This window comes from Antechinus flavipes, chromosome 1 (assembly GCF_016432865.1).
Source record: "Antechinus flavipes isolate AdamAnt ecotype Samford, QLD, Australia chromosome 1, AdamAnt_v2, whole genome shotgun sequence".
Lineage (NCBI taxonomy): Eukaryota > Metazoa > Chordata > Mammalia > Dasyuromorphia > Dasyuridae > Antechinus > Antechinus flavipes.
In genome coordinates, this window is record NC_067398.1 from 225,350,239 (window position 1) to 225,411,186 (window position 60,948).

Genomic DNA, 60,948 nt, shown 5'->3' on the forward strand with positions numbered 1-60,948 from the left:
CTATTTTGTATTTAAATAAAAAAAATACATTTAATTAAAAAAAAATCTGCCCTAAAGATTGCCTTAGGCACTGACATTTACTGGGACTTGAACTAGTCCTCCTGACTAAAAGACTGGGTCTCTAGCCCCCACAACTCATTGCCTTTCTTCTGATTGTTTCATGACACAAAAATCTTTTTCATAGTCACTCATCATGTATAAGGAATTTGTGTGACTTTAATATTTACATTAGAATATACTTTAGAAATGATAATACATCATACTACAATGCTTATAGTGCTTTTTGAGATGGCAGATGAACGTAGCACCAAATGTTGTTATTTAGGCACTAGATGATGTGATTTAGAAGCATCTAAAATTGGGGTTTGGTCATGTGAAGAATTCACAATGGCCATCTCTTTGGCAAAAGGCAGAATTATTTAGGGGAAGAGATAAAGAGGTACAATGGACACTAGGAATGGCAAATATGAAATAGAGTGGGAGAGCATAGAAAGGGGTTTTAATAATTAACGATGGAGGCAGCTAGGTGTCACAGTGGATATCCTGAAGTCAGGAAGACCTGAGTTCAAATCTGATCTCAGACACTTAACATTTCCCAGTTGTGTGACTCTGGGCAAGTAACTTAACCCCAGTTTCCTCAGCAAAAAAAAAAAAAAAAAAAGATAGAGAAAAAAAAATAATTAACTGTGGAAAAGACAAGTCCCCTAGTGGAATTTGTTATTTACCAGAAGAAAAGAAATAACCCATAAGATTGTAATGCCCTTAGCTAACAGTTTAAATCCTGAAAGGGCTTTAGCACCCCAAAAAAGTTAGCTACAAGGAGAAGTGGCATCAGGAAAGACACCCCAAGGCATGGTGGGGTAGAAGAGATACTACATGGAATGGGGGAGGGGTAAAGGAAAAGGACACCCTGAGGTAGAGTGCCATGGTGGACTGACCCAAAGGAGGGCAATAGCAAAGCCATAAGTTATTTTATAGGGAAAATTTAGCTTCAGGGACTTGATGCCACTTGGAGTTTTGATTAGATTACTTCCAGAGGATGGGACCATGGAACTAAACTTATCTCAATTATCAGAGTCTTCCAACGCTGAGATACCACTACACACCTGTCAGATTGGCTAGAATGACAGGGAAAGACAATGTGGAGTGTTGGAGGGGATGTGGGAAAGCAGGGACACTGATACATTGTTGGTGGAATTGTGAACACATCCAGCCATTCTGGAGAGCAATTTGGAACTATGCTCACAAAGTTATCAAACTGTGCATACCCTTTGATCCAGCAATGTCTCTACTGGGCTTATACCCCAAAGAGATACTAAAGAAAGGAAAGGGACCTGTATGTGCCAAAATGTTTGTGGCAGCCCTGTTTGTAGTGGCTAGAAACTGGAGAATGAATGGATGGATGCCCATTAGTTGGAGAATGGCTGGGTAAATTGTGGTATATGAATGTTATGGAATATTATTGTTCTGTAAGGAATGACCAGTAGGATGAATACAGAGAGGACTGGAGAGACTTATGTGAACTGATGCTGAGTGAAATGAGCAGAACCAGGAGATCATTATATACCTCAACAACGATACTGTATGAGGATGTATTCTGATGGAAGTGGATCTCTTTGATAAAGAAAGCTAATTCAGTTTCAATTGATCATGGATGGACAGAAGCAGCTACACCCAAAGAAAGAATAATGGGAAATGAATATAAACTGCTTGCATTTTTGTTTTTCTTCCCGGGTTATTTCTACCTTCTGAATCCATTCTCCCTGTGCAACAAAACTGTTCGGTTCTGCACACATATACTGTATCTAGGATATACTGTGACATGTTCAACATGTAAAGGACTGCTTGCCATCTGGGGGAGGGGGTGGAGGGAGGGAGGGGAAAAATCAGAACAGAAGTGAGTGCAAGGGATAATGCTGTAAAAAATTACCCTGGCATGGGTTCTGTCAATAAAAAGTTATTTAAAAATAAAAATAAAAAATTGTCAGAATCTTCTTCCTTCTTGCCCCAAAGAATAATTTTTATAGTTCTCCTGATTCTCTCTGCCTCATCACTTTTTACTTTTAAATATACTCGTATTATGCATTATCTTATATACACCCTAGATTTATTATCTGGTCTGATCTGTCAAAGACCTATGTATAGGTCCTTAAAAATTTTTTTTAATAATAATACCTCATAAAAACTAGCATCTACACATTGCTTTGAATATTGTGAAACACTTTATGAAATGGTAGGGGAAGGAAGGCTATTATTGAGCATGAGGAGCCTGCCTTAAGCATCATACTGTGTAATGGAAAGATTCTGCTTCTCAATTTGGAGGATTCACAAACATTCTTGTAACTGATTGCAGCCTACTAAGGTACAGATTGTTAGCTGGCAATAGAGCCCAAACTGGGATATATTCAAAAGTCATTAATCAACCATAGTGAGTCTTATTGCTCTGGCTCTGTCTTTCCTGCCTAGTTATGTTTAAGTCAGACAATAAACAAACAAAAAACATTTATTAAGTACCCATTATGTGCCAGGCACTGTGCTAAACACTAGGGATACAAAAAGAGGCCACAAACAGTCACTTGCTCGCAAGGAGCTCATCTGATGCTGAAATACTATTAGCACCCTGGGGAAAGAGGCCCACCAGCATCCCTAAAGAGTATTGGAAACACCTATGACCTTAGGAGCTTAAAAAGACCAACGCTCGATACCAGAGGTCTGATAGTTGAAATACGTGGTAGTTTAATGACCAGCACAGGAGCAAAGACACCGCAGTCCTACTGGATCTCTTGCCTCACACGCAAACTAGCTCTTGGCCCCATCAAGTTATTTATAACTTCTCAATGCTTCAGGGTACAAAGGCAGAACTGTTGCTTATTTGCATTGATGGAAGGAATATTCTTTATACTTAATCCATTAGATTGAGAACAAAGGATATCTTTTGTTTTTCTTTATATCCCTAGGATTCAGCACAGTATCTGACATTTAAAAGGTGCTTAATACATGTTAGTTGACTATATCAAAGCACATGTGGACCAAAAAAAAAGAAAAGCCTTGACAATAATTGACGTTTATGAACATGTTCTGTACTATAGGACACTATTAACAGAGAGATCTTGAAATGATTCAGAAACAAAAAGAGCATTTCAGAACTGACATTCTTCCCACATTCAAGGTCACGGAGAGAATGAAAAGTTCTGAGGACTTCCTGCTGCTCTTGAGGAGTCAGAGTAAATGTTCTCCATCCTAGTATGAATCCAGAAAATTAAGAAAATACCCTTTAAGATTCTTATATTTATTCCCCTATTCCCAAGGAAATTTTTATTCAGACCTTTTAGCATTTGGTATTCACTATATTCTCAAAGAAAATGGCAAGTACTAAAGATGTGTTAGAAAAGGCCAAATTCAAACAATGGGGAAGTGGCTTTTAATTTTTGTTTTCCCCTTCTAAACATAGGATAGCTAAATAATTCAATGGATAGAGCACCAACTTGGACTCAGGAAGATCTCAGGTCAAATCTGACCTCTGATATTTATTTGTGTGACTATGCAAGTCACTTAATCCCTATGCCTCAGTTCCTCATCTGCAAAATGGGGGTACACTCGAAAAGGAAATGCCATGCTATTCCAATATTCTTGCCAAGAAAACTATATGGACAAAAATCTATAGGGTCACATAAAGTCAGATTGTGACTGAACTATTTACTTAACCACCACAAAATCTATAACACACATACCCATGGATTTTTTTCTCTGTCCCTTTTGAGACATAGATATATTCTTTTTTTTTTTTTTTTTTTTTTTTTTTTTGCTGAGGCAATTGGGGTTAATTAGTTCAAGGTCAAATTTGAACTCAGGTCCTCCTGACTTCAGGGTTGGTGCTCTGTCCATTGCACCACCTACCTGCTCTTGACATAGGTACATTCTTAATCATAGTGATTCTTATCCCTGTCAAGAAATACAATTTCCAAGGAATCTATGATACAAAAAAAAAAAAACCCTTCAGCAAGCAAACAATAACAACAAAAACCATTTGCAGTCTTCTAGAAACAAGTGCTACAAAAGGATCTTCTGGTTTCCTTCTTCCCTAAAATCTCTTAAGATTCTACTATCCCTTCTCAGGTCAAAAATCAAACATTAAACAAGCAAACTGCAGCCTCCCCTCCCCCCCATCAGTTATTAACAACAAGCTGTTTCAAAGTCCTCTCTTTGACACTACGCAGGTGATCCTTCCTATTTGCTTTATTTTTGTGAAGAAAGCAAGGGGAGTGTCAAAACTCCACCAGCCAGGAGAGGGTGATGGGTTTATCTAGATACTGTGTACCTAGATTTTGTAGGTCAGAAGCTGCCCCCAGCATTACAGCTATTTTGTTAAGCAATGGAGCTCTCCAACATCCCTGGGTGCTAATATTTAATGTTGCTTAAATTCCACAAGCCAAATAGAATTACATTATATTGTAAACAAGTCCTTTCCCCACTTCTCTATGTAAATGTCACATGGGGTGCAGAGGGCTTCTAGGACTTTGGGGACTGCGTCAATGTTTTCATTGCATCATGAAATTTCCATAGGCACAAAAGAAAACTTAATTTACTTGCATGAGAAAAGAGAGCATTGGATTGGATTGGATTAAAAGGTGGGGGGAAGGGGGAGTTGAATTTGTATGGCCTTAAGCAAGTCACTAAATTGTCTCTCAGTTTCCTTATCTGTAAAATTAGGACCAAATGACTTCTCAGGCCCCTTCCAGTTTTAAATCTGTAATCATATGCTTTTTAATAGAATTCCTCATTTTTTTTCATTTTATTTAGGTGCATTTGCAGAAAGCTAATTATTTCTAGCTACTCCTTTCTGCACTCTAGAATTTTTCTTCCAAATCAAATACGACAAATGTTTAACTTTTTGATTGATGTCTATAGGTAATTCTTTATAATTCAGATATTGCCTTCTATTTGCTTCTTAGAGCCATAAATATTTCAGATATTCTTTATCTTCTCAATATTTGATCTTTTTAATTCTGATTGCTTCATCAATGGAATTGTCTTTATTTTTTCTTTAATAAACATAAACATGCATAAAAATGCATGGTTTTCTTTTTCGTTACCACTGAGAAAAAGATTTTTTTTCTACTCTTCTTGGAATTACTGTTTTTCTAATTTCCTCCTTTACATGAACCTCATTACTTAAAGAATAGTGCATAATTAACTACTAAAATTATATTTTTTTATTTTACAGTCTTATTTTGGGTATTTCGCCTATTTTTTTTTTTTTTCCTGTTTAAATCAAGGAGAGGATTTCTCTAAAACATCTAATATTGCATTTTTTTGGGTTTTCTTTTTTAAATCTTTAAAGGTATTTGGACAAAGAAAATGTTATCTTTTTAAATAAACTCCCAATCATTTCCTCTGTTGTTTTACGATGACAGGAAAAGATAATGATGACTATTGGAGGGGATGTGGGAAAACTGGGACACTGATACATTGTTGGTGGAGTTGTGAACTGATCCAGCCATTCTGGAGAGCAATTTGGAACTATGTTCAAAAAGTTATCAAACTGTGCATACACTTTGATCCAGCAGTGTTACTACTGGGCTTATATCCCAAAGAGATACTAAAGAAGGGAAAGGGACCTGTATGTGCCAAAATGTTTGTGGCAGCCCTGTTTTTTAGTGGCTAGAACTGGAAAATGAATGGATGCCCATCAATTGGAGAATGGCTGGGTAAATTGTGGTATATGAATGTTATGGAATATTATTGTTCTGTAAGGAATGACCAGCAGGGGAAAATGAATGGATGCCCATCAATTGGAAAATAGTTGAGTAAATTGTGGTATATGAACGTTATGGAATATTATTGTTCTATAAGAAATGACCAGCAGGATGAATACAGAGAGGACTGGCGAGACTTACATGAACTGATGCTAAGTGAAATGAGCAGAACCAGGAGATCATTATATACCTCAACAACGATACTGTTTGAGGATGTATTCTGATGGAAGTGGATCTCTTCGATAAAGAGAGCTAATTCAGTTTCAATTGATCAAAGATGGGCAGAAGCAGCTACACCCAAAGAAAGAACACTGGGAGATGAATATAACCTGCTTGCATTTTTGTTTTTCTTCCCGGATTATTTATACCTTCTGAATTCAGTTCTCCCTGTGCAACAAGAAAACTGTTCGGTTCTGCACACATATATTGTATCTAGGATATACTGTAACCCATTCAACATGTAAAGAACTGCTTGCCATCTGGGGGAAGGGGTGGAGAGAGGGAGGGGAAAAATCGGAACAGAAGTGAATGCAAGGGATAATGTTGTAAAAATTACCCTGGCATGAGTTCTATCAATAAAAAGTTATTTTAAAAAAAAAAAAAAAGAAAGAAATGACCAGCAGGATGAATACAGAGAGGACTGGAGAGACTTACATGAACTGATGCTGCGTGAAATGAGCAGAACCAGGATATCATTATACACAGTAACAACAATACTATATGATGACCAATTCTGATGGATGTGGCTCTCTTCAACAATGAGATGAACCAAATCAGTTCCAATTGTTCTGTAATGAAGAGAACCAGCTACACCCAGCGAAAGAACTCTGAGAAATGAGTGTGGACCACCACTCTTTCTGTTATTGTCTGTTTGTATTTTTGTTTTCCTTCTCAGGTTATTTTTACCTTATTTCTAAATCCGATTTTTCTTGTGCAGCAAGATAACTGTATAAATATGTATACATATATTGTATTTAACATACATACTTTAACATATTTAACATGTATTGGTCTACCTGACATCTAGGGGATGGGGTCAGGGGAAGGAGAAAAGTTGGAACAGAAGATTTTGCAAGGGTCAATGCTGAAAAATTACCCATGCATATGTTTTGTAAATAAAAAGCTATAATTAAAAAAAGAAAGAAGGAAAGGAAAGAAAGTGATCTCTAAGGTACCATTAAGTCCTTTAATAGAAGTACACTTTTGAGGCTTCCCTGATTTCAGCATCCTTTCACAGAACGGATTTACATTATAGGGATTTGACAATACTTGACTAAATTACACAGCAAAATTGTAGGAGGAAAGAGAGATTTAGACATGGAAAAGAGCTTTAGAAGGATGAGACGTGGGTAGACTTTTAAAAAATAACCTTTTCCCACATATATTTGTTATGTTTTATAAAATAAGACTGGATTGTCAGAACTGGAATAGATCTTTAACGTCATCTAGTCGAATTGTCTCTTTATAGATTAAGTACTTAAGGACTGGTTTCAGGTAACATGAGAAATAAGATGGAAGATTAGACCTTTTCTCTGATCTCTATAATTTCTCAAATCTTTCTAAAACAAGAATTATGTGCCAAAGAAAAAGCAAGTTCAGCCATCTTCATGATCTCTTATCCAGAATAAAACAACAAAAAATTCTAACCCTTGAAGTTACGTTAGCTTGAGATTACCCAGCACCCTTCCCATAACTCCTAAACTACCAACAGTAAGGCTGCATTAGGAGACCTAAGGATGTGACTCAGGCTTAAAATAAAGCCCATCCCTGTACCCTGGACTGCCCTTCTTCTTTCCAGTGCTATGGAGACTTACAGAGATTCCACTTGCAGAGATTTTCTTGGATCTCAAGAGCTAGCTTTTCCACAGTCTTTCAGGAGCAAAAGCCTACAAGGTGCTGTAACCCATAACTACCAGAGCTGCAAAACTGAACTAGCAGTGTTGGGGATAACAGTGCTGCAAAGCTCTGAGTTGCCAGGGTTGGGGGAGACGAAAGTGCTGCAAAGCTCTGGCCTGAGCCAGGGAACTAAAGAACAGAAGCATGAGGAAAAATCACTAGAACAGGACACAATGTGTGTATGGGGGTCTGTAGAGCACTACTTAAGGAAAGAACACAGCATCTAGTTGGGGCAAGTTTTGATTACCCACAAAGTTAGCTGAACAGAGACCTAGGGTGAACTGAATATTGCCCAATATGGGAGGAAGCTGAGACACTTTGAGATCCAACCCCCAAAGAAGCCATAATAGAAAGAAAGGATTTAGAAAGTGAGCGACAAGGGAAAGAAGTGAGGGTGGGAGGAGGGGAGAAGTAGAAACTACCAAAGATTAAGAAACTCAAAGACTTTGAACAGGAAAATCAGTAATAATGGAAGTAAATATGGCCTCCAGATCCAGTAAAAATGAGTTCAGACATCTATGAATAAATATTGCAAAACAGAGGAAAATGATCTAATGCTTGATGAGACAGAGGACCCTGTGAAATGTAATCCTCTATGAGGAGAGACCACCACCATACCACTGCCAGATGGGGAACTTGGCTTGAGATCTCAAACACTAAAAAAGGAGATCTTTGCCTCAAACCAGTCACATACTTGAGTGTTCTGGCCACAATCTGTGGCCAGTACCTGTGTTACTGGTCCTTTCCTGTCTATGTCTGTGTCTGACCCTCATGTGTCTGCTGCCCTTGTGTTCTATCTCTCTGTTCCAGGCAGACCCCCATGTAGCTAGCCCTGCCCATACATGATCCTCCTGCTTTCACTTCTCTGTCACAAACCTCTGTGTGTCCTTGAACTGTGTGCCTGCCCCTTTCCTGCTTCCCTTCCTCTCTTCTCCACATCTGTTAGCAAATTCATATTACATAAAAATTACTTTACAAAGAGATCTGCCGAATCTATAGATATACGACCTTAATGTTAAAGATAATGCTATTAAAAAAAAAACCAGAAATAGATCATATGCTTCTCACAGCTATGAATAGGAAATGTATACTTAACCAAGCAAGAGATGGAGGTAATTGCAAAGTAGATAATTTTAATTACTTGAAATTAAAAAACTTCTTTTTTTACAACATTCCTGTCTAGAATGAGAAGGGAAGTGATTGAATAGGGGATAATCTGTATCAAATTTCTCTAACAAAGATTTGGTATTCAAGTTATATAAATATATATAAGAAGAATAGCCATTCCCCATTAGATAAATAGTCAAGGGATAGAAATAGATCTGAAAAGAACTGCAGAGGATTCATATACATCACTAATAATAAGAGAAATGCAAATCAAAACAACTTTGAGGTTTCACTTCACACATTTAAAATTAACAAAAAAGTAAAAAAAAAAAAAAAAAAACCCAGCAACAGCATTAGAAAGATTGTGGATAGATAAAAATACTAATATATTTTTGATGGAGCTATGAAATTATACAACCATTTTGGAAAACACTTTGGAATTATTCATATAGGGTGACTAAATTGTTCATACCCTTTGAACTAGAAACTCCCATGAGTAGGCTGAGTAAAAAAGTCCCCATATACTCCAAAAATTTTATAGCAACATTTTGGGATACCTAAAAATTGGAAACAAAGTAAAAGTCAATCAATTGGGAAAACTAAACAAATCGTGGGACATAATTGTAATAGACTACTATTGCACTATAAGAAATAATGAATGTGATAAATACAGAGAAGCATGGAAAACTCTATATGAGTTGGTGTAGAGTGAGATAAGCAGAGCCAAGAAAACACATTATATACAATGTAAATGGAAAAATTATATATTAAAAAAAATCAAATGTAAATGTAAAAAAATTATAAAGATCAAGCTAGGTTTGAATGAAGAAACATGAGAAGATGTCTCCAACCTTCTCCTTTGTGTGTGTGGTAGGTCCACAGTTATTACACATTGTACATGTTCTCAGATTTTTTCAATATATGTATCAATTGTGCTAACTTTTTTTTTCCTCTTAAAAAATGCCATTTGTCATGTGAGACAGCTCCCTGAGAAGGAAAGAGATATATGAAATATTGTGGTGATTTTAAAAATAGAAAATATCAACAAGAATTTGTTTTTTAAAAAAATCTAATACTCAAATCACATGGCCTTAGTTCTGTTGACCACCTTTTAGGAAGAATATGTGTGAACCAAAAGGGGCACAAATGAAAAGTTTAAGATGGCAAGGAAACTGATATGAATTATATTAAAACCCCTATCATATAAAAGTTGGTTGAAGGCACTGAGAATGTTTACCTTAGAGAGGAGACTATGGTGGTGAACACAGTACAAAATAGTTGTTCAAGTTTTGGTGAAATATTATAGAGATTTTTTTTTCTTTCTTGGAATTATGTCATGATTCATGGGCAGAAAATTAGTCTGCAAAGTTTATTTTCCTAAGTTTTAGAAAAATTCTCACATATGTATTATATTATTTTATGCATAAGTACATATATGTATAAATCTATACACATGTGTGCATAGGCTTTCCAACTGAATGTGTATGTATATACACATACACATGTATATATACACATGTATGTATATGCACACCCATATCTAGCTAGCTAGTTATCTTTTTCTTAAAGCCTACATGCTTCAACTCTTTGCTTCCTGAAAACAAGAGGTTGTGGTGAGGGGGAAAAGGGGGGGATGTCACTCATCTGTCAGATATTTATTATTGTTCAATCATTTTAGAATCATATGACCCCATTTGTGGCTTCCTTAGCAAAGATACTGGAGTGGTTTGCCATTTCCTTCTCCCACTCATTTTACAGATGAGGAAACTGAAGCAAACAGAGTTAAGTGATTTGCCCAACTAGGAATTGTCTGAGGCTGAATTTTAACACAGGAATATTAGTCTTCTTGATTCAAGCCCAGTGTTCTATCCACTGTGCAGCCTAACTAGCCTGTCTGTCATATAGAGATAGAACTAGAACCATCAGCGTTGATCTTCTTTATCAGAAATACAGTTCATATCCTAAATTTTCGAGAGTAGTTGTGAATGATAGAACAATTAGAGCTAGCTAAATGTGAAATTTTCCCAGGGGTATACTGACAACAGCTTGAACTAGAATGATTGTCAGATTTTCAGTGTGAGCTTTTATATCTCAAAAACTGGCTCAAAAATCAGGGCTTGAGTTACATGCATTGTTAATTTTCTAGACTTAAGAAAGTGATTGAGTTAATGTTAATTAACTCAATTTAATTTTAAAGGCATTTTGGAAGATTAAATTTAAAAGGCATATCGTGTATAGTACATTCCCCTCTCTGCTCCAGCTGTTTGTTAAACATTTAACAGTCCTCACCTTGAACGGGCCCCCTTAAAAGATAGGAAGTTCTCCTTTATTGGTGTTTTACAGCAAAAGCTGTAGGATTTCATATTGGATATTTTATAGGGGGAATTTTTTTTCATAGATAGTTTGAACTAGATGATCACTAAGATCCTTTCTAATTCTGAAATTCTGTGGGAAAAACAAAAGTTTTTAACTATTTACACACTGAATCCTTCTAATTTAAACTACTGGGTGGAAATGTCCCTGGGACTTAAGGTCAGGGGAAGCATTTCTTCTTTTGGTCTTTGAGTCATAGTGAAACTAATTTCATGCTCTGATTTTTCTTCCTGTTGTTCCTGCTTCCCCAGTGATGACATTTAGGGATATTGTTTTCTACTGGTATGACATAATTTCACCCAGATCCTCAGGGTGAAAGGTGAAATAGAAAAAGGTAATAAGTTTAGCATTGGAAATAACTTTACAGATAATCTATTCCAACTTCCTTATTTTACAGAAAAAATGCTTTGAGAGGTTAAATGATTGCATAGATATTGATAGAATTGGAATGTGCACCCAGATCTGCTAACTCCTAGCTCAAGCCAAATCTACTATACCAAAGGTGCTATTGATTAGGTTTGTCTATGGTACATGTCATACATCAGCACCTAATTTCAAGCATAAATCAGCTTTATATTCAGACTGTGTTTCATGTGCTAATTTAATTTTTCTTTTTTATGATTATGAATTTGACAGATACCAATAAAGCACAAAAATTTTCTTGTAAAAGAACAGGAAAAAGAAGATTATAAATGAAAACAGAAATATTATATAAACTCACCAGGGTAGTTCCAACACTGCCCTGATTATTCTCCCTCTGCTCTCTTTTGTGGATTTAAAAAATGTTTCATTAACACCTTTTCTTTTTTTCCTCCTTCTCCTCCTTTTCCTCTTATAAAGATATCTCTACACATCTATATACATATCTACAAAAAATGGTTCTTATCTATCTACATATATACATGTATGCATATATTTTTATCAATACCCTAAATAGCTTGAATATCAGAGAAATTTGTTTCAAAGTTCCCTCTTCCTTGCTAACAATTTCCCTTGTAATTCTAGCTGCTTTTATTTTATTTGTATAAGAAATAAATTGAAAACAAATTTCTTACATCAAAATTATCCATTTCACCTCTTATGATCCTTTCTATCACAAAGAAGATTGGTCAAACTCTTCCACTGTCTATAGTTAAGAACTTATGTCTTTTTTTCAGTCCTCCACATTGTTTAGAGATAACATTTTACGTGCAGGTCGTGTGTCCAATTGAAGATTATTGTAATATGGAGATAGGATGTCACTCTAAACTTAATTTCTGCCAGATTACGTTCCAGTTTTCTCAGCAGTTTTTGGTGAATAGTGAATACTTACCTCAGCAGTTGGAATTCTTGTATTTATTCAGCATTAACCTCCTCTGTTTGATTGCTTCTGTGTACCTAATCTGCTCCACTGCACTGGTCAGCATTCCTATTAGCCAGTACTAAATAGTTTTGGTTTGAAATATATATTATAAGACCTATTTCTGCATCATGTTTTAAATTTTTTCTCTTGAGATTTTTTGATCTTTTATTCTTCCAGATTAATTTTGTAAATTTGGGGGGAAAGTGGGGTGAGGCTTTAACCTATGGAAATTGAAATCTATAAATTGTTTTAGTTAGTAGGGTCATTTTTATTACATTGGCTTGGCCCGAAATGCAATTAGTATCTAATTTATTCCCTATATTTCTATAAAGACTATTTTCTACTTGAATTCATATGACAGTATATGTTTTAGTAGATGGACTCCCCAGAGATTATGCACATTAGATGGTTATTTATAACAGAATTTCTTTTCCTACTTCTTTCTGAGTTTTGTTTGTGACATACAAGAATGCTGTTTGTGCGTATGATTTAATTTCATTTCCTAAAACTTCACTAAAGTTTTCAATTAATATAAGTTGAATATTTAGGATTCTCTAAGTAAAACATCAATAAGAAGCAAAAAATTTTGTGTCCTCTTTGCTTATGCAAGTTTAACATAAAGTTAACACTATTATAACTAAACCATAAAAATGATGACTGAAGAATTCCAAGGTTTATATGAGGTGATGCCAAGTGAAGTAAGCACAACTAGGAAAACAATATACACAAATAACTATAACAATGCAAATTAAAAATACAAAACCCCAAAACTTAACACTGCAATTATAATGACCAAAGATGGATCAAAAGAGGCATAAAGATGAGAAACTACTCATGAAACACTACATATATTGTCAGATTTGAATAAAATTCTGATATTTTTGTTTTGTTTTGTTTTCCTGTCTTTTTTTAGTCATTGTTAGTAGATAGGGCTCACTGGGTATGAGAGAGAGATTGATATATTCAGAAATAAAGATGATATAAAAACAAGCTGTTAATATATTTTTTTAAACTTGACCATATGTCATTGAGCAATCATTTTACCTTTATGGATCTCAGTTTCTTCATCTTCAAAATAAGGAAATTTGAATAAATTAATTAAGGTACAATAAGATTCCATTCGATAGGGATACTGATATGTTTCACAAGGATGTTATGGAACATTATAATCAATAAAACTCATTCTAAAATTCCCTACTTTAATCTACATAATTATCCTATGTAGCTCATGAAATCTAATGTAGTATGATACATATAGATTGCATATATTTTAAATTACACATAACATTAAAAACATAAAATGATTGTGCTCCATGGTCAATTAATTTTTCTTTTTAAATTTCCATTTTAATTATTTATTAGGCTTAGTGAAAAAAGAGACATGCTACCTACATTTGAATTATCTGGGTTGGGATTTTTAAAAGCCCTGGATTTGGAGTTTGAAAATTAAGGTTCAAATCTAGACTTTGCCATTTACTAGCTGTAGGATTTGGGACCAATCTTTTAATGTCTGTGAGTTAAATTTTTACACCCATGAATACTTCAAGATTTCAATGGCCACATGCTCACATTATGTGAACAATTCCTGCTTTTTGTCCTAATTTCCTGTTTATATCCTCTCATAAGACCTCAAGTTGATATCCACCTTAAATTTTTTTTCATAGATATCATTATAGCACTTGGATTGTACTCTCATACTTCACCTTTGCTACACAATTACCCTCTCCCTTTTAAAGTATCTAGATGGTATAGTAAATGGAGCTCTGATCCAGGAGTCAGGAAGACTTAACCTCTATCTGCCTCAGCTGTAAAATGGGGATAATACAGCACCAATTTTAAAGGGTTGTTTTGAGGATCAAATGAGATAATATTTGAATATTTGTAAAGCATTTAGCACAGTGTCTGGTACATATTAGAAAGTTTGAAAATTCTTGTTCCTTTCCCCCTTTGTGGCTATATTCCGAAAATTATGGATTTTTACGCCACTTCTTGTATGTAAGTCATTGTTGCCAATGTGCTGCAACTTGCTCAGATCTATCATATATCTTATCTCTTTATTGTCTCTGAATCAATTGCATTTAGATTCTTGGATCATTATGACATTTCATAATTTATATCCATATGATATTACCCAAAGAAAACTGATGACAAATATATTAATGTTTTGGGGATTTTTGAAAGCATAGAACAATAACTGATTCTATGATATTTGTTCTATGTACTTTCCCTCACCCCCTCCAAGGTTGCTTTGAAGATCAAATAGGATAACACACCTAAAAAGCTTTGCAGACCTTGAAAACCTATTTACAGTTTACAGGCATCAGAAGATTGGCCAAAGAGTCCACATATATTCAAAGCAACAAGGATGTTCTATTAGGACCAGGGTTACTCTGCAATCCAAAACCCTTTCATTAGAAATGTAGTTAATGGCTCACCAGATAGATCCAGTCTCATTATCTGGTAATCCTATTACAGGGCCAGCATTTAACTAGGCTTTTATCTTTCTGGTAGTTTAGCTGTAGTCCTATTTTGACAGCATAAGACAAGACTAGCTAGTATCTGAAGGCCTTTTCCAAATGTGTCATTTTGTAATCTATTGTAGATAATTTTATGTTTTAATCTTGCTTTAAGGAATATTCATATAATGGAGTGACTTGAATGGGAAGTTACTTTATCTGATCTTAATGTCTGTGAGAACTCCACTCCCAAGTAGATAAAAGTACCCTTTTAATTATTAAAGCATTTTAATACCTTGGAGAGAATAATCTCCTTTAGATCTTGCTGTTGTAGGGAGTACAGAGGAAAGGACGTTGAATCTAGAGACTAAAAACCTGAATTAGCATCCTGCTTTATTATTTTCTGCCTGTGTGACTTTGCACAAGTAGCTTTACCATTCTGACCTTCATCTTCATAATAAGCTCTTTGAACTAGCATCATGGATGTAGAATTGAAGGAACTTTAGGTCTCATTTGTCCAACTCAATTTAGTAAGTGGCAGATGTAGTTCCTTTTCTTCTAAGCTCATTCCTTTTTTCCCATTGGTGATCTCAAAAATCCCTTTCAGCTCTGAGTCACATATTGAATCACATTTTGAAAAATAGAAATTGGGCATTGGCTTTCTCAGGCAGATACTGGGATATCTGAGGAGAAGGGAGAAACTAGTTGTTAGCTAGCATCTCTGATTCATGATTCTTTCGATATTAGTAACCAGAGGGTTATTGAAGAAAGTTATTTTTGTTTTAAGTTCTTTCGAGGAAGATTGTTTAACTTTTCTCAGTATGAGTGTGAGAATTCTTGTTAGAAAGTTATATCCCTTTAATTGTTATTTTCCCCTCAATGATATTTTATTTTTCCAAATATAGATAAAGATAGTTTCCAGCATTCACTTCTGTAAGATTTTCGTGTTCCAAATTTTTTTCTCCCTCTTTTTTTCCCTCTCCCCTCCCCAAGACAGCAGTCAATCCAATACAGGTTAAACATATATAATCCTTCTAAACATATTTTTATATTTGTTATATTGTGCAAGAAAAATCAGACCAAAAGGGGTGGAAAAACATGAGAAAGAAAAACAAACAGACAAAATGGTGAAAATACTATGCTTTGATCTACATTTAGTCTTCATAGTTCTCTCTCTTGACACAGATGGCGTTTTCCATCCCAAGTCTCCTGGATCACCACATTGTTGAGAAGAGCTTAGTATATCATAATTGATCATCATATAATCTTGCTGTGATTGTGCCCAGTATTCTCCTGGTTTTGCTCTCTTCACTCAATATCAGTTCATGTAAATCTTTCTAAGCTTTTCTGAAATTAGCCTCTACATCTTTTCTTATAGAACAATGATATTCCATTACATTCATAGACCATAACTTATTCAGCCATTCCCCAATTGATGGGCATCCATTCAGCTTCCAGTTCCTTGCCACTACAAAAAGAGCTGCCACAAACATTTTTGCACATATGAGTCCTTTTTCCTCTTTTATGATCTCTTTTCTCCCTTTAATTCTTGCAGCAGATGGGGGCAGGGAAGGAGGATTGATTGGGAAGCCAGCTCAGTGGTCTGGAAAGTGCAGCTATTCCAAGCGTTCTTGAGCTCAGGGTTCTGGATTAGCTATTGGGATCTGAGGAGAGGTGGTGGCAATCGTTTGACCATCTGACAATTGCCATCTCCTGTCTTTCCATTAAAGTGCTGTACTGTTTCAGCTAGGCTGACTTGAGTGCACCATTGATGGAACTTGGTTGGCAATTGGGGGCAATTGTAGGCTGCTTTTCTGAATGATGGCTGATATGATGGAGATATTTAAATCTTCTTACTTAGTTTCAGGGCTGAAAAGAAAAGAAAGCAAGAAGCAATTTAAATTATAGATATGCAGGAGAGTAGCTAAAATATATACGAGAATGAGTCTTCTTGGGAATTCCATCTCTAAACTGCCTGGTCAGTTTTAAGAAGATCACTTTAGGCTATTCTCTCAAGTGAAGATCAAAGTTACTTTACACTTTTGAGAATTCTATATACAAATGTTGATTCCCATTTAAAGGGAAAAAAGTCAACATCCTTTATATTAAGAGTTCAACAAAAGGGAAAAGCTGTTTAAAAATTTAAATATAGATAGGTATAAGGGTACTTAAGTTTAAATATTTTTCTAGGAAGCAATACCAATTCTTGGACGTTTCCCAGAGGAAGGATACCACTTGTAGTTCCAAATTTTATGAAACAAACATGTACAGAAACACATCAAAAGATAGGGCATAGAAATGACAAAAGCAGACTCTATGAAATGAGTCGGGGAAATCATAGTTTGAAAATTATTCTTATAAAAAATTTTTAAAAAAGAAAATATTCTTATAAACATTTTGAAGAGATAGGAAAGTAAGCACATGAATCAGAAGTTAGTGATATTTTCTTCATTCTCCTTTCTTAAGCAATTATTATTTATAAAGTCCATGCACCAATGTACTGTTGGTGAAGTTGTGAACGGACCCAACTAGTCTGAAGAGCAATGTGGAACTATGCCTCAAAGGCTTTTAACTGTGTATACGCTTTGATCTAGTAACACCAGTGCTAGATTTATATCCCAAACACAACCAAAAATGGAGGGAAAGACATTATATAATATTTATATGGATTATATATAAAATATAAAAGATGTATAGCAGCTCTTTTTGTAGTAGCTAAGAGCTGGGAATCAAAGGGATGCTCTTTAATTGAGCAATGGCTAAACAAGCTGTGATGCATGTGAGGAAATATTGTACTATGAGAAATGCCAAGCAGGATCATTTTAGAAAAACCTGCAAAGATTAACAAGAACTGATGCAAAGTGAAGTGAGCAGAAGCAGGAGAATGTTGTTCACAGCAATATTGTACATTAAAGAACTATGAATGATTTAACTATTCTCAGCAATACAGTCATCCAAGACAATTCCAAAGGATTAATGATGAAGCATACTATCTGCTTCCAGAGAAAGAAGCGATATTGTCTGAAGACAGACATATCATTTCTCAATTTTTTTCACTTTTTAAAAATGTAAGTCTTGTATAAAATGACTAATATTAATTTTTTTTACATAATTGCACATATATAACTTATATCTGATTGCTTGCCATATCTCAAAAAGGGGGAAGGGGAAAGAAAAAGAGAGTAATAGAATTTGAGGCTCAAAAAAAAAAGCTAAGTGCTTTACAAATATTATTTCATTTGCTCCTCAGAACAATACTGGGAAGTATTATTATATATATCATTTTATGATTTATATATATATATTATATATAAGATATCATATAACCCAGTTGAGGAAAATGGAGGCAGAGAGAAGTTAAATGAATTGCCCAATTACCCTGGATTTGAACTCGTCTTTCTGATTCCAGATCCAGAGTACTATTTACTATACCATCTAGTTAGTGTAAGAAGATTGTTGTTGATTTAAAAAAAAAAAAAAAAAAGCTTTTTATAGAAATCTATTCAGGTTCTTTCCATTAAAAAAAATTAATATTTAAATTTTTTTCTCAGTTACAGTAAAACAATTTTTTACATTTATTTTTAAATTTTTGAATTCCAGATTCTCTCCTTTTCTCCCCCTCCCATTAAGAAGGCACATGTGAAGTTATGCAAAACATATCTATAAAAATCATGTTAGGAAAGAAAACATAGATTTCCCCCTCTGCCACAAAAAACCCATAAGAAAGAAAAAGAAAGTTAAAAAAATATGCTTCAATCTATATTGAGACACAATCAGTTCTTTCTTTGGGTGTGGATAGCATTTTTCATCATAAGTCCTTCAGAGTAGTCCCACAACATTGCTATTACTTTGTACACAGTACATATTACTTTGTTTGAGATGATGAGAACTTTCTGGGTTTTTCTGAGAGTAACCTGGTCATCATTTCCCATAATTTTACATTATGTAAAAATGTAATTACATTTATTACATAAATGTAATAAAAGTACATTTATGTCTTTTTTCCTTTTTTAAAAAAATTATCTTTTTGATTTATGTCTAATAGTGGTATTGTTAGGATATGCATGATTTTATAGACTTTTGGGCATAATTCATATCTTTTTATCATTTATCACCTGGGAAATGGCTTTTATTTTTTTAAAGAGAAATTTGTCTTCAAAATTATTTTCCCCATTGCTATTAATAACTGTATTTTGCCCTGTTTATTGTATTTTCTCTTTCCTTTCACGCTGACTCCTTGCCCCAAAAATGTTTGCTATTGACCACCCCTTCCCTCTCTTTTATCACCCTCCCTTCTTCCTGATCTCTTTTCCCTCCTATTTTTCTGCAGGTTAAGATAGATTTCTATTCTCATATTGACTGTTTATGTTATTTCCTCTTTGAGCTAGTTCTGATGAGAATAAGGTTCACTCCCTGCCCTTACCTACCCTTCTTTCCCTACACTATAAAAGCTTTTTTTTCCCTTTCTTTATGGCAGATAATTTACTCCATTCCACCTCTTTCATTCCTATTTTCCCAAACATTCCTCTCATCCCTTAATTTTATTTCTTTAGATATCATCTTTTCATGTTCAATTCATCCATATGCCTTCAATCTATATATATTCCCAGCTGCCACAATAATGAGAAAATTGATATGAATTACAAGTATCATCTTCCCATATAGGAATGTAAACAGATAAACCCTAGTAAGCCCCTTATGATAAACCTTTTCTGATTACCTTCTTATGCTTCTCGTGAGTCCTGTATTTGAAAATCATATTTTCTATTTGGCTCTGATCTTTTCATCACAAATTCTTAAAAACCCTCTATTTCTTTTTTTTAAATAACTTTTTATTGATAGAACCCATGCCAGGGTAATTTTTTACAGCATTATCCCTTGCATTCACTTCTGTTCCAATTTTTCCCCTCCCTCCCTCCACCCCCTTCCCCAGATGGCAAGCAGTCCTTTACATGTTGAATAGGTTACAGTATATCCTAGATACAATATATGTGTGCAGAACTGAACAGTTTTCTTGTTGCACAGGGAGAATTGGATTCAGAAGGTATAAATAACCCGGGAGAAAAACATAAATGCAAGCAGTTTATATTCATTTCCCAGCGTTCTTTCTTTGGGTGTAGCTGCTTCTGTCCATCTTTGCTCAATTAAAGCTCTCTTTATCGAAGAGATCCACTTCCATCAGAATACATCCTCAAAGAGTATCGTTGTTGAGGTATATAATGATCTCCTGGTTCTGCTCATTTCACTTAGCATCAGTTCGTGTAAGTCTCGCCAGTCCTCTCTGTATTCATCCTGCTGGTCATTCCTTACAGAACAGTAATATTCCATAACATTCATATACCACAATTTACCCAGCCATTCTCCAATTGATGGGCATCCATTCATTTTCTAATTTCTAGCCACTACAAACAGGGCTGCTACAAACATTTTGGCACATACAGGTCCCTTTCCTTTCTTTAGTATCTCTTTGGGGTATAAGCCCAGTAGTAACACTGCTGGATCAAAGAATATGCACCGTTTGATAACTTTTTGAGCATAATTCCAAATTGCTCTCCAGAATGGCTGGATGTGTTCACAATTCCACCAACAATGTATCAGTGTCCCAGTTTTCCCGCATCCCCTCCAACATTCTGCATTGTCTTTCCCTGTCACTCTAGCCAATCTGACAGGTGTGTAGTGGTATCTCAGAGTTGTCTTAATTTGCATTTCTCTGATTAATAATGATTTGGAGCATATTTTCATGTGTCTATAAATAGTTTCAATTTCTTCATCTGAGAATTGTCTGTTCATATCCTTTGACCATTTATCAATTGGAGAATGGTTTGATTTCTTATAGATTAGAGTCAATTCTCTATATATTTTGGAAATGAGGCCTTTATCAGAACCTTTGATTATAAAAATGTTTTCCCAGTTTATTGTTTCCCTTCTAATCTTGTCTGCATTTGTTTTGTTTGTACAAAAACTTTTCAATTTGATATAATCAAAATTTTCTATTTTGTGGTCAGTAGTGATTTCTAGTTCTTCTTTGGTCATAAATTCCTCCCTCTTCCCCAGGTCTGAGAGGTAAACTAGCCTATGCTCTTCCAATTTATTTATAATCTCATTCTTTATGCCTAGGTCATGAACCCATTTTGACCTTATCTTGGTATACGGTGTTGTGTGGGTCAATGCCTAGTTTCTGCCATACTGATTTCCAATTTTCCTAGCAATTTTTGTCAAATAATGCATTCTTATCCCAGAAACTGGTGTCTTTGGGAAAAAACCTCTATTTCATTGAATATCCAACTTTTCCCTGGAAAGATTATACTCAGTTTTGCTAGATAGGTAATTTTTGATTGTAATCTAGCTCCATTGCTCTCTAGAATATCATATTTCATGTCTTCCAATCCTTTGATGTAGAAGCTTCTTTAAATCTTAAGTTCTCCCAATTGTGACTACACTATACTTGAATTGTTTCTTTCTGAATGATTGCCATATTTTCTCCTTGTTCTGGAAGTTCTGGAATTTGGCTATAATATTTCTGGGAATTTTCATCTTGGAATCTCTTTCAGGAGGTGATTGGTGGATTCTTTCAATTTCTATTTTGCTTTCTGATTCTAGAATTACAGGATAATTGTCTTTGACAATTTCTTGAAAGATGATGTCTGGCTCTTTTTTTTTTTTTTTTTTTTTGCTATGACTTTCAAGTAGTCCAATAATTTTAAAATGATCTATTTTCCAAATCATTTTTTTTAAATGAGTTGTTTCACATTGTTTTCTTTTTTCATTTTTTGTATTGTTTCTTGATTTCCCATAAAGTCATTTGCTTCCATTTGCTCAATTCTTCATTAGCTTTTTATATTTCCTTTGTACTACTCTCAATTCTCTCCATTTTTTTCTCTATCCTTCTTACTTGATTTTCAAAATCTCTTTTGAGCTTTTCCATGGCCTGGGACCAATTCTTATTTTTCTCGGAGGTTTTGGATGTGCAAACTTTGACTTGTTATCTTCTTCTGAATGTATATTTTGATCTTCCTTGTTATCATTGTAATTTTCTATGATCAGAATTTTTTTCTTTGTTTGTTCATTATCCCATCCTATTACTTGGCTTTTAACTCTTTGTTAAACTAGGGCTCCATTTTTAGTATAAAGGCTGTATTGACCCAAGCTTCAAAGATTTTGTGCCCTTGTTTTCAGAGATCCTTCTAGGGACATGACCACAAATACTCTTTTCTCTAGTTCTACTGTGCTAAAGCAACAGAGCCCTTACTACGTGTTAGTAAAAAAAGACTTCCTGTGAACTGAAATCTCCAGAAACTGCTACTGCCACTGCCATTCATGCCCACTCCTGGTTTGCTGCTTTCCCAGCAAACCTCTCACCCTAGTGACAAACCTTTTCTGCTGATTTCCCAAGGCATCTTTGGTGTCTCTGGGCTGAGAAGTCTAGAAACTGCCAAGACAGCTGCTAATTCAGAGGCCCCAAGGCTGGTTTTTGCTTTGCTGGCAGGATTGGGGTTGTAATGGGACAGCATGTTGGATTTCTGGTGACACAGACCTTTCCTCTGATCTTCTAAGTTCTCTTTGGCTGGAAAATATTCCACTCTGTCTTTTTGTGGATTCTTCCACTCTAAAATTTGTTTAGAGTCATTATTTAAAGGAATTTGGAATTTGCAGGAGAGCCGGATGAGTTCCCATCTTTACTCTTGGCTCCCTCTCCATCCTTTTCATTTTTAATCTTTTTATTATCTTCTTTCTAGCTACATCCTTAATTACTTATTTGAACTCTTCACCAAGTTTTCTCAACCTTGTTTATACTTCAACTGTTTTATGAGACATAGTTTTCCACTATTCTCCTTTGTAAAATATGAAATCTAAACTACTGCTTTTACACGCTCTATCTTTTCACTCAAAACAATGACTCAAAATTAATGTTGTTCACATACATGTTTCGAGAAAAGAAATAAATCATGTCAAGAGAAATGAAAAACAAATTAAACCACATAATCATTAATAGCTATAATAAAAACTAGGGGTTTACTTAGGCTTTAAAAAACTGCAGTATAAAAAATATTTCTTAAAAAATTGGGGTAGTAAATCCCATCCTAAAATTGAAAGGAAAACAATTTTGAAAAAAATTTAGAACTCTGGTCAAAACAGTGATCAGTGACTTTGTGCTTGATGATGAAGCATGTCTCTTGTCTCTTAGTGGAAAAGTGAAGATGAACAATTAATTTTCTGACATGAACTATGTTTTGACATATTTTGTTTGACTGTGTTTATTTGTTACAAAAGAAGGCTTCTTTGGGCTTAGGACAAAGCGAGTTAGTGGGAAATAAATTGTTTTATAAAAGAAAAGTGCTTCAATAAAACAATATATATGTATATATATGTAAAGGTTACAAAAGACAATTTTGTTACTACCTTGTTAAAATTAATGTACATATTTTAAAAATAAAATACAGGTCATAATTTCACATAAGTATATAAGAACATTTTTTTTATTGAAGATTTTAGGTTTAAGAAAAATGTAAACCAAAAAAAAAGCATACCAATATTAATAGGGCCCAGAAATCAGCAACAGCAGGAATACCATTGACTAAAATACATCTCCAATTTTACTGTGCTCAGCATTTTTTCATAGCATGGTCAAAAGGAAATAGCTACTAGACCAAGAAAGGTGGTTTAAAAGATGACACTATCTAGAGACATTCTGATCAAACTGAAGCTGCAAATAATTCCAAATAATTTGTCAACTTGTCAATCATTTGAATCTAATTTAGCCTCTTAGTGTGAGCCATGGTAAGTTTCAGAGGTAAAAATCACACACATATAGTCTCCACTTGAAAAAATTGTTGGAAATCAAAGTAACTGAAATTCAGTCATTGTAGTATATAGCTAAGTGGTCTTCAAACAAGTTGCTGCCAGTTGTTATCCCTTCACCATTTTCTGTGCCTAGAAAAATTGGGGTTTTGATTTTTAATTATGCCTGATTCAGCCAAAAAAAAGATGACCTTCATGGTTTAGAAAGAGCAAAAAAACCACAATTATTTCAGAATTTAGTTTTATTACTTTTTTGTCAACAAAGATAGTGTTTTGTTGGCAAAGGACTGAGAACTATAAAAAATAGAACAAAATGTCTGGTGCAAGGGGAGGGATTGTGATAGAGTTAAAGGTGCTACCTATATGTACACAGTGCATTTTTTACTTCTAATGCTTCAATCTACCCTTCTGGCAGCACATCTGACATCACTGATCAAATAAGAGCTGGAGTCCATAATTTATTGGTAATGCTGAGGAAGCCTTATCATTGTTAGCTAGCAAAATTGATGTGGTATCTCACTGTATCTGGCCTTCCTCAGTCTCTGACTTCTGATAGGTGGAATGTTATCAAAGAGAGAGCATGACAAATTTCCTAGGGTCATTAGATTTATATTCTTGGAATGTTCTCCCTCCATCTTCCCTCCCCAAATTGATCAACAATAGCTAATAAGTTAGAAATATTGTACGGAGTCTGATGCATGTATCAAATATCTCTCTACTAGGTGTACTATTTACTAATCCACATAGATAATACTCATTTCCGTATCTACACAGTCTAGCATAGTATTTCATACAAGGTAATTCATTGAATAAATGAATTATCAGAAATCTACAATGATATTTTTAAGTGCAGGGCTGAAAACAGTGGCTAAAATTGAATTTTCAGTCACCAAAACAGACTTAATGACTCATAATTTTTAGACTTTGTATGTAGAGATTTATTTCTCATTTCCCTGTAGTCCCCAGAGTTCCAGAGAAATAGTCCTCATCTCTTTTCCAGGAACATATATCACTGCAGAAAAATGTTTCTGTTAACTATTTATAAACAATCACACTTCTGGAGTTACCAGATCTGCTCATTTCCAATGAATTGTCTCTATCCATTAAAAACAAAAAAACAACCCATGTGGAGGAAACTCTTTCTCTGGCTTCAGATCAGCAACTCTTGTGTAATTTGTATTTTCCAAGGGTTCCCTAGATCCCTGGAAAATTGACTGCTTATCCAAGGACATGTAGTCTGTGTGTCAGAAGCAGAATTTAAATCTAGTTTTTTCTTACTCTAGGGCTTGGACTCTATACACTACAATTTCAAGTTGCCTCTTAGATCTGGTGTTATTATTCTTCAATTTGAAGAATAAGCTTTTAACCTAGCAATCATGTGAAAGGAAGTTCAAATAACACAGCTGTATTAAAATGCAGAAAACTTGAAAAAATCTTATTATTAAACTATTTTAATTTTTTGTTGAATTTAATTATTTCTTTACAGCCAAGTGGATCTTAGGGTTTTTATTTTTATTTTTTTTTAAAGACTGCATTAGGAATGGGGTTGGGTAGGGAGGAAGAGAAGAAAGAAGTGAATATACAATTGTACCAATGTGAAATTCACTCTGGGATCTACTTTCTTGATTTTAACTGATTGGGAATTCCAAGGATACACCTATTATCTTTCCAGTCTAATGGCTCAAGTCTAAAAAAAATTGGCATTTCAAATTCTTCAAATGAACGCCAAAATAATTTTTCTAAAGTTTCTTTAATAAGCTCCTTAAGGGAAGAGGCATTTTGTTGTATCTCCAAAATTGATCCTAGTGTTTTGTATACAACATGTGCTTAATATGTTTGTTTACTTGAATTTGAATTCTAATTTTTTCAAGTTACTTGAGTGTGAAGGGAACTTTATACAGGATTTAGAATTTACAGTAGAAAACCAGGAAAAGAAGAAAAAAATGAAAGAAGGAACTTTGATTTGAAAGGAGGGGAGAGAAGAATGTATCATTCAACATACTGGTCTCTTGTCTTTTCTAAGTATAAATTACTGGAACATAAATCTAAGTGTGATCAAGAAAGAAAAGTCATTAATCAAAGTGATCAAATCTCATGATAGAACATGGGAAGCTTTGAATAATTATTATAATAAATCACTTTGAAATGGAAATTGAGGGGATTTTCATCAATGGAAGGACAAGCTGTGGATATTAATATCATGGAATACTATTGTACAGTATGAAATAATGAACAGGCAGATTTCAGAAAAACTGTAAAGTGAACAGAGCCAGAAGGCTATTGAACACAGTAATGGCAACATTATGTGATAATCAATAACAATTGACTAGACTCTTCTCAGAAATATAATGATCCAAGAAAATTAAAGAGGACTCATGATGGAACATGCTATCCCATCCAGAAAAAGACCTGATGGATTCTAAATGCAGATTGAAGCATACTATTTTCATTTTCTTTATTTCTCTAATGATTTCCCCTCTTTTGGTTTGTTTCTTCCTTAATTATGACTAATATGAAAACATGTTTTACATGATTGCATATATATATAACCCATATCAAATTGCTTACCATTTTAGGAAGAAGGGAGAGAACGGAAAAAAAATAAAACTCGAGACTCAAAATTTTGTAAAAATGAATGCTAAGGAAGATGAGTAGATATCCATCAGTTGGGGAATGGCTGAATAAGTTATGGTATGTTAATGTAATGGAATATTGGTGAAATGATCAGCAGGCTGATTTCAGAAAAGCCTGGAGAGACTTATATGAACTGGTGCTAAGTGAAGTGAGTATATATATATATATATATATATATATATATATATATATATAGAGAGAGAGAGAGAGAGAGAGAGAGAGAGAGAGAGAGAGAGAGAGAGAGAGAGTACTATGGGGACTCGATGTGGATCACAATGTAATATCTTTTTGTTGTTGTTTGCTTGCTTGTTTTTTTTCTTTCTCATTTTTTTCACTTTTGATCTGATTTTTCCTGTGCAGCATGATAAATGTGGAAATATGTTTAGAAGAATTGCACATGCTCAACCGATAATGGATTGCTTGCTGATGTAGAGGGAGGGAAAAAAATCTAGAGCACAACGTTTTGCCAGCGTGAATGTTGAAAATTATCTTTGCATGTATTTTGAAAAATAAAAGCTATTTTTGTGAAAAAAAAAAAAAAAAGCTAAAAATTGTCTTTACATATAATTGAGAAAAAATACAATGCTATTAAAAAAGTTACTTCCTTCTCCATGGTCTCACTTTTCCTTATCTGTAAAACGAAGGGCTTGGACTAGTTTTTATCTTAGACCTGTTATTAATGCATTTCTGAGCAAAGGCTAGTTCATGACGGAAATGAGATTTTAGCAAGATTTAAAGCTATAAGGTGCCACAAATAAGACAGAGCAAATTGAAGGCTGCGCGCGAACATCGAAAGGAAAGAAGACCTTAATAGTAACATTGTTTTTCAGGGAATACCAAACTCCCTAAGAAAGGCAGGTTTGGAACACTGCAGTAAGCAAGGAGGTAGAAATCAGTAACAGCCAAAAAACGCAAGAGCCTGAAGGCTGGAAGACAAACTACCTGCCTCCCGGGGCGGAGTCTTGCCCCAGAGACACACCCCCGAACTCAAACTGAGCCCAAGTTCCGGCTTTGGCCGCCTGCTGCAGAGACTGACCCGAGAGCCCTCGGAGGCAGAGAGCTGCTCGGACTCCCAGGCGACCCTCTCCCGCTGCTCAGGGCTTCTCTGGCTTTGGGGACATCCACTCCTCAGACCCAGTCATGAGTGACCAGTCCGTCTTCGACACCGATGTCATCACCCTGACCCGTTTCGTCATGGAGGAGGGCAGGAAAGCCAAAGGCACCGGCGAGATGACCCAGTTGCTTAACAGCCTCTGCACGGCTGTCAAAGCCATCTCCTCGGCCGTGCGGAAAGCAGGCATAGCCCATCTGTGAGTATCTGGCACCTGTCCTTCCTTGGCGAGCTCCCTTTCCTCCTTCCCTCGCTGAGGCGGCTCCCAGCTCAGTCACTCCTTCTGCCCCCCAGTCCTGACCCTAGAGCCCCTTCTTCCCTTCCCACGACCGCATTTCCTCCCACCCACTTTTCTGGGCTCCCCATTCCGGACCAGCCCACCGGTGCCCATTAGTGGCTCGGATTGTTTAAACTCTCAAATCCTGGTGTGTAGTCAAAGCTTCCTTCAATTGGCAGAACAATTCCTGGCTTTTTCTCCCGAGCGACTGCTTGTTAGCATTGGAAGCGTTAAAGAACAGGCATTTTGGCTGGAAGGAACTTTCATTATCTTACTGATTATCTTACCTGAAGGAATTCTTTATCTGGTAGATGAGGAAACTGGGTCTGGAGGAGTTCAGTGATTTTGTGTAAGGTCACAGGAGTAGAGATAGCCAAGGGCTTCCGACTTCCGACCCCATGATTTGTCAGTAAGAAGGTGGATGCCCTCTTCTAGTCTGAGTGGAAATCCTAAGGGATGGAGAGATGGAGAACTGGGAGAGTTTTCCCATAGGAGTGTGACTCATGCCCCAATTTTGTTTACAGGAGAGATGAAGGTTGCAAGGTATCCAAGGGTCTTCTATTGCAAATCCTTCTTTTTACAGATAGGCCATAGTGAGACCCAGTGACCCAGGTAATGAGTAGGTGGGTTCTCTGACTCTCTTTTGATGTTGCATTGCAAGGCTTCTTGTGAGAAATAAGTGGATGTTTGAAAAGAGGAAAAAGCTAACTGTGCTCGCTGCATTTTATTACTCTGGGGGCTTTGGATTTAAGGCTGACATCCATCAACATTTATTGTGCACCTTTTATGTGCCAGGCACGGTGCTAGGCGCTGTATATATACATCATCTCTTTCCCTTGTCATTGATAACATTACTACTCCAAAATAAAGCTTAATGTAAACTTGTATGGTCAAAAATGCTACTATAAGTGGGCAAGAGCAATGGATGCTACTACTTTAAGCAGTGGGTATCTTATTAAGCAATTGGTACTTTTGTAAATGGCATAATTTTAAATGAGCTAGGGGAATTTGCAAAAATCTCATAATATATCCACTCTTAAGTTTCTTTTATGAGAAAATCCAAAGTTTTGCATACTGGCTTTACTTAATGTGAGATATACCTATGCATGTCTTTAAAATATGTCAAACAGATTTCCCCAAACTTTGTATAACTTTGCATGAAAAACAGAGCTAAAAGGGACTTCAGAGCTAGTCTAGACCAACCCTTTCATTTTACATTTGAGTAAACTGAAAACCATAAAGGTTAAAAGATTTGCATAAGATCACTTAGCTCTTAACATTATGTAAATAGGAGATCAGAATTTGACTCTAGGCCCAAGACTCAAAAAACCAAAGCTTTCCTCACTGTTAATCTAACTATCAAATTATCTGGCTGAGGACAACAGTAAGCATTATTTATTTGAGGATAATCCTTGTATTTCAAAATGATTTTCAGTCATGCTTCTAGACCTAAAAATTGTGTAGTAGCTATATAAGCCTAAACAGGAGTGTATTCTTATATTCTGAACTGTCTCTTATACCTGACAAGAAAAGGATGGGCCTCTCCGGACACAGCTGGAAACAGGACGGAAGGGAGAGACATCAGTCTCTTCTTTATTACTGCTTAAATTTTGGTCTCAGCAGTCTTTAAAATATATTTCTGTTCATTCTTCACTTAAGATAACATTGCACAGTTATTCTTTTTAGTTAAAATTTAGAGAAAGATTGTACCTATGATTTCACTAATATAGGGAAGGAACTTCTGGGTGTAATTTCCCCCCTGACTCATACTGACTGTGGGACACTGAACAAGTAAGTCATTTAAATTCTCAATGTTCTGTCTACCTAGAAGAATTATTATTCCTATGTCATTTATTGTTTTCAAACCATTTAATATAACATTGTTTTACTTGATCTGCACAACTAACATCCCTGTGAGGTAGGCAGTGCTAGTATTATGCCTATTTTACAGATGAGGAAATGAAGGCTCGGAGAGTTGCTTAAAATCACAAAGTTATTAAGAAGCAGAGCTCACACTTCAGCCCAAAATGTCTGCCTACAGACATTATAACATAATAGCAGATGTACTTTGAAATTAGAGAGGCTTTTCATTTGAAACAAACAAAAACAACCAATTAACTCCTGAGGTCTCTAAAAGGGAAGTCAATTTTGGCTTAGAAATGTCTGCCTTTTAGACTCTGCCCCTCTAAGTCCAGAGTTTTCTAGACATTTGTCAATAGATTAGAAAATAAATACTTCTCTTTGTGTCTATTTCTGTCTTTGACTGTCTCTATCTCTTTGACTTTGTGTCTCTCTCATCTATTGGTCCCCATTTGGTCCTTGTTTAGCTCCTTAATGACTCAGATTAAAAGTAAATTGCAGTCACTTCTGCTAGGCCAGAAAACCCAGAAAGTCTTCCCCTCCCAGATTTATTTACTTTTTTTTTTTTTTTTTTTGACTAGGTCAAAGAGGAGATTCTGCTGCCTAGCCTTAATCATATTAAGGTGCAGTGGCACTTTAATGGGTGCAGCCTCAGTAAAACTGAAACCTATTGTAGACCTTAACTTAAAAAAGGACAAGGTCTCTCTTTGCATCCAGGGATGCCTCTGGTTGTCTTGATCTTTATCTTGCCACTGGACCCTCTTCTCAGTCTTTTGGTTAAGGTCAAGTGCAGTGTCAGTGTGAGTGAGCCAATGGGACCCAGATGGTTCCAGAGGAGAAAGTGAAGCAAGTGATCTTGCATTGTCCTCCCTTATTTAAATCTAATTCAGTTGCATATCACCTTCCTATTCTTCCAGAAGGTAAGACACAAATCACCACAACTATAGGTGTTCAAAGAGTATTTTCCATTTGAATGACTTAGATAATTGCTTCAAGTCTTTGTTCTTCCTGGACCTGGGAGAGCCTGCCAAGGTGTTACAATTCACTGGGGTCTGGTTTTTGCTAACAAAATCCACCTGGCAGATTTTTAGACTAGATAAAACCACCTATTAATAGTAATTTTATGGTTTAGTAATTTTTCAGTCTTTTTTTTTAATTTATGGTTTCATCGGCAGGAATATTGGAATGTTTTGCCATCTTCTCCAACTTATTTTACAGATCAGGAAACTGAGGCAAACAGGGTTTTAAGTTACTTGCCCAGGGTCACATAGATAGTAAGTGTTAATAGCTGACATTTACATAATGTCCTAAGATTTATAGCATCCCTCTCTCTTTTTTTCACAATTCAGATCAAGCACCACCTTCTACGTGAGAACTTTCCAAAGCTATCAGTGCCCTCCCTAATGACCTTGTATTTAACTATCCTGTATTTATATTTGTATTTATTCTGCATATACTTATCTATATACATGTTACCCCTCTAACAAATGGAAGGTCTTTCTTTCATTTTTAAAAATATTTGTTTCCCTAGTACTAATACATTGCCTCTCACATTATAGTTGCTTAATAAATTTTTGTTTTGATTGATGATAGACCTGGGAATCATCTACATAAAGGTGGTATTTAAATTTCTGGAAACTGATACGTCACAAAATGGGAGAATTCAAAGTGGAAATAAAAGAGGGATGAAGACAAGGGATGAATATGACATGAATGATGATCAAGCAATGAAGATGGAAAAAGAAGCAATTAGATAGAAGAAGATACAGGAGATGATATTATCATAAAAACTCAGAGAAGATTTATCAGTAAGGAAAGAAAGGGTAGTTAAGATCAGTATCTGAAAGATTCATAAGAATGAGAACTGAGAAAAAGCCATTAGATTTTGCAATTAAGAGAATATTGATAATTTTGGAGAGTTTAAGTTCAATTCAATGCTGAAGTAAGACACCAGATTGCATTGGGTTGAGCAGAGAATGAGAAAAGAAATGGAGGCAATGAAGTAAGAGAAGTAAAAATAGAGGCAATGAGTATTCGTGATTTTCTCAAGGAAATTGGATGATAAATGGAAGATAATTGATAAATTCAGGATAATAGCTAACAGGAATAGTAGTGTCTTGTGAGGATTTTTTTTTTGAAAGATGGGAATTTTGAGCACTTTCATAGATAACAAGAAAAGAATCCTTAGAGAGGGAGAAACAACAACAACAAAAAAAAAAAAATTAAAAAAGAGGAGTTGCTTGTGAGGGCAACCTACTAGAGAAAATGAAAGTAGAATGAGATTGAAATTACCTGTAGAAGAATTGACTTTGTTGAGAAAGACTTTTACTCAAAAACTAGACTAAAAGAAGACATCATGGGGAATAAAGTCAAGGGAATAAAATAAAGAGAAGAATAGGAAGCATTCGATGTATGACCAGAAGAAAGGAGAGACAGAGTTGGAAATCACAAATATAATCTAAAACAATATGTGATCAATTTTAAATTCTTTCTTAGATTTTCATAGAGTTACAGAATTTGGTGCTAGAAAGGATCTTGGATTTTTTCTAGTCTAATTCTCAAAATTGTAGCCCACTAATTAGTGTCAAAAACTAGAAACCAGAATTCAGATTTCTTGGTTGATGGTCACCATATTATACTATATGACTTTGGACAAGACACTTCATTTCTATGGGCCTCAGTCTCCTCATTTGTAAAATAGAAATAATCTTTGTTTGACTCAATTCCCATGGTGTTGTGAGAATTTGATGAGATAATTTAAGTAAATAGAACAATATTTGAAATACTTGTGATTTCATCAGTGAGGGTCCACTTTTACTCTCACTTCTGCTTAACCCAATGCAATCTGGCTTCTGACCTCAAAATGGTGAAACGGTGCTCTCCAGAATTATCAATGATCTCTTAATTGCCAAATCTAACGGTCTTTTTTCAGTTCTCATCCTTACTGACCTTTCTGCAATATCTAATGCAGTTAATCATTCATTGATACTATTTTTTCTCTGAGTTTTCATGATACCACTTTCTTCTGTTGTTTTTAAAGAATTTCTGTGACATTTCTTTCTTTTTTTCATTCCTCCCTCATTCCCTCCCTATCTCTCTCCCTCTCCCTTCTCCTTTCCCTCCCTCTCTCTCTGTCCTTCTTCCTCATTTTCCCCCTCCCTGTCCCTTTTTTCCCCCTCTCCCTTTTTCTCTATTCTTTTCTCTCTCTGTCTCAATCCCACTCTGTCTCTTCCCCCCCTCTCTTTATTTCTCTCTCTATCTCTCTCTCTCTTTCTCTCTCTTCTTCCCTCCCTCTCTCCCTCCCTTTCTCTGCCTCTCACTCTTCCTGTCTCCTCCCTCTCCTCTCCTTTTCTCTTTTTCTCTCTCCCTTTCTCTCTTTCTCACCCTTCCTCTCCTTTTTCCTCTTCCCCTCCTTACTCCTCATCCCTGTCTCTTTCCCCCTCTCTCATTCTCCTCCCCCTCGTCGCCCTTTCTCATTTTTCCTCTCCCCCATCCTCCCTCTTATCCTCTCCATTTTTCCCCCTCCTCCCCCTCCTTTTCTCCCAATTCCTCTCTCCCTTTTCCTCTCCCCCCCACCCTCTCTGCCTCTCTCTCTCCCTCTTCTTGCCCCAAGAACAGATTTGTGCCATAAAATATCTTGTGCTAGACTTTGTATTTAATGAATATTCTTTAAGAATCACCAGTGAGAAACCCAGTGATTTGGACACTTTCCCACCTTCCCTCACCCCACCTCCTAAAAATCATCATAATAAAAAAGATAATAAGTTACTCCAGTTTAAACTTTGGAACCACTGAATTAATGTTAAACTAATAAATGGCAAATGAACACTTTTGGGCTTTTGGTGTTATGATTGGTGTTTATTGACATGATTAGATTTGGGGCATTTTCATCTATGAAGGTTATATTTATTGAATTCCCCACTTGCATATTTTTGAATTATGAATTTTAGTTTCCACCTCTGACTAGAACCACACTTGTCTAGTGAAAAACAAGGTTTACTTGCATTGACACCAACTTTAGGGTTGAGAGAATTTTTTTTCTTGCTTTCAAACTTACATAAGTTGTTGTCTTTGTTGGTTTCAAAGTCCTCAACTTGTTTCTGAGTTGATCCTTGAACTTGTAAGACTGGTTGGTCCATCTGTGGTTAAAATATCCAGTAGTTGTGCTATGTCCATTTAACATACTTTTTGACCTTAGTCAATCAGGTTAAAAGATTACAATTCTTGCCATTTCTTCTTTTATTCTCTTTTCACGCAAGTCAAGCGTGATGAAAACAAGCATTTGGACTTTAGAATGTTATCCAGAGTGCAGGCACTCCTCAATACTTGTTCTGAATTCAAGCTTTGTCATGATGGTATTAGTAGAGAACTGGTTCTTATCAAAAGTATTGGCTTTGATATAGGCAAACTTAAAAAGCTATTTTAATAAATGTTGGAAATCCTGGTCACCAGTTGCCTTATCTACAGTGCTTCATAAATATAATAGAAATTAATTTCCCAATCTATACAAAAACAAAGATGTATTTTAGGACTGTTTCCCATTTAAATGGTTCTGTTAATTTTGTGATTATGGGGAGATTAGAAAAAAATATATTCCTGAACAAAATAATAGAAGATTAAAACAAAATCCCATCTATTCCTGGTCATAAATTAATCATTTTGCTTTTAAAAAAAAATGACAGGCAATTAGGTGGTACAGTGGATAAAACACTGGCTCTGGAATCAGGAGGACCTGAGTTCAAATGGGCAAGTCACTTATCCCTGATTGCTCCCCTTCTGTCTCCCCCCCCCCCAAAAAAAATATATTTTTATAGAGGAGAATAATCTAAATTTTACACACACACACACACACACACACACACACACCCCTATTCGTGTGTTTCTTGTAGGAATATTTTTAAGTTTCAACTTATGTCACTGATAAGCCCTGATAGTAACTCCTTTCATAAATTTGAGCCAGCCACGTTTGTGGGACTTGGATTTCTTATTTATAAAATGTGGCAGTTGTACTAGATGGCCTTCTAAGGATCTTGTCAGTTCTAAAGTTGTAAGTAAAAGATGAATAATGGGTGAAATATGAAAGACACGCAAGTTTATATCTTAACAGGTTAATTTTCTTTAAGATATTGGCTGTGAAGCCAACTAGTTTGAGTGAAGTTTTTTCTTTACATTTGAATATATTTTACTTTTCCCCAATTACATGTAAAAATAAAGTTTAATATTTTAAAATGTTTTTGAAAAGAAGTTTTAAGTTCCCAATTATCTCTAGACCTTCCTCCCCACATTGAGAAGGCAAGCAATTTTATCTAGGTTATACACACGTTAGTCATTCTGTGAAAGAGAACACAAATGAAAAAACAAACAAATCCATGATAAAAAAGAAAATAAAGAGAAAATATGCTTCAACCTGCAGTCAGATTCCTTTAGTCCTTTCTTTGAAGGAGAAGATTTGAGATGTGAAGAAGGTTCATTTTCTGAGAGAAAAGATTTGAGGAAAGGGGAAAGGTTTGTAAAATAGCTTCTTTGGAGAATGATTTAGAATCAGAGAAAAAGAAAAAGGATTGCCATGTAGCAGAAAAGACCTAGTAAGTATTAAATAACAAATTTGTGGTAAATTTTAGCAGCATGGTTGATTTTTTTTTTTCCCAGTCATACTTGAATAAGAGATTGCTAAGAATAATTAAGTCATTCATAGTCAATCATCATACAATATTGCTGTTAACTGTATACAATGTTCTGCTTTTGCTTATTTCACTTTGTATCAGTTTATGTAAGTCTTTCCAGGTTTTTCTGACAGCATCCTACTTGTCATTTTTTATAGTATAATAATATTCCATCACAATCATATACAGCAACTTGGTCAGCCATTCTCCTATTTATGGTCATCCCCTCAATTCCCAATTCTTTGCCACCATATAAAAAACTGCCATAAATATTTTTTTTGTACATATAGGTCTTTTCTCTTTTTTTTGTTTTTTATCTCTTTGGGATATTAGACAGTGCTGTTTCTTGGTCAAATAGTATGCATGGTTTTATAGCTCTTTGGACATAATTCCAAATTACTCTTCAAAGTTGTTGAATCAGTATACAGTTTCACCAAAAGTATATTAATATCTCAATTTTCTTCATAGTTTTTATGATTTTTTTGACTCATCATTATTTAGGATATCATTTAGTATCCATTTGAGCGTTTGTCGTTTGGTCATATTTGCTTTATTAATTATAATTTTAAAAATTTATATATAATATATAATTTAATTATAATATAATAATGATATTTTAAAGAGTATGATTTCTTTTTTCCTTTTTTCATATGCTTATGAGTTTTTTTTTTTCTTTTGAGGCAATGAGGGTTAAATGACCTGCCCAAGGTCACACAAGTAGTGAGTGTCTGAGGCTTGATTTGAACTCAAGTCTTCCTGACTTCAATGCTGGTATTCTATTCACTACAACACCTAACTGACCTTATTGTGAATTCTTTATTACTTAGCATATGGCCACTTTTTGTAAAGATGCTTTTGATGAAGGAAAATATTTTTCTCTTTAAGATTCTAAATCTTTAAGACTCCAAATGTAAAAGGCTATCACATTTTATTTATCTTTAGTCTTTGCTCTAATATTTCCTTTTCATCACTGAATTTTAGAGTTTGATTTTCCTTGTGGTCACTTCTGTTTTGTTAAAATCTTCTGTCCTTTGTTTTGACCACAGATTATCCCTCCCATTTTTTAAACTAAGTTCTAATTTTCTTTTTTAGCTCTTCTACTCTTGTTTATCATAAAGGTGAGGTTTCTTGTAAGTTTTCCATTCTGTTCTTTGTAATTCTAATTATAATTACTGAAGAATAATTTTCTCCTGGAGATTTTTCTCTGATTATTTTAACATATTATATTTTAATTGTAGAAGAATTGTGGCCTTCCCCTACCATATGCCTTGAGCCTTTCCCCTCTGCCCCCATTTCCTCTATTTGTTTCATGGAATCTTCTGAAAATATTTGTTCCTTTCCCTCTTTTTTCTCCTGTCTTGATATTATTTTACTAGAGCTATTTCTTGATGCTTTGAGAAAGTAAAGTAAATACAGCCTTAGACACAAGTTTCACTTGGTCATCCTTCTAGAAATTCTCTCTATTATCTTCTTAGTTGTGTAATCTTGGACTGAAAAGCTTTTTTTTTTTTTTTTTTTCCTTTTACGAAGTTTCTAAATGAGGGATATATGAAGGGAAATTTTTAAAATCCTTCATTTTTTTTAAATGTAGGAAAATATCATTCCCTTGACTTTTTTTCCCCCACCAGTGTTCCTAGATGTCCAAATTCTATCACCATCAGGTTAGCTAATGTCAGTTTTAATTGTTTTTAGTTCTGTCATTTCTGCCTTCACAACTTATTTCACTTGTCCCTTCTCAACTAATATGTCCACTACTCTAGTCGAGACCCTCATCACCTCTTGCTTAGACTATTGCTACAACCTCCTAATTGGATTCTCGGCTGAAAATCTCATCCCATTTGAATCTCATTCTCTACATTACTGCTAAAGAAATTTTCCTTTAAAATGGCTTCCTTCTGCTTTAATTTGCATTTCTCTAATCAATAATGATTTAGAGCATTTTTTTTCATATGTCTATAAATTGTTTTGATTTCTTTATTGGAAAATTGCCTTCTTCCTTTAGAATGAAATATAAATTTTTCCATTTGACTTTTTTTTTTTTAAAGTCAGTTGGGGTGAGTAACTTGCCCAAGGTCACATAGCTAGGATGCATTAAGCATCTGAGGTGACTTTAAACTCAGGTCCTCCTGAATTCATGACTGGTGCTCTATTCACCGTGCCATCTAGCTGCCCCAAATGTGCTTTGTCCTCCCCACTGGGGAATCTAACTGGATCTCCCACGTGACAGCCAGGAATACTGACCACTATCCTGATGGAGAAAGGCATCCATTTAACTTTTTAAAAGCTTTTCACAACTAGACCTTGGACTATTTTTCTGGTGTTGATATGCATTACTCCTAATGAGATACTGGAGATACCAAGACAAAAGATACCAACAGTAGTTTATATTCTATCCCTTCTTCCTTTTACTGATTCAAGAAAAAACTGATTAACCCCCCCTCTCCCCCAGTTTTAAGTGCAAAGTATGCAGAAACTGTGTATCCACAACAGATGCCATTGAATTTTCCAGTTGTTGTACAGAGTCTTCCTTATTTGACTGCATGCAATTGAAAATGGAGGTAGGAGTAGACATTCAGTTGAGGCTCAAGCAGTCCCAAATGGGACAGATCTCTCAAATGTCTCAATATGGAGAAGACTCCTTTTCTAATGTTCCTACCATTACCATCAATGGTCACAGTCTGGCATATATTTAGATTTAGTTAAAAAAAAAAAATCTTAGAATTGGATTTCAAATCTTTACTGGGAAAAATTTTTTGACCATTGTGTAGACATCAAAATTTTATCCTCAAGGTAGAAGGTTGTGTGTAGGAGTTTCTCCCACAGTTTCAGACTAACCCAGTGGGAAAGCAACCAAATGCCTGGAGGCCTGCAGATAAAATCAATCATTTTTAAGATAGGGTGGGAAAATTCCCATAATATCAAAATGATAGGTTTCATTGTCCATTTATTCTTGCTCTTTCCCTAAGAATTCTCTCTAAAAAGGGGGGGAAACTGAGACAGTGGCATTCTGTGGGTAATCTGATTCATCTTTATTTGTTTTTTCCTGGGAAGGAGTTGGGGATAGGATTGGGTGGGACATGAGTTCCATGTGCCTGATTACTTTCTTACTTGATAATTAATTATATTAGAATAACATTATCTAGGACTTTGACAGTCTCCAGATGTCCTTCTCTCAGAAATCTTGACTAGTGGCTAGATGTCACAGAATTTATCCTGGTCTTCCGGGTAAAGATAGTGAAGATAATGTGTTATCAGTTTTTTGTCTCTTTGTAAAATTCGGTCAATAAGTAAATTGGATTTTCTAAGCTGACTAATCTTTGTTCCTAGGATTAAATATGAAACTCTGTTTGGCATATAAAGTTCTTCCCATTCTTGTGCCTTGCTACCTTTCTTGTCTTTTTACATGTTACTTCTCACCATGTACTCTATAGTCCAGCCACACTGACTGACTTAGTGTTTCTTGCACATGGCACTGCATTTCCTATCTATGTATCTTTGCATAGAGTCATTGTCCATACCTGCAATTTATACTTCCTCATTTATACATCTTAGTCTCTCTGGTTTCCTTCAAGACTCATCAAATTCTAGCTTCTGCAATGAGTCTTTCCCTCTGCCTCTCTTTCTCTCTATGATTACATTTCATTTCATCCACTTTGTATATATTTTTTGTGTACCTGATTATTTTCATGCTTATCTTCCTCATTAGAACATAAGCTCCTTTTTTTTTTGGGGGGGGGGGAGGATATTTCCAGTACTTAATATAGTGTATGGTACATAGTAAGTACATAAATAAAAAGAAAGTATTTAATATATACTTGTTGATTGATTGCTTATAGTATCAAATCCTGTGCCTACTGCTATGCTTGCAATTCCAGTGGTACCTTTAATCTGCTACTATTTAATTATTGCTTCATCTAAGTAAACAGAATTTGCATTGGCAGGAGATACTGAGCAGAAATAGAATACAGAATTGTAAAATGTGTGTGTGTGTGTATTGTATTATAAATTTAAACATATATACACATATATGTCTTGGTGTTTGAAGAAATTCAATTTCTTCTAGTTACAATTTAAAATGTTTTTTCTTAACAAGTACAACTATTATCAATAAATATGTAACTTATACATTCACATCTTTCTCAGCCAAACTGTTGATAGTGATTCTAGGCAGATGGATTCTTGCCTATTATTTTATGTTTTCTTGCTGTTTATGTTAGTTATTGACAGAGTTTAGTTCTCATTAATTAAGTAATCTCTCCCCTCAAATACAGCAACCTTGTTCATCTCAAAGATGCCTCAAACCATCTTTGCTGTTCCTTAGTCTTTTTTCTTTCTACGTCATAAATAGAAAAAGTGAAAAAAAAATCATACAAATCTTTTACTTCTTTGTGATTTTTGCTTTTGAAGGGGGAGACCACGGCTTTAATAATTGAATTGCCAACCCATTTAATTATCTTTTTTCAATTGGAATTTATTTGGAATTTTTTTTTTTTTTTTACTAGTCACTAGTTTTATAAAATGCTCAGGCCAACTCTCCTCTCCTTCCCATACCACCATGCTTTTTAAAAAATGCCACATCTTATTTTAATTATAATAATTTCCAAGTAATACTCCCTACCCACTCCCAAAAGCTTCCCTCATTTCAAAGAAAAACACACGGAAACCAGTTGGCACAGGATTTGATACTATAAGCAATCAATCAACAAGTATATATTAAATACTTTCTATATCTTAAGCACTGTGCTAGATGTTAGGAATGGAAGTACAAAGAGTCATATAATTCCTACTCAAAAAGAACTTTCATTCTAATTGGGGCGACAGCAAATACATATAAAATTTATTCTGCTTAAATATAAAGTTTTACACATGTATATACATACATAGATACATTTTGTTTGTCCTTCATTTTTGAAGAGGGCTAATGATATCACAGGGCAATATATACAAACATGTTTATATACATAGAAGGCATTTGGGGAGTAAAGGCCTGGCAATTGGGGTGAATCAGAAAAGATTCTGCCTAAGATTCATCTTAAAGGAAGAGAAGGGTTCAGTGAGGCATGGGGAGAGCAGATAGAAGTCAAGCTTTGCTGGGTCATTTACTACAGTAGAGAGAGTAATGACCAATAAGGTTGGAAAAATAGGTTAGGGCTGAGTGTGTAAAACTTTAAAATTGAAATAGAGGGGTTTATTGAATTGAAGCCATTGGTGTATAGGTGTATAATGGATGTACCAGTACTTTGAATATTCCAAGATGTTCCTCTTCCACTGTTGCCATTCACTCAAATTACTTCTGGCTGTGTTCTCCCCATTGGTAGAGGACTAGTGACCAGAACCCATTTTCCAATAAACTAACTATCTCAATTAACCTTTACACAGCTATTTTAAAAAAAAAAATTAATATTTCTTCCAATTACATGTGACAGTAATTTTAACATTTTTCTCCCACATTTCTAGTTCTAAACTCTTACCCTCCCCTCTCATTGAAAAGATAAGCAATTTAACATACATGTGTAGCCATGCAAAATATCCATGTGAAGCTATTTTAAAAAATATTTACTTTAAAAAGAAAGGAAGAACAAATGTACAAACATTTTCCCCAGAATATTCAGGGCATACTTTCTACTACACCACTTAATCTCTGAGGAAATAAGCTTGAAACTTAGCTCAGTTCTTACATAGCATTGGTCCTGCAAGTTCATGTCCTAATGTAGCATGATTACAAGATGAAACTTGCTGTTGGGCTAGTATCCAGGTCACTCCCCAGAATAATTTCTTGCTCCCTGGACCCTCAATGTAGCAGTGGCAGAGAAATCTAGCCTGGATTCTGCCTCCCACATTCCTGTAGCTTGCTCTCTGGACCTTTTGAAACTCCTGAAGTTAGAGATTTACTGTTCCTTTGACCTGAACTTTTCCATGTAGTCATGTCACTAACTACCTTCCAAAAAATGAATGGGGCCTCCAAAGCCAATCAGAATCTTTTCTTCAATATATGGCTAAATTGGACTATTTATAGTAGGGACTCTTTATGCATAGTCTATCATCTGTCTCTCCAGGACACTTTCTGCATCACTACAGTTTTTCCAGAAGTAGATTTCCCAGGTTTTTTACATGCGGAGTTGTCATCCCAGATCCTTTTCACATGCGCCAGACCCACAGTACTTTCTGATCATCATTTTTTCCCTTGATATAATTTTTAAAACTTCAAATGCTTTTTGTCATCCTAATCCTTATTAGCTTTTCTCACCAGTCACATCTCCCTCTGAGTTTTATGGCTCAGGACATTGTTCTTAAAATACCCTGTCACACATCCTCTGTTACTTGACCTTGCTTCCATCATTTGTATATATTAAAAAAAAAAAATCAATGAATTACTTCGTATTCATATTCATCTCTTTCAACAACTCTTAAAAATTTTTCTTTGTGTCTTCAGAACTCCAGTCTTAAGAATTTCCTACTTCTCCTGGAATAACATTTCCTATTAGGATTTTAATTGATGAGAGCCTACCTATCCTTTCTTTGAATCTTTTGACATTTGCTCTCCCTAAATCTAGGCTTTTATCCTTTCTGAGCCTTAGGTTCTTTAGCTGTAAAATAAAAACAATGGTGTTTATAGTACTTATCTCAGGATTGTTGTGAAGGAAGTACTTTTGATACTTTAAGGTACAATATAAATTAATTATGATTATTGAACACTAATTCATAAAAGCTCTATAGTAGAATGAGCTCAGAATTTGTCAAATCCTAATACTGCTACTTTATATGAGTGAATCTTAACTAAGTTATTACTTTTCTTGGTTTCATGGGCCTCAGTTTCCTCCTCTCTAAAATGGGGACATTGGCATATGGATTCCTTACTGCTCTATGATCTTTTGAGAATGTTGCTAATTTTGCTGAGTTTGGTTTTGGGTTGAAGTAATGTAGTTGGTTCACTCTCATGTACTGAACAAGAGATGCCACCTTGTCCTTGAGGACTGATCAGGGGAGCAAACAATCTTATGAAGATTTCAATTCTAGGTCTATTAGTGATTCTTTTGAAATCATTAGGTTGTTGGCTCTCTGATACAAATATTAATGAGCATTACAGGAGAGAAATAAGTAAACTAAAAACAGAAATAGTTTTAAAATTTTCAAAGTATTGAGATCCATGATAGCCAATAAAATCACTTAATTTCTCTGATTCCTCAAATTTAAAATGCTTCATGAGCTTTAAAGCATGATGTAAACATTAGCTATGATACTTATCAGTAATTATTTCAATAATAGAAGAAGAATGAATATGTAATTATTGCCTGGAAATGGAGAGAAAAGCCTGGGGGGTCTTCCTTTTATAATCTCATAAGCCAATTCTTGTGAATGTTCTAATATCACTTTGGTAGATGAATAAAGAATTTGTCACTCAGGTTGAGATACAAAATTCATAAAATTGGAAGTCATGTGCCAAAATTTGGGTACCTGGAGATAGCCTGTGATACTGAACCATAGAAGATAGATGTGTAGCCTTCCTGGAAGCTCTAAATAGATGAAAAGGAGACCATTATTTTAAAAGTCAGTCTACTTCTTGACGCCCTGTAATTAAGGACTTACAATTACCTCTGTGTGGTAAAAAGACTGCTAGACTTGGAGGCAGGTCCCATGTCTACTGCATACTAGCTATATGAATGTGGGAAAATCTTTCAACTAATCTGTGCCTAAAATTTCTTCAGTTACAAAATGGGAAAATTACTTTAGAGGGTTGTTGGGTAAAACAAATAAACAATCTGAGCAAAGTGCTTCGCAGAGCTTAAATGGTTATATAAACACAATTAAATGAAACTTTTCATCATAAGCATTAGGTCCTTTCACCAGCTGATTTCCCTTTGAAAGGCAGACCATATTAAAAAGACCAATGAGACTAGAAGTCAAGGAACCAGATAATCTCTGAGGTTTTTTTATTTTTATTTTTACCAGTTTTAAGATTCTGTGATTTTTAAGACTTGAGCTACCATCTTCCTTGTATGTTACATTTTCACCTAAGAAATCTTTCCATATCTGTCAATTGATTTTCTTTTACATCTGAGCCTGGAAATGCTTCATTTCTCTCCCCGAAACTGTTCCTTCCTTCAGAACTTTATTAGACTTCTTTTGGGGAGAGTCCATCCATACATTCATAACTCTACTATATATTTTGATTGTCATTTTTGTTTTCAGTTTTGTGGTTTTTGTTTTCCTTCTAGTTATGGAATTGCTGGCTCTACCAATGTCACTGGTGACCAAGTAAAGAAGCTGGATGTTCTCTCCAATGACCTGGTTATTAATATGCTAAAGTCATCCTTTTCTACATGTGTTCTTGTGTCAGAAGAAAATAAAAATGCCATAATAGTAGAAGCAGAAAAAAGGGTGAGTGTTTACTTCTACCATGAAGATGGTTTTGTATTATATTTTCTTCTATGTTTGAAAAAAATCTGTGATTTCACTGGTTGGGCCTTTCTTGGTTCTCTTCTTACCTTACTTACACTTCTTCATAGAGTGACCTTCTTTTGCTGGGTCATCTCTCACATCCTGTTCTCTAACTGAGTATGTTCCTAAGGCTCTACCCTTCTTGTTATACTACCTCTTTGGGTATTATCTCTCATGGATTCATGGATAACAAATGGAAATTCATGGATAACACATTTTAATCAATAGAGTAATAATTATCTATTAATTAATCAATACTCTTTAATTGAGCCACTGGACTCAGATGATTCTGGAGGGGAAAGTGAGGCAGGTAACCTTGCACAGCCCTCCCTCACTTAGATTTTATTCACTTGTATGTCACAGCCATCACCTCCTGATGGTGTAGTTTTCTTTGAGAGCGAAGGACAAACACCAACAAGCACTATGTTGAGCTATGTGCTCAGCATTGTGCAGGGTTCTGAGATACAAATAAATATAATCACCACTGCTCTCAAAAGTCTTAGATTTTATTAAAGGAAACACTTGTAAATGTATATGTAAATACTGCATATCTGTATGTATTTATATATATGTGTGATATATGTATGTGATTGTGAATTTGTACATGCATGTACTTTTAGCAGGACTTTGGCCCTAACTTACCTGTAGCAATGTTATAGATGAGAAGGGGAATATGTAGAACAAAGTAATACTTGAGTGCTCTTGAGAAAAAAAACAAAACAAGCCAAATTTCCATCCTTCAGCCTGTTTGATTTATATTATTAATTATAATTGTGTCAAAGGCAATTAAGGGGTTTACTCTAATATTATCTTGTAAATTACCAAAAATATTGATACTATTTCATTAATTAGTTTGCGGCCCCAGCCTGATTATATATATTTATACACACACATATTTCACATAATTATATGTATTACAAATACACACATATATGTATATATGTAGGCACATGTATTACCTATCTCTGTTTGTACACACAGACATATTTTTAGTTATACATATATATGTACTATATTGCTTCTAGTTTTTGTCCTTGTGGCCTTTTGAGTTTGAACTGTGCTTAGAGTGCAGCTTCCCTAGTGAAGAAGCATTTCAACTCTTCCTTCCTGATTTCACTTCTTTCTTAACCTTAAGCAGTTATATGACAGCATGAAATCTTGACCAATACAGAGTTTCATGACATGACCATATGTCCTAATACTGTTTCCTATGCTCCATCAGATTAAACAGATTTTCATCACATTAGCTTAACTAGGGAGAGATTTCATAGTGGATATTGGAATCATGCAACAATTTCCTCTAGCTGAAGATATATCCTTGTTGAGATATTCCTATGACTTTATCTCATCTTCCTGGGATGTATCTGGCACATAGGAAGATTGATTTAAAGATGAAAATCACATTAGAGACACTGAGTCCAATTCCCTCATTTTATAGAAGAGGAAAGAGAGGGGTTAAGTGACTTACCCAGGGTCACATCAGTAATGAGTGGCCTTTGAAACCAGGTCTTTCTAACTCCACAATCAGTTCCCTATCTACTACACCCTATCAGCTCTCAAATAACTCTTAAGGAAGGGGATACAGTCGAGAGTCTGTTCTTAATTTTACAGGTTCAAAAACTAAAATGTTTCATTAACCCAGGAGTCATCTAACCATAGAAGCTTGGTTCATAAAAATCAAATTCATAAGAGACTGCTTTAGAAAGCAGAATGGATGCCAGCTTATTAATTCTTAATAGTGAACTAATATTTAGGCCATGAACTAGAACAGATTACTTTTATAAGTACTTTCTCCTGGTGAACAAGCCTGCCCATGAGAAGGAATTAGAGATCAGATTACTAAGTAAGCATAGCTGTGTGACTTTGGAGCAAGTCACAACCTTTCTGGGTATTAATTTCCTCAAATGTAAATTAAGGGGGTTAGACACAGGGCTTCCTAACATTTTGCATCATGGACCCCTTTGGCAGTCTGATGAAAGCTATGGACCTCGCTTCAGAATAATGTTTCCAAATATACAAAATACATAAGATTACAAAGGAAGCCAATTATACTGGGTATCCCAAAATTCTTAATAAAGTTTTAAGCTTAGATAGGATAGAACAAACATGGCTTATAGGTAACTTGTTTGTTGTTTGTCCTTTGTACTCAAAGAGGACCATAATACCAGGAGGTAATGCCATGACATGCAAGTACATTGGATTTATGTGTGGAAGGGCTGTGCAAGGTCACCTGCCTCACTTTCCCCTCTAGAGCCATTCAGTGGCGAGATATAGATCAAGACAATAGGCGATGGGCCTGGATGAAACTACTAGCCAAGAGAAGAAGGGAGCAATAGTACAACATTAACCTCTTTTTTATAAATTTGTCATTTGGCCCAAATAAACTATACCTTATAGAAGCGGGAAAAACTGGCAGCTATGATTGCTGAACAGTACTGCATAAAGAATCATGGAGAATATAGACTTGGATTTTGTTGTTCAGTCATGTCCAACTCTTTGTGATCCCATTTAGGGTTTTATTGACAGGGATACTGGAGTAGTTTGCCATTTTCTTCAGGTCATTTTATAGATGAGGAAATTGAGGCAAATGATTTATACAGCTTGGAAGTGTCTGAGACTGGATTTTTCTCCAAGCCCAATACTTTATTTGCTGTGCAACTCAGCTTCCCCAAGAACAATCATTGTTCAGGGTATTTAAAAAAAGGAGGGGAATATAGTCTGCAAACCATAAGCCAGTGCACTGAACTTAAGTTCTAGATAAAATTCTACAAGGGGTTAATCTACAAAAGAAAGCAATGAAAATGAGCTACTTTTCTTTATCAAAACCAAGTCTGGCCACCTTAATCTCATTTTCATTCATTACTAGAATGAAAGGAAAGCAAGGAAAGCTGTAGGTGTTCTCTAAATAGATAGCAGAAGAGTATTAAACAAAACTTACTATCTTTCCCTTGATAGAAGAAGTCTAGGTTAGATGATAGGAGAAGTTAGGGGATTTTAGAAATGGTTGAGTGGCTACACTGAGATTGTCTTGAATAGTTTGATATAAAATTGGAAGGAGATTTCCACTGGAGGATTCCAGAGATCTATGCTTAGACTTATATAGAGTGCTGAAACTCTGAAAAGGTGTGCTTGAATCAGACTGCAGAGCACTTAAGGCTGATTACCTATTTGATAGGAGATAATAGCTCTATAAACATATATTTAGATAATGGCTCTCCTCATAATTGGGGCTTGCTGAATATTTGGTGGTGAGGTAATCGTGGGCAAAGATTGGAGGGTGGAGGGAGGGAAGCCAGGGTCACTTGGCAGCAGGACAAGGAGGAGAGAGGCTGGAGACTATAGACTCCAGAATCCAGGTTACCTCTTTGGCAAGCCATGTGGCAGCTTGCCTGACTCCTTTACTTCTCCCCCTATAGACTAAGGACTTTAATTTATCCTGACTCTGACTGATCCTGAGGTCCTCTAGGGACCTAGCCCAAATTTTACAGACTTATGCTGATTCTGTTTAATGATGACTGAGAAAAGATGCACAAATGGAAAGATTGTCAAGTAGATGGCAAATATTTGTAGATGGTGCAAAGCTGGGAGTGATAGTTATTACATTAGATGATAGGGCCATGATCCAAAATATCTCATCAGGCAAATCTAATTGACAAATTAATAAGAGTTCTGTAGAATCATTCCTCAATTAAATGATCAAAGGATATGAAAAAGAGGTTTTTTTGGTGAAGAAATTGAAACTATAGTATGTGGAAAAAATGTTCTAGATCACTATTGAATAGAAAAATGGAAATTAACACGTATCTCACATCTCTCAAATTGCCTAAAATGATAGAAGTGGAAAATGACGAATCTTGAAGGGGATGTGGAAAAATTGGAACATTAATTACACTGCTGGTAGAATTATGAAGAAATCCAACCATTTTAGAGAACAATTTGGAATTATGCCCAAAGAGTATATACCTTTTTACCCAGCAATACCACTATTAGGTCTGTTTCCCAATGTGACCAGGGAAAAAGGAAAAGAATCCTAAAATATTTATAGTAGCTCTCTTTGTGGTGGTGAAGAACTGAAAATTGAAGGGTTGGCCATCAGTTGGGGAATAGCTAGACATACTGTCATATGTATTGTGATGAAATATTATGTCTTGTAAGAAATGATGAACTGGTTGATTTTAGAAAAAAAACATCAAAAAACTTATATAGAATAATAAAAAGTGAAGTGAGAACAAAGAGGATGTTGTAAATAGTAATACCAGTATTGTTTGAAGAATAACTGTGAACAAGTTATTCAGAGTATTATAAATACTCAAATCAATTAAACAGGACCTATTAAGAAAGGTGATATATGTCTTCAGAGAAAAAACTGATAAATAGAAGTATTCATAGTGTGGTTTTATATACATTTATCAAGCTGTAGCAAATGGTGGCCTTCTTTAGTGCAAGGGTGAAGAGAGGAGTGGAGACAGGCTGTAACTTAAAATGTAACTGAAAGGAATAAATTAAATTTAAAAAAAAAAAAAGAGAGAATTCTATAAACCAGAAGTCTCAAACACGAGGCCCACTCCCAGGATCAGCCCAAAGAACTTCAGAGTAATCACATTAAAATGTATTTGGGAAATGTTTTTGGAGGCAATTGCAGTTAAATGACTTGTCCAGGCTTACCCAACTAGTAAGTGTCTGAAGCCAAATTTGACCTCAATTTTTTCTGACTCCAAGGCTAGTTCTGTATTCATTGCAAGACCCAGCAGGGAAACAAACAAACAAATTTTTAAAAACAATTAAAACATAAATAACATTACATTTTAAAACTAAGTCATTATGCAGTCAAAGGAATCCTTATGTGGATTAGTGATGGTTATTTGAGTTTCACACCACTGTAATAGAGTAAAGAACTTGAGGGCTGCAAGAACAACCCTGTATTCTTAACTTTTTGGATGAGAAAATTGATGTTCTGGGAGGTGACTTGTTTAAAATATACCAGTAGCAAGTAGCAGAATCAGGATTTAAACTCAGGTTAAAATAATCAAAACATTTAAATCAGAAAGAGACCTTAGATCTTATGTAATCCACCCCTCTTATTTGACAGTTGAAAAAACTGAAGTCCAACTAAATGGCAGAGCTGTAATTTGAAAAAAAAAAAAAGTCTAATTACAAATCCAACATTGAATCCATTATATCACCACTGTCTTTAAGTATAATTGCATTCATTGCATGTGAATTTTTGTTATCCTTAATGATACTTTCTTACCTTATTCTCTTATCTAGGGTTCTCTTATCTGAATCTGACTCTACTTACTATAACATGTGTATTCAAAATAAAACCTGATCACTCTCTCCTTTAATTTTCAGGGTAAATATGTGGTCTGTTTTGATCCTCTAGATGGTTCTTCTAACATTGACTGCCTTGCATCCATTGGAACTATTTTTGCCATCTATAGAAAGGTAAAATGTAATGCTTCATTTTTTTTTTTGGATCAGCAAAAGATTCAAGTCTAGGAACCTCTGTTTCCATGAGTGGGCTTCATTGAGTATCACTTTATCCACTGTATTATAGCAGAAAAAAAATATGTTGTAGAGAACATGATTTTTTAAAAAAATTAATAGCTTTTTATTTTCAAAATACATTCATAGATAATTTTAAACATTCATCCTTGAAAAACCTTGTGTTCCAAATTTTTTTCTCCTCTCCCCCCACGTTAAATTTGTGCAGTTCTTCTACACATATTTCCACAATTCTCATGCTGCACCAGAAAAATCAGATCAAAAAGAAAAAAAAATATTAAAAAGCAAACAAAAACCAAACAAACAACAAAAAAGGTGGTGATCCATACTCGGTTCCTATAGTCCTCTTTCTGGATGCAGATGACTCTCCATCACAAGTACATTGGAACTAGCTTGATCACCTTGCTCTTTTTTTTTTTTTTTTAATAGCTTTTGATTTACAAAACATATGCATGGATAATTTTTCAACATCAACCCTTGCAAAATCTTCTGTTCCAACTTTTCCTCTCCTTTCCTCCACTCCCTAGATGGCAGTGTATATGTTAAATCCAATATATGTTATTTATACAGTTATCTTGCTGCACAAGAAAAATCAGATCTAGAAAGAAAGAAAAAAAACCTGACAAGGAAAACAAAAATGTAAGCAAACAATAACAGAAAGAGTGAAAATGCTATGTTATGGTTCACACTTATTTCCCATAGTTCTCTCTCTGGGTATAGCTGATTTTCTTCATTATTAAACAATTGGAACTGGTTTAAATCATCTCATTGTTGAAGAGGGCCACGTCCATCAGAAATGATCATCGTATAATTTTGTTGTTACTGAGTATAATGATCTCCTGGTTCTGCTAATTTCACTCAGCATGAGTTCGTGTAAGTCTCTCCAGGCCTCTCTGAAATCATCCTGTGGGTCATTTCTTACCGAACAATAATATTCCATAATATTCATATACCACAATTTATTCAGCCATTCTCCAGTGGGCATCCACTCAGTTTCCAGTTTCTGACCACTACAAAGAGGGCTGTCACAAATAAGTCCAGTGGTAACACTGCTGGGTCAAAGGGTATGCACAGTTTGATAACTTTTTGAGCATAGTTCTAAATTGCTCTCCAGAATGGTTAGATCCATTCATAGGTCCACCAACAATGTATCAGTGTCCGAGTTTTCCCACATCCCCTACAACATTCGTCATTATCTTTTCCTGTCATCTTAGCCAATCTGAGAGGTGTGTAGTGGTATCTCAGAGTTGTCTTAATTTGCATTTCTCTGGTCAATAGTGATTTGGAGCATCTTTTCATATGACTACAAATAGTTTCAATTTCTTCATCTGAGAAATGTCTGTTCATATCCTTTGGCCTTTTATCATTTAGAGAATGGCTTGATTTCTTATAAATTTAAATCAATTTGCTCTATATTTTGGAAATGAGGCCTTTATCAGAACCTTTGAATGTAAAAATGTTTTTCCAGTTTATTGCTTCCCTTCTAATCTTGTCTGTATTAGTTTTGTTTGTACAAAAACTTTTAAACTTAATATAATCAAAATTATCTATTTTGTGATCAATAATGATCACAAAGAAGAACTAGAGTTCTTCTTTGGTCACAAATTCTTTCCTCCTCCACAGGTCTGAGAGGTAAACTATCCTATATTCTATCTAATTTATTTATAATCTCATTCTTTATGTCTAGATCATGAACCCATTTTGACCTTATCTTGGTATATGGTGTTAAGTGTGGATCCATGCCTAGTTTCTGCCATACTAGAGAAATACATCTTTTAACATATTTTTCTTCTATAGATTTTGTTTTTCCAACTACATGTAAAGAGAGTTTTCCACATTCATTCTTGTAAGCCTTTTGTACAAATTTTTCTCCCTTCCCTCTCATACCTCCCCCTTCCCTAAGACAGCAAGTAATTTGATATAGGTTAAATATGTGTGGTTCTTTTAAACATATAAGAAATACATCTCTTAGTGTAAGAAGTCCCTTCTAGAGCCTCTAGGCTTTTGTGGACCAAGGTGCAGGCTTGATCCCTAAAAAGGGAGATCAGGATTAGGTTTCTGTATTTCTGTCTCTCTTCCTTCTCCTCTTCCTCCTTTCTTCTTTTCATCCCTCCATACCTGGAGTAACTCCATAGAAATCTCTAAAAAATAGATTAGGTATGGTTCATATCTATCATCTTCTCAAAACTGAATCAATAGGATCCTTTTTAGAAAAGTAGCTACTCAGTGTATGATGTGTGCTTCAGGTATATGATTGTCTCTCTCTCTCTATTTCTATCTATCTCTATTCATATCTCTTTTGTTTTCTATCTCTTTATCTACAGAACAGATATTTCATATTCACCATGGACTTGGTCTGCACAACTCACAAGGTCTAGATTTCCTGGCCAGTCAGGGCCTGGATTTCTTTGGTCCTCCATCTATATGGTGACCTTGGTGCTCTCCTCTGAGAACAATGCTGTTACAAAAATCTTCCTCTGTCAGCCAGTATCTAACTCAGGAGTTCAGAAACTCTTGAATTCATATGGTAGCCCCCAAGGCTTTTAACAGCCAGTGTTCTGGATCACTAGTAGCTGACCTGTGCTCAGGGAAGGAACGAAGCAGAAGAAAGCAGCCAGGGACATAAGATTCAATCTCAGATCTGCTTAATCAAGTGCATCTTCCAATGCTATGTGCTTATGCTGTAAGGCAACATTGTCATTGTCAGGGGTGATGGAGTTTTTTGCTAGAAATTCAAAAGAGAGAAAACACACATAGCAGGAGGGAAGGTCTAAAAGAAAAGGGCAGCATTGTTTCTTACAGCCCAATTAAGACCTCACAACTGACAGCCATCTCCAGAGATACCCTAGTTATTGGAAACCAGCAAGCAATTCCCTCTCTTCTCAGTAAGCTACATGTGTCAACAAGAAACCAGAACATATGCCCTGCTGTATGGAAAGTTCACTCAGCTTAGCAAATTAGAGTCTTGTTCTTTGATTGCCCCTGCCACAGAAGCATCAGTAAAAGATAACTGATTGCTATTCATCTCCTCTGAATACTATAATTTGAGATGGAGATAGAGGAAAGTTCACGTTCATTGACTTCCTGGAGTCCTTTATATACATAGCTCTATCCCCTAGGAATATTCTCCACATATTCGATTTCCCTGGCAGACATACTTCTTTTGACCCTGTCTTAATTTGTTTAAGTAAAGATGAGGTCGAATAGTGGAAGATCTGGAAGAAGATAATAATATAATTGGAATATTCAGGGAGCTATTGCTAAAGAGAGTGTTTGTGTATGCTTATATTTGAAGTAGTAATGGAGAAGCAAGAGAAAATCTGATTAATAAAATTAGAGCAGGATCTTGTTTGGAAAGAGTGCTCCAGATACAGGAAACTAGGCATCTGGTGGGAAGGCTACTGCAGTAATAGAATCAGGAAACTACCTAATGCATGAAGTAAAGCTATTAAAGAGAGATGTCTCATTACATTAGGATTATAGTATCATCATGCATTCTGTTAATAATGGAAGGTTAAAAAAAAAAAGTTTTCCTTTTTTTTTTTTTCATTCTAGACTTCAGCTTCTGAGCCTTCTGAAAAGGATGCCTTGCAGCCTGGCAGGAATCTAGTGGCTGCCGGATATGCACTTTATGGCAGTGCCACAATGTTGGTGCTGGCTATGGCATGTGGAGTCAACTGCTTTATGCTGGACCCGGTAAGAATTCTTAAGGGTGATTTTTTAAAAGAGGCAAAATATTAGCAGACAAATGTGGGGAGGTTAAAGGAAGATTAGGGAAATTGAAGAGAAAAAAGAGAATGATATACTATTTTTTTTCACTTAATAGTATTTTATTTCTTTCAATTATGACACTTATTTACATAAGCTTTTGAGTTCCAAATTTTTCTTTCCCTCTCTTCCTTCTTCTTCCTCAAGATAGCAAGCAATCTGGATATGCTGTTTTTTTTTTTTTTTTTTTTTTTTAAGTAAAGAATATTACATGAACTATGTTAAAGAAAATATGATATTTTTTCATCTCAAAGTTCTTCAGAGTTCTGCATCATGTCCTTCAAAAGATTACTTCTGTAGTTCCAGGTGGAAGCAGGTGAATTTCTAGGCTTCTCCCAGTGCTTTCTGTTAACACGAAGAGTTTTACTGATATAGAACACAAAGAAATAAAATACGCATGGGAACATTTCCCTTCCAACCTTGTGGAGAAAAACAAGATTTATAGATTATCTAAGATTACTGCTAATCGCTTATTTCTCCAAAAATTTAGAGGTTAAATGTAAGGTTCCCAAGTTACCATGAAAAATTTTCACTGCTATGATTTTATTTTATAGATCATCTTTAGACTGTTAAATGAATTGTTTTACATTCAGCTATTTAGTTTAAAAACATAAAATATTTCTAAAAGTTTCTCCTGCCATAATTTTGTATGTACAGAATATATAAATATAAAATCCTCTCATATAGAATTAATGAAATAACAGTAAGCATTTTACATAGCATTTACATAATAACCATTTTTTGATTGAAAAATACTGAATTTAATAATTCTGGACTTGAAAGGTTAATAGCATCTAGGGTAATTCAAAAATATTATAAATAAGAACACAGTTGTATGTTCACCATTTTTTCTCTAAATCACAAAATTTGAAAGCTGCTAAGGATGTCAGAGGCCATCTAGACCAAACTCTACCAGGATATGAATGATAGGGTAGTCTCAATGGTCAGCAAGGTTCCTTCCAGCTCTAAATTTATGATCTTATGATCCCTTCTAAAACATAACCAAGTGCACATCCAGCTATTGAAGATATTCAGTGAGGAGGAGCTCACTACTAGAGCAGCCCATTGCACTTTTGATTCTTGGAAACTTTTTCCTTCTATGGTACCTCTATCCATCTCTTTGCATCTTCTTCCTATTGCTCCTGTTTCTGTTTTCTGGGGCCAAGTAAAGCATCTGTATGATAGACCTGTATTTCATACATTTGATAACCATATAGATGGACTTGATTTAGAAAATCAGGATTCTGTGGTGGCAGAACCAGCATTCCTATTTCTATTAAAGAACTAAACCCATGGCCAAAGCACCTCTTTCTGAAGTAATTAATCTTGTTATTCAATTTATTACTTGCTACATACTCTTCAAGGTTAAGATTTACTGAGATTAAATAGATGGACACTTCAGAATAGTCAGTCCTAAGTTTATATTATATTTGAGTAACTTCAGATGAAAAAAAAAAATAAACCTATTCTTCTTTCCAGATTACAAAAGGATATCTAATGGTGTAAGTTTTCTTATATTTGATTCTTCATTTATCCTCCTGAGACCTAACAAGCACTACATATTTTAAAAGATACATGCAAATTTAATGTAGTACTAGAGTGTTTGTTTTTTGGCTGCTATTATTCAATCTGATTAAAACCTTTCTAATATAAATAATAAATTAGTGCCTGTGGCCTGCTTATTCCTATTCTGTGAGGGCAGGGACTGTAGTATTTAAACTTTGTATTTTCCCTAGCACTTAGTAGGTTTTGTAGTCCTCAAAACACATAATTAATATTTATTATTATAAAAATCTTTTTATCAACCAATAAGCATTTAGTAAGAATTTCTTACTATCTATCAAAAACTCAAACAGTCCCTGCCCTCCTGTAACTTGCACTCTATAGGGGAAGACAGTATCTGTGTATATAAATATATGGAAATTAAATACTTTTCTCCTGACCTGGTGTTTAAGCATGTCGCAACAGTAGCAGCAATATTTTACATTTTCTTAATGCTTTTATAGTCAAAAAAGCTTTCACATTAGTTATCTCTGCCTTTGTAGCATGAAGATAAAGTTTGCTACCTGAGCCCTGAGATGCAATGGTCAAATGCTGTATATAGTTTCATTGACTAAGTAGCTGCTTCTCCTGCATCCAGAAAATTTGACTTGTCTGCATGTGACTGTTTTGCATTATGAAAATTTTATTTCCTACATATTAGCTTAATTTGTCATGAATACTTTCTTTTTCCATCCTTGTGTGCTATATCCTACTGCTCACATGGGATTAGGTGTCTTTATATAAGTCCCAGACTCTCTAGTGATCTTTGACTCTTTATGAAGGACAACAGTTAAGTGTCCCATGTGAAACATGGTAGGGTAGGGGGAGGTGCTGTCTTTTATGTTTTTGGTGGCAGAGTTTCCCAACACAAGAAAAATTTGGCTTAATACTTATCAAAGCACAGGTGGGGAATGTGTGACCCTTTTCCCTAATTCCTTTTGAAGTATTTAACTCCATAAGCTATGCCCTGCTTGGTGTACCACATATCTTGCACGGTTTCCAGAGTCATGTCACATCATGACTAAGGGGTAACACTAGGTTATTTGCTCATATTTACATATTTAAAGATTTCCCAATTTTTTTAAAGGCTATTGGGGAATTCATTTTGGTTGAAAAGGATGTGAAGATAAAGAAGAAAGGTAATATCTACAGTCTTAATGAGGGCTATGCCAGGGATTTTGATCCTGCAATCACAGAATATATCCAGAAGAAGAAATTTCCCCAGGTAAGCACATATGTGTAGTATTGTCTCTGTGATACACATAAATAAAGCACACTGCACAGGTAGAATATATCTCATGGATGGTGTCAAAAAGGGCTTTATTATAGGAGTGAGGAAAGTGTCATTCTAAGACAGGGATTCTTAACCTTTTTTGGGTGATGGATTCCTTAAGCAATCTAATTAATGAAGCCTATGAACCTCTTCTCAGAATTATGTTTTCAAATGCATAAAATAAAATACATGGGATTACAAAGGAAACCATTTTTATTATTTAAAATTTTTTTCAAAGGAGAGCAAATCGATTAAAACACCCATCCAAGTGTATAAGGACTGATGTTGGCAAAAGAAGACCAGGATATTTGCTTTATGCTGGTCTGTTACAAAAACTGTAGACATCTGTTCTTTCCTGATTTGTCTTGTTTAAAAAAAAAGTGTATATGTGGGGGGAGAAGGGCAGTTAGGTGGTGCAGAAGGTAGAGCACCAGCCTTGAAGTCAGGAGGACCTGATTTGAAAACTGACCTCAGACACTTAACACTTCCTAGCTGTGTGACCCAGGGCAAGTCACTTAACCCCAAATGCCTCAGGGAAAAAAAACTACAACAACAACAACAAAAAATAAATAAAAACAATTTTAAAAAGAGATTCATATGTCTACACATGTAAATGTATGTGTGTGTGTGTATATACACACACATATATACATGCATGCATATATACATACATACAAGTGTACATCTGAAAATTGAATAACTACTCTGAATCTTCATAGAATCAACCACAATCATTGAGTGACTTTTATTAATTAATCACAAGAGAATTGTGTTGTGAAATTAGAGTAAGGAGAAGAAACCTGAAAAATAACACATTCTGGCCCTTGGGAATCCAAAGATTGAGTTCCTGGCACTGCCATCAGAATTTTTGCTCAGGGGAGGAATGGGGGAGGTAAAAGCAAGAGGAAATTGGATAATAAAAGTAGCCACCTCTTGCAAAATTAATGAGTTAATTGGTCATAAACCACTTTCAGTTCAGGGACCTATGAGCTCAGAGAATACAAGGGGTTATGATTTCATATGGGCCACTCTGTGGAGTTAAAGCCTCCAGGATCATTTATTCTTGATGGCATCCATCCCAGTTGCTTTATTTAACAATCTTCTCATTCTTCCTTCTATTCCTTTTCCTTCCACCCCTCCCTCTTTTAAAATGTGGCTGTGAATATGGTTGGAAGTGGGGGGAAATCTGTTTTTTAAATCTTTTCTTTATAGGCATGTAGGTATCTATGAACTAGTGTTATTTTTTCTCCCTGTTCTCAGTCCCAGTTACTAATTATCTTGAAATTGGCAGGATAACACAGCTCCTTATGGCGCAAGATATGTGGGCTCCATGGTGGCAGATGTGCACCGAACACTGGTGTATGGAGGAATCTTTTTGTATCCAGCCAACAAAAAGAGCCCTAAAGGAAAGGTAAACACTCCTCCTTGAGGATTGGACTAAGGAAGTGGGTTCACTTTGCAGGACAAGGCAGTTTAAATTAAGTATGAGGAAAGCAGCTTTCCCCATCCCCCAACCTCACCCTCCAAGCCCCAAGGTTGCTAAAGAATGGTGGAGAAGTACTAAGGCATATTCTTTGATTTAAAGTTAATTATACTTAAAGAAGCCTCTAAATGACATAGAAGATAGAGTGCCAGGCCTGGAGCCAGAAAAACCTGAGTTCAAATTCCACCTTAAGATACTTACTAGCTATGTGATCTGGGCAAGTCAGTTAACCCTGTTTACTTCAGTTTCCTCATCTGTAAAATGAGCTGAAGAAGGAAATGGCCAACCACAGTATTTCTGCCAAGAAAACCCCAGTGGGATCACAAAGATTCCAATGTGACTGAAATTCATCTAGACAAAATACTTGAAATCAAAAGTTGGAGTAGGGTTAGAGTGTGAACTAAGTGACCTGTGGAAATCACTTCTATGTCTATGATCCTTTGATTTTGTCACTGCACAGAATTTCCAGTGTGGCAAACTCTTTCTACAAATGCAGATAACCAAATAGTTTATAATTTGTACTCTTAAAGAATTACCTGGTTTAAACAAGTGGTCAGAGGTTACACAACAATTATTTGCCAGAGACAATGAAGAAGGGACCCTGAAACTCTGAAAATCCTTGAAGGAGAAAATCTTCAACTCTGCCTCAGTGAGGGACCCCGCCTGAGGGAAACAAGACAGTTTCATTCTGTTTTCTAGGTGGGATTGGTTCAGTCCTGATTCAGTCCTATTGAATTAAAGAAAGTCATTCAATTCTATTCAAATTCCATCTCAAGCTGAAACCCAGCTTGTAGATGAGCCAATCTGGGGACTCCACCCATGAGCCCCCCTCAGCTTGTAGCCAAAGCTCCTATTATAAAAGCCCATCTAAAATCCTCTCTTTGCAGAGGTTCCAAACATACCATGCTATGCCATGCCATGCCAAGGAAGCCTCTGCCCACTGGAATAATATTCTTTTCCAGTGTTATCCTTTCTTTACCCTCACCTATTTCCCTAATGAGACTTTATGGTTCTCTGTCAAGATTTCTAACCTTACTTCCCAATCCCTATAATAAACCTAGGTTTTCGGGTCTGTAAATTCCTTTACAGAGAATCCCTGTGCCTCTAGAAGGGGTTCCCCAAAACTCCCTACTCTTGCACCGAATCCCAAGAAGGTACAGGAGAGCCAAACCTTACTATTTGGTTCCTTGAACCCTGAACTTGCCACTAGACCTTATCATTTAACTCCTTGACCACCAGAAACCTCAATCTCACATTGGTTCCCTAAATCTAGACCTTATCATTTGGTTCCCTACAAAAGGGAACCCTAAAACCTAAACATTATATTTTGGTTCCCTAAAAGGGAACCCCCAAAACTAACTTCATCTCATCTACATGACTTGAACCCAGGACCTTTTGACTACAAATCTGGGTCTTTACACTGTTCCATTTTCTATTTGATTGTTTTAAAATAGTTTTATAGAGATAGACACCTAATGGCCTATTAGCTTGTGGGAAACTTCATTCTTGTAAGGAAGATAGGGATCTGTTGTGAAACTTGTCTCTTAGATATCATACAATTATTGACAATACCAACCTAATATTACATGACTCATGTTTGGGTTTTTCTCAGCTATTGAATATGATTTCTTATATGTACATTTTTCTACTTTATTCTAAATGGGGTAATGAAGAATTGTTTCCCTTTTAAAGTACTATTTACTTTCTTTTGTCCTCATATTATTAAACTTAATCTGTACAATTAACATTTTCTCCATCATTTCTCCAAAACTTTCTTAAGCTTGAGAACAAAGACCAAAACAATATATCAAGCCTGATTCTGTGAATTGATGATTTCATAGGTTTAAATATTCACACTGAAAATTTAACAATCAACTCCCTGGAGGTGTGAGCTGGCTCCTGGATGTGTTTGTCATAGTGCAAAGAGCACTAAATTTGGATGCAAATTCAAGTCCTGCTTACCTAAATTACTTTATAGGAATCATCCTCTTTGACCTGGTTTCCTTCCACCATTTAAGCTGTGAACCACATTGTTTCCTGACTTTTATTTTCTAGCTGAGACTCCTGTATGAGTGTAATCCGATGGCCTTTGTCATGGAAAAAGCTGGAGGACTGGCTACCACAGGAAATAAAGCTGTGCTGGATATTGTTCCCACTGACATCCATGAGAGAGCACCAGTGATTCTGGGGTCCCCTGATGATGTGAATGAATTCTTAGAGATTTACAAGAAGTGCCATTGTGCCAAGTGAAGATCTCATCTTCCTACTCAGGCCAAGACACCAAAAAGAATAGAGCCAAAGATCAAAGGTCACTCTGTGAACTGATAAACTTCCATGGCAGACCAATACCAAAACACATTTTTATTTCCCACAATTCTTTTGATATACACAAAATATTGTATGGTGCTTTGGGCACCCTAACCAAAATGTAGTTTCTATCGCGCCACAAATGGGAAAGATTTTTTGAGAGGCAGGGAACCAAAAGAGAAAATAAAATTGCCATTCCTTTAAAAAAAATAGCATCATTGATTTGTGTTGAATCTTATAATTTTGTTCTCTCATATCCAATAGTTATTTGTGTTTGTGACATCTCTCACCCACCACTTCATAAATTTTAACTCATAAGACTGAGATATCTATTTCTGTTTCTTACTAGGCACTATACTTATAAGATAGATAGTAGAAAATGTTTGTTATAGCATTTTAATCAAGGAGAAAGTTTTCCCATAAATGTGTTTAGCTTGGACATAGAAACAAGAGTGTGATTTTACTCAATTTTGATTTTTCTTTATAAATTTCTGACTATTAAATTTTAAGAAGTATGACACTTAGTAATCTTAAAATACCCTATCTAAAGTGATGCTCTAATTTAAGTTTTAAAGAAAAAATGCAACTTAGATACAATCAAATGTTTTTCTCACATCTGGAATTGTTAATAACTACTACTTAATTCACATAGACCTGGCACCTGGCACACAGGTGATTAATTAATGTAAAGATTAACTTCCCCCCCATTCTGGGACCTGTGATTTTATTTGTCCTCTTAAGAAAACTCCCTACAGCCAACTAGCATAGACCTCTCTCTACTATTTGGGGAATAGCCTGAGGAACTGAGAGGCTGTGAGGAGCCCATAGTCGTAAGGGTATTAGGATCAGAGGGAGAATTTGAACTCCAGGTTAGCCTTCTACCACTTTGCCATGCTAAGTATAATATACATAAAACAAAGGTGAAAGCATTAACAACAGTGAGGGAAGGAGACAGGTGCTGGTAGAGGGAGTGAGTTTGTAAAGGCTTCAGGTTAAGAGATCAAATGAGTGTATATATATATGTATATATATATTAATATAATACAGCATATGTGTATATATATATGTATATATATATATACATATATATATACACATATGCTGTATTATATTAATATATAATTAGTATATTATATGTTTACATATATTCATATACATAAAGCTCTGTGTGAACCTAATATACTTTATAAATACATATATGCACTATATAAACATGCTTATATATGTGTGGGTAAGTGCTAGCTATTATTAATTTGCTTATACTTTAAAATAAGAACAGAATCTCCCCAGTTTTTGTGAGAGGAAGTCTTTTGTTTTTTCTCTTCAAATCTTTGAACCTGTAGTAACTGGTACTTAT

The 60,948-nt window shown here is 35.2% G+C and overlaps 1 protein-coding gene across 1 annotated transcript; it reads left to right on the top strand.

The window, feature by feature from the left end:
- Positions 1–27,391: 27,391 nt before the first annotated feature.
- Positions 27,392–59,801, top strand: FBP1 (fructose-bisphosphatase 1). The gene is made up of 7 exons (XM_051996930.1): positions 27,392–27,673; positions 43,491–43,653; positions 49,066–49,158; positions 52,774–52,914; positions 55,616–55,753; positions 57,093–57,212; positions 59,340–59,801. Exons 1-7 carry the CDS (start codon positions 27,504–27,506, stop codon positions 59,532–59,534), a joined length of 1,020 nt encoding a protein of 339 aa, XP_051852890.1. The 5' UTR covers positions 27,392–27,503; the 3' UTR covers positions 59,535–59,801.
- Positions 59,802–60,948: the final 1,147 nt, after the last annotated feature.

Coding starts and splice junctions, on each gene's coding strand:
- FBP1 (XM_051996930.1), top strand. CDS start 27,504: ATGAGTGACCAGTCCGTCTTCGACACCGATGTCATCACCCTGACCCGT. Junction 43,654..49,065: donor TAGTAGAAGCAGAAAAAAGG/GTGAGTGTTTAC, acceptor TTTAATTTTCAG/GGTAAATATGTGGTCTGTTT. Junction 52,915..55,615: donor ACTGCTTTATGCTGGACCCG/GTAAGAATTCTT, acceptor ATTTTTTTAAAG/GCTATTGGGGAATTCATTTT.